We start from the raw sequence: 72,089 nt of genomic DNA, 5'->3' as shown, positions 1-72,089 counted from the left end.
GATTTGAACTCAGGTACCCCTGACTCCTATGCTGCTGCTCTATCCACTGCACCACCTAGCTGCTCTCCATCTCACAGGGCTATTATAAGAATCAAAGGAGATATTTGTAAAGCCCCTAGCATAGTACCTGGCACATATAATATGTGAACCAAGAATTACCAGAAGAGAAGGTCAGTTTTTGAAGAGGCAAGGGAACTAGAGACCAAATTGCCAACATTTGCTTGATTATAGAGAATTCAAGACAGTTCTAGAAAAACATCTACTTCTACCTCATCGACTCCATTGAATGAAGTCTTTGGCTGTGTGCTTCACAACAAAGAGTGTGAAGTCCTCAAAGAGATAAGAAGGTAAGATCATTTTACTTGTTTCCTGAAGAACCAATATGCAAGTCAGAAGCAACAGTTAGAACCAAACATTGAACAAATTGTCACCTTATTTTTTTAACGTACATGCAGGGTATATCAAGAAAAATTCCAGGCTGGATGACTCAAAAGTAAGAATTAAGAGAAATACCAACAATCTCAGATATGCAGATGATACCACCCTGATGGCAAAAAGTGAAGAAGAATTAAGAAGTCTCTTGATGAAGGTGAAATAGGAGAGAAAGCTGAAACTTAATACCAACAACAAACAAACATAAAAGAAACCCTAAGATCTTGGCAACTGGTCCCATCACTTTATGGCAAATAGAGGGAAAAGAAATAGCAGATTTTACATTCTTGGGTTCAACTGCAGACAGTGACTGCAGTCATGAAATGAAAAGATGCTTGCTCCTTGGAAGGAAAGCTACGGCAAATCTGGACAGCATACTAAAAAGCAGAGAAATCACCTTGTTGACAAAGATCTGGTCAACACTAGGGTTTTTACAGTACTAATTATGCCCGTGGGAGTTGAACTATAAAGAAAGCTGAGCACAGCAGAATTGACACTTTTGAATTATAGCACTGAAGAAGACTTTTGAGCATCTCTTGGACAGCAAGGAGATCAAATCAGTCAATAGTTAAAGAAATTAATTCAGACTATTTATTGAAAACAAATACTGAAGCTGAAGATTAAATACTTTGGCTACATGGTGAGAAGATAGGACTTATTAGAAAAGACTCTGACATTAGGAAAGATAGAAGGTAAAAGGAGAAGGGGATGGCAGAGGATCAGATAGATAGATAGTGTCATGGAAGCAATGAATGTGAGCTTGGACAGGAGATGAATTAATGAACAACAACGTAATATATATATATATTTTATGTATGTATGTATGTATTTATATATTTACAATATTCTTATATAGAAAGACTTAATGTTTCTATCCTGAGCAATGAATGTGAGTTAAATTAAATAGGAGGAGAAGAGAGGGCAGAGTTGCCTTTGGGAAATTAAAAACTCCTCTAAGAAACTGAAACTTCTCCCTGAAACAAAAGCCCATCTTATTAATACCAGTATTCTACCAGTGTGTTATATGGCTATGAGTCAGAGAATACAACTGTTCCCAAAGCATTTAAAATGAGCATTACAAAGGGAGAAGGGAGATGTGCTAGGTAGGGAGCAAGCTAAAACACATAAGGAATAAGGATTTGTAGAAAGGCAACAGAGATGACATCAAAGAAATGTGTAATTGAAAAAAAAAGAGTAAGGGAAAATGGAATGGACAGGTTGTGTGCTCCACTGGGATGCTTGCAAGGTCAAGAGAAAGACAGGAAAGTTCCCAGTGCTTTGGATTTCCTGTGGCACAGACTGAACAAATGGGGATGAGCTGCAATCTGCATGGTTGGAGTGAATCTCAACATCAATAAGATCACATATTCATTAGAGTGTTTGAGTAATAATAATCGTTAATATGTATATAGCACCTACTATGTGCTAGGCACCATGCTAAGCACATTACAAATATCTCATTTGATCCTCACAACAATCCTGAGAGGTAGGTGCTATTACTATTCTCTTTTTTTACACTTCAGGAAATTGAGGTGGGTAGTGGTTAAGTGAGTTGCCCAGGATCACACAGCTAGTCTGAGACAGAATATGAACTCCAGGTCTAGTGCCATGTACATAATAGGGAGATATCTACCCTAAGCATGTGAAGAATTCTCCTAGCCTGATGGGTGGATGAGAACAATTTGATGGCCACAAAGGTGGCTGAAGTAGGCATTGTGGAGCTGCTTAGAGCTTGGTCAGCCAAGGTCATCTACTGCATCCCAGGCCATTGCCAATTGTCTTGACTTCTGTCTTGCCCCTGGACTTCAATGACTGAGGAAGAGGGAGTGAAGCTAATGACTTTGCACAGCTCTGCCTCACTTAAATCCAATTCACACTCAAGTCAAGACATCACCTGTGATGCCACTGGTCCTCTAAAAACGAAGGATGAATAAAAACAACAGAAACATTTGTTGAATTAAATTAAATCTCAATCAACTGGGTGGAATTGAGCTAAATCCTAACTAAATTAGGAGTTGGTTAGCAGAAGGTTGGCCATCAAATAATGAGTTGTTTTGGCCACAGCAACTCATAAAGCAATCTACTAAAAACAAGGTGGGAGGTCAAGGTCTGCAGGGATGGAAGAGGTGCCATGATGGATGAAAACACATATCTTTTCTAGTATGGAAGTAATAATAATACACCATCCTTTGTATATAAAGACAATGCTTGGCTCTCATGCACCTGGAATTGTTATTCCATGAAGTTGGATGATATCTCCCAATGATCTACTCACATGTTCTTGTCAAATCGCTCTCATGAGCAAAGATGCTTTGGATAACTTCTAGCCCCCTCATTTGACAGATGAGGAAACCAAAGTCTAGGCAGCAAAGTTTGGGGGCTTCTGTTCTTCCAAGTTCACCCAGCAAGTTAGTGGCAGAACCAGGTATTAAAATCAGGTATTGCTGACTCTGAATCCAAGACTGTTTCTTTTGATTGGATCAGTTTGCTCCCAACTACATACCAGCCTGCAGTCTGGTTGGGTGCTATTACTATTATTAACCAATCCCAAGGGTGGTTCCCTTTTCACAATCACTACCTCCCATCCTTATCCTGAACTCTATTTTTCAATCATCTGCTCATGCCCAGGTCCCCCCACAATTAACATATATATGTGTGTATATATATAGTACATACCTGTATATATTATCTCCCCAATAGAATGTGAGCTCCTAGAAGTCAGAGATGTTTGCATTTTTATCTCCAATGCCTAGTACCATGCCTGAATAAAATAAGCACTTAATAAATTCTTGAACCTAACAGTTTTGTCCAACATTTTTAATATGGGAAAATTCATAGCAATTTCCAAAGTGATTTACAATGTAAGCTCTTCTAGGTCAGGAATGGTTTCAATTTAGTCTTTGCATCTCCATCACCTATCATAGTAACCACACAAGGAGGTCCTTAATAATTGCTTACTGATTGAGTTCAACTCAATTGTATACACATTTACTAAATGCCTACTATGTGCCATCCACTTCGCTAGTTCCTAGGGGTACAAAGATGAAATAGTCCCTGCCCTCAGGAAGTTTACATTCTACTCTTTAAAGTGATTTCTAAACCTTAAAGAACTACTTATATTTGAGCTGGGCAGCTAGGTGGCAGGGTGGAGAGAGTGCCAGGCCTGAAGTCAGAAAGACCTGAGTTCAAATTCAGCCTTAGAAACATACTAGTCGTGTGACCCTGGGCAAGTCACCTAACCCTGTCTGCCTCCGTTCCTCATCTGTAAAATGAACTGAAGGAGGAAATGACAGATCTTTCTGGAATCTTTACCAAGAAAACCCCCAATGGGATCATGAACGACTAGTTGGCCACAACTGTAATGACTAAACAGCAATAATATTTGAGTTATGAAAGGTGGAGGGAGAAGATAGCATGTATTCAGGTAATTAAATACAAAGTCTAGAGGAGGAAATGCAAAGGAATTTCAGGAGGCAGGGGGGAGCTCTCCAGAAACTCCCATTTTGTAAAGTTGAGTTGATTGGAAGTTGGATCATGGGAAGTAATAATGAATAGTGGAGAGGAATAATATTCAATGGAACTTACTTGGATGACTGCAGGATGAGGGAATTCCAGAATTCCATATTTTTAAGAGTTAGAAAACTCTCAAGGGCCATCTAGACCAACCCATACCTAAATACGTGTCTTCTCTGCATACCCAAGAAGTGGTCATCTAATATCTCTTCTTTAAGACTTCCAACAAGGGGGAGAACTCTCCATCCCCTGAAGCAGCTCATTCCATTTTTGGGTAGCTTTAATTGGTAGAAGTTCTTCTTTACATGGAGCCTAAATGCCTCTTTTCCTCTGTTGCTGCTGGTCCTGCCCTTGGAGCCAAGTAGCACAATTCCAATCCTATCTGTTAGATGCAGGTGGGTGGTACAACGGATAGAGCATTGTACCTGGAGTCAGGAAGACCCAAGTTCAAATCTAGCCTCAGACACTTAACTGGATGTGTGGTCTTGGGCTAGTCACTTCACCTCTTTCTGTCTCAGTTTATTCAACTGTAAAATGGGGGTAATAGCAGCATCTACCTCTCAGGGTTGTTGTGAAGATCAAATGAGATAATATTTGTAAAGTGCACAGTGCCTGAAACATAGTCAGTGTTTAGTAAATGCTTATTTCCTTCCTTCCATGTGATATTCTTTAAAACACTTGCATACAGGGATTGTGACTTCCTCTACATCTTGTCTTTTCTAGGTTAAACAGCACCCATATTTTCAAAATTTTTGTATGACAAGATCTCAAGTTTCTTCACCATCCTAGTTAATCTTCTCTAGATACTTTCCAACTTATCAATGTCTTTTTCAAAACATAGCACCTAGAACTGAAGACAATACACCAGGGGATGTACCAAGATTGCAACCCACAATTGTAATACCAGCAATTCAGCAGTTGATGTTCCACTCTACAGGGGAACGAATAAGCATCAGAGTCAGAGGCTGAGAGAGTTTTTAAAGCCCTGGTTACATTTGTACCCTATGCACAATCCCACTCTCATTCCTGTTCCTTGTCATACATATTATGTCTCCTCCCAGTAGTATGGAAATGTATGGAAAGGTTTCATTTATTTTGGTATGCTATTGATTACGTGTTTTGTTTTGAATTACTATAGACTCAGATTGGAGTAAGAAACACTGATGGGGGCTTGTGAGCTATGGTTTTGAGTAAGTGACAGCCTTTGAACCTGAAGTAGATTTCCAGAGAGCCATGTCTGAAAGTACCCATAGGCAACATAAATATGCATCTAATTAACAGAAGAACAAATGTTTGGGTTTTTTTTTATGGAATCCAAGAGATCTCTTATAAGTAATCTGTAATTACCTTTTGTTAAATTAGCAAGTAAACAAAGAGCTAGAGTTCTTTTTTGACTCTGCTGAGAGCCTGACTTTCTAGTTTGGCCTTTTGGGGCCCTTTCTGCCTCTGAGCCCCCAAAAGTCGCAAAGGCTAATCAGGCCATGATGTGTATGTGACATTACGTCATCAGGAGGCCAGGAATGGAAGGTTCTAAAAGTAATCAGGGTAGTCCTCACTGACTAATTTATTTATGTACTCCGAGTGAGGACTTGGGGGAAATTCATGCAAATGTATGCACACTAGCACCCAAATCTATGAGAAAACAGCATGCAAACAGACAGATCTGAATTCATGGAAAACAAATAGGATGGCTTTATACTATTGAATTTTCTAGTTATACTAGGTTCCCTGTTAACACTTTCAGAGTCTCACACCTGGGTGATGGAGGTGGTGTGGCCTCTTTGTGTGTGTGTCTGCCTGCACCCAATCGCCCACGTGTTCATTCCTATGTTGGGGGAAGGAGTGTGGAGGGGGATGGAGAGGGAATGTTTGTACGCTATTCAGTAATCACACTTTGGGCTTATTAAAAGTAGAGAGGCATCATAGTATGGTAATAAGAACAAAGAAGCTGGAGTCAGAGGACCTGTGTTTAAATTCTGCCTCAACCATTTATTAGCTGTGGGAGTCTGAGCCTCAGTTTTCCCATCTGTAAAGTGAGGGAGTTGATCTAAATGACCTGTGTAGGCCATCATCCTGTGACTTAAGATTCTGATACTTTCAGAGACTTGTGGCTGATGGAGCATTCATTTAACACACTGAGAGTCAAAGCACTTTGGGATACTCACTTCAGCCCTGAAGGATTTCTTCAGTGTAGATGCTCCTTCCTGCATCTCCCAGTCTCCCTGTGCCTTAGTCTTCAATATCTAGAGGGATGGAAAAAATGCAGCCCTTATTGGCAGTGTGGTATAACCAAAAGAAAACTAGATTTGAAGTCTAAGAATCTGGGTTTGAACCTTGCCTCTGTCGTTTATTACCTGTATGACCTCAGGTGGGTCACTCACCTATCTCTTTGTGTCTCATTCTTCTTCTCTATAAAAAAGGAGGGAGGTTTACCAGATGATCTCTGAATCTATAATCCTATCACCCTGATGGTTAGCCTCTTTGAACTTAGTTAGGTTGATGTGCAGGCAACAGATATAAGGCATCACACCAGGCCCATCCTTAGAAGTGTGTGCTGGAGACAGCTCTAACCAGCTTGTAAGAGCTGAACATTTTCAGCGCAAATATTTACACCTTAAAAATCATTAATAACTACAAATCAGGGTTTGATTTGCTGTTTTGTTGATTGTCTAAGACTTAGTAAAGTATTAATTTTGCAGATTAAGTTTAAAAGTATGTATGCATACAATTTTTCTTCTTCTAAGAGTCTGGTTGTTAAACATTTACCAACACAACTCCTTCTTGATGGCATTCTGGTAGAGCCTACCAAAGCTTGTGTTAGCCTTCAAGAATTTGATTCAATTCAACAAGCATTTATTAAGCATCTTCTGAATGCCAAGCATGGTACTAGGCACTGGAATTAAGGCCTGCCTTCAAAGAGTTTATATTCTACTGTGACAAGGATGGGGGTGGAAGAGATAAATACAACACAAAGGACATACCAGGTAATTTTAGGAGGGAGAGAGCATTAATAACAGGGAGAATCAAGAAAAAACTTATACAGGAGGTGGCACTTGTTGCTTAGATTTTAAGAGGTTAAGGTGGGAATGAAGTCTATTCCAGGCACGGGGTTCAGTTTGTGCAAAAGCCCATAGGGCTTTGTGTGCAGGGAACAGAATTCAGCATCCCCTGCTTACCACAGAGAGGCACTGAATGAGGATTTAGTGAGGACCCATTTGGAATACTGTAAGAAATCATTAGAAAATGGATGGCTAATACTTTGAGTTAGCTGAGAATCATCACTTATCATTATGAATAATCTTCTTTAGAGGAAGAAAATGCTCTTGGTCTATGTTTAATAAGATTTGTGCTTTTGGATCATTTTCCCTAATTTGGGCATTTTCTTTCCCTATTCAGATCTGGAATAGTATTTTCTGTTTCTTTTAGGCATTGATCATGTTCAATTTGGTGTTATAATTATTGCTGGCCCCATCTACATTCCTTATATTCAATAAATTCCAATATTACTTCCACAATCAGATAGAAAATTCTCTGTTTGGCATTCAAAGCCCTCCATAACCTGCTTTCTAGTTTTCTTATACCTTATACCTCACCACCCCATCCTACCCCTGTCCAAGATCCAGTGATCTGTTTGGTGTTCCTCTAAAATGACACTCCTCTTTACTCGGCCTTCCCACTGGATATCTTAAATAACTGGAATGTGTAACAGGAAGGATCCCGACATACACAGAAGGGTCTGCTGTACAGGTTACTAGACCTACTTTTCTAAAAGGAAAGTAACTTTTGAGGAGTCAACAATCACTTTAATCAAACACATATACCAAAAGAGAAAATATAAGCAGCGAAATAACAACCAACAGACAGGGCTTCCAACTGTCTGACCGTAAGCAATACATAAATCAGGTCGGACAGATCCAGCTGTCTGACCATTACATACACGTAGTTACCAGAGAGAGAAGTGCTCACATGTATTGAGGTCTATTAATGGGCGGGGAAGATCTTTAACTCTTTCCCTCACCCACCATTAACCTTACATTAACATTACAAAATTTTCTCTTCTCCACCTTTTGGTTCCTTTAGACACTTACTAGCTGAGTGACCCTGTCCAAGTCACTTAGCCCTATTTGTTTCAGTTTCCTCATCTGTAAAAGGAGCTGCAGAAGGGAATGCAAACCACCCCAGTAACTCTGCCAAAAAACTGTTGGACACAACTGAAAAAAATGACTTAATTATACAGACTTGGCTCAAACATCAATGTCTTTCCTAGTCCTCTGCCACCACTAGTGTCTTCCCTCAGAGATAGCTCCATCCAGACAGTTTATTCATAGTTGTTTGCTTTTCTCCCCGACCTCCCCCCCACCCCCATTAGAATATGAGCTTCCTGAGGGTAGGGACTGTTGTTTGCCCTTTTCTTATCTCCATTGAGCTTGACTCACTGCCTGGCACCAGATAAATGCTTGATATGGTCTAATTGCCGAGCAGAAAATAAAAGTCCAGGAGGGCAGAAGCTGTATCTGGTTCATTTTACTGTGTTACTTTGTATATACTTTCTATTTTCCTTTATGTATACATTGTATCCTCTCAGGAGAACATAAGTTCTCCAAGGGATAAGAACTGCCTCATTTTTGTATTTGTATCTCTAAAGCCTAGCTCAGGGCTTTGAGCATATTAGGAACCTGAAGAGTGTTTGCTGAATGGAACAGACCTTTGAGGAACCCAAGTTCTCATCCCCTCCTCACACAGACCCGGGGCATAATTCACCAGACAGCTGGCCAGGATTAGGAGGACTATTTCTGACCATGGAAAAGAGTTAGTAGAATTTTTTTCTTGTAGCTGTAGCAAGCCAATCATCCCAGGCAAAGCAGGATGGGAAAGACAGCCTGGGAGAGGGTAGCAATGGGAAATCCAGAGGAAGAAAAAGCAGGAATATGTTCTTGAGGCATATGAGCCTAATTCCAACCTTGCAACTTACCATCTGTGAGCCCCACTACTGTAGGCCCATTTCTACAACTGTAAAATAATTAGGCTGGTCTATGCCATCTCTAACATCCCCAGTTTTAAATATCCTGCATCCAAAGGACTCTCCAGGGTCTGATATTCCATACCCTAGGGCTATTTCTGCTCTGATATATTAAGTTCTAAGGTTCTTCCCAGCTCAGTGACCTACGAGTTCCTCAACAGTCCCAAGCTGAAACCAGCTTGAAGTAAGGAAGATCTGGGTTCAAGTGCTACCTCAGACATTTAATATCTGTGTGCCCAGTAACAAATCATATCACTTCTCTGATCCTGTTTTGTCATGAGGAAAAGGGAGATAATAAATAGTATCTACCTCACAAGGTTGTTGTGAGATCAAATGAGTTAAGGCTTGTAAAGTGCTTTGTAAGCTTGAAAGTGTTATAACTTAGTAGCAGTAGCAGTAGCAGTAGTAGTAGTAGTAGCAGTAGTAGTAGTAGTAGTAGCAGTAGTAGTAGTAGTAGTTCTTGTTATTATGTAAGAAATGGCATGGTATACTAGAGAGAGAGCCAGTCTCAGCCAGGAAGACCTAAATTCAAACCTCACCTCTGACCATACTGGCTATGTGACCCTGGACTAGTTCTCCAACCTCTCAGTGCTGTAGGCAACTCTCAGAGACTGAAAATTATAGAGGAGGAGACATCCTACACTGGTGGATGGAGTTTCCTCACCTGGGTTTCCTGTACTAGTGAAATCACAGTTTAGTTCTCCTCCTCTCCTTCCTCTTATCTCCTGCCACTTCTCTTCTTCCTTGTCTTCCACCTTCCTCCTCCTCCTCTTTCCTAGGATTAGGATTGACATAGCTTTTTTCACCCTGTCTACATAGTCAAAGAAGGGATTGATGTGATAGTAGAAGGTGTGTGTGTGTGTGTGTGTGTGTGTGTGTGTGTGTGTGTGTGTGTGTGTGTAGTTTCAGTGGAGAGTGGTTAAAGTGGGCAGCCAAGCTATCAAATCCAAGAGATGGAAACTCCTACTGTCCACCTGTGGATGCCCACATCTTTATGCCCAGAATAAACCTGGGATAATGCCTTAGGCATTTGCCCCACTCCCATTGCTGAGCCCAAGAGGTGGTATGTGTGGGAGATATGGCATTGGATGAGGAGTCAGAAGTTCTCGAAGAGCATCCTGGCTAAACTACTACAAAACCCCGTATAACATTAGGTATGTCCCTTAATTCTCCACACCTTAGTTTTGGCATCTATCAAGTGAGGTGGAGCAACTAGACCAGCTCCAAGGTTTCTTCTGACTCTGAATTCTATGAACCTGAACTGGGACATTCTGAAGAGTGGAGGGCATTCTATTCTTGGGATCAGGAGAACCTGGATTCAAATCCTACCATCCCCATATACTGCCTCCGTGACCTTGGGCAAATCACGTAACTTTGCCTCAGTTTCCTCATCTGTAAAATGAGGAGGATAGACTCAATGTTCTCTAAGGTCTTTCAGCTCTAAATCCATGATCCTATGGTAAATACCATCTCACTGTAGCAAGATTGGCAGGGAGGGCAGGGTCCATTGCCCTCTATTCTCTGGTTTATTTCATGATGAAATGATTTTCCTCAAATTCCAAGAAGTTCATTTCTTAGGGGAGAGGGGAGAGAGAGTAGGGCTGACAGCATCTGCTGGGGAGTCAGGATTCTTGAGTTCTATTTCCAGCTCCTGCCACTGACTCATGATGTGACCTTCACTAGGTCATTTGCCCTGTAGTTTTCTTGCCAGGGCAAAAACAAAAAGGTGGTGAAGCTCACATTTGCCTGATGGTCTGGGAAACCTCATCTGAAAAGAGAACAGTCCTTAACTGAGTCTCATAGGAACATAGACTTAGGACTGGAAGTGACCTTGGAGGTCATTGATTCCAATCCTCTCCTTTTACAGATGAAGAAACTGAGGCACAGAAAATTGAAATGACTTGTTGGGGGCCTCACAGCTACAGTTTCCTCATCTGTCTCATGTGGGATTTCAAACCCAGTCCAGTATTCTTTTCACTGTTCCAAGCTCCCTCTCCAGTTTGATTCAAGTGACCTTAATAGACATTGTGCTTCTGTTTAGCCCCAAGGGACTCCTTCAGGAGAAACATCCTGTGTGCCACAGAAAATTTGTCAAAGGGACAACCACCAAAAAAATCCCTTCTAGGCCTTTGTATTTTCAAAGAATCTTCATATACCTTTTCTCATGTGATCCTCACACACACTGAGGTGAATGGAGCTGATATTGTCTCCATTATACAGGTAAGGAATATATGAGACTCAAAGGATCAGATATGTGGTATTGGATTTGGAGTCAGAAGGCCTAGTTACAAATTCTATCTCTGCCACTTATGACTTGGTTGACCTTGGACATGTCCTCTCACTTTCCCAGTGATCTTAGTTTCTTCTTCTTAAAATAAAGTGGTTGGGCGGCAGCCAGATAAGTGTGGATAAACCAACCAGCACTGGAGTCAGAAGGACTTGAGTTCAAATCTGACCTCACAGACACCAGCTGGGTGATCCTTGGCAAGTCATTTAGCCCCAATTGTCAGGAAGAAAGAAAGAAAGAAAGGAAGAAAGAAAGAAAGAAAGAAAGGAAGAAAGAAAGAAAGGAAGAAAGAAAGAAAGAAAGAAAGAAAGAAAGAAAGAAAGAAAGAAAGAAAGAAAGAAAGAAAGAAAGAGAAAGAAAGGAAGGAAGGAAGGAAGGAAGGAAGGAAGGAAGGAAGGAAGGAAGGAAGGAAGGAAGGAAGAGAGAGAGAGAAAGAAAGAAAGACAGAGAGAGAGACAGAGAGAGAGACAGAGAAAGAAAGAAAGAGAGAGAGAGAGAGAGAAAGAGACAGAAAAGAAAGGGAAGGGTAAGGCAGCTTCTAAGGTCTTTTTCAGCTCTGGATCTAAGAGCTTATGAATTTGCCTGAGGGCATAACAGCTAGTCAGTTGTAGAAGCTATGTTTCCTGATTTCCTAATTTCTTGTAGACCAGCTGTAAGAGAAGGCATGTGTACAGACATATGTACATACACACACACACACGCATGCACACCCTCTGACACACAATGACTACAAAGACAGGAATACAGTAAAACCAAGACTGGGGAGCTATGAGGTAGTGAGACCAGGGACTTAAACCAAAGGCAGCTGGGTATTCAGGACAGTGCCCAGGAAGCATAGAAATATCCCTAGAGCATTGGCCTTGAAGTCAGGAAGACCTAAATTCTAATTCAGCCTCAAACAACTAACAGTGGGACACTGGACAGGTGGCTTAATCTCTCTGACCCTCAGTTTTCTCATATGTAAAATGGGGCTACTAATAGCATCTAGGGGAAAGTTGGGAACTGCTGGGCCTACAGTTAGGAAGATTCATCTTCCCAGGTTCAAATCCAGCCTCAGACACTTCCTAGCTGTATGACCCCTGGGCAAGTCACTTCACCCTCTTTGCTTCAGTTTCCTCATCTATAAAATAGGCTGGAGAAGGAAATGACAAATGACTCCAGTATCTTTGTCAAGAAAACCCCAAATGAGGTCACAAAGAGTCAGACACAATGAAATGACAGAGGAACAGCAGTATGACCTACCTCACCTGGCTGCTGTGAGGGTCAAAGGAGACACCCCTATGAGGAATGCTCTAGCTAGCCCTATGGATGTGGGGCTCTCCTTGGAATAGCGGGGCGGGGGGGGGGGGGGGGGGGGAGGGGGGGGGAAGCACAGGTGAGGCCAAGGTCGTTCAGGAGAGCTGTGGGGGTGGAGCAGGATCTGTTCAAACTGCCACCTGCCTGCACTTTGTCTGACTCTTAATTAATCCCCTGTTTTTCAAGGGAATTTTTAAAATCACTCCATTCTCTTTTCAGGTGCATCCACCTACCATCATGCAAGATTTTCCTGCAATTAGACTCTTCAGGAGAGCAAAACAACAGGGCTGTTGAACCCAACATCATTGTCCCACATCTGCAGAGGTCAAATCAAAGAGGGATTCTAGGAGCCTAGCAGGAAAGGGTGGCTAGCCTGGAGAAAACAGCCTGCTGTCCTGAGGTCTGAGAGAGGCTATTCAGCCCAGAAGGAAGAATTTGGGATTTGGAGTCAGATATACAGAATTCAAATTCTACCACTGCTGCTTACTGCCTAATTTACCTAAGACATTTGCAAAGTAGTTAGCACAGTGCCAGCAAGAAGGTGCTTAATAAATGCTTGTTTCCTCTCCCCTCCCCTATGAGATCTTGGGTGAGTCATTTCAACTCTCTGTGCCTCAGTTTCCTCATCTGTAAAAAGTAAGGGGATTGGATCAGATGACCTCTCCAGTCCCTTCTAACTCAGGAGCAATGATCCTCTGAGCTTGTGCTCTCCTCCTACCTAGAGGGGTCAGCTGTGGCCTCATTTCATGAATGGTCCGATGCTTGGTCTGGAATACTGGGTATTTTTTCTCAGCTATCTGGGGAAAGCGTATCCCATGTGGACCTTGCAGGGGTCTCAGGTAGACATTCCCCTCATGTCTTCTTTCTGGCTTGGTGCCAAAGAATGCCTAAGGTGGGGGCCTGGACAACTCAGTGGCCTTACTGAGCATCAGGGTGCTGTGTACCTTGTGGAGGGGAGTGGGGGAACATGCCTAGGGGCTTCATTCCCTGAGTAGACATTGAGACTCAGAGGCTCCAGAGGCCTGCAGTCAGACAGCCTTCCTCTGGATTATTTCTGTCCAATGGGAACCCATCAAGTGAGGGCATTTTATCTGTAGCAGCCCACAATTTTGGGCTGGTGGGAAGGCCCAGGAGGGGTGGGGGTGGGAGTGGAGATGAGCACTTACACCAGTTACTTGAGACTGCAGCCCCTGAACTTCGTTTTATCATTTTATCGCTAAGCAGACCAAAGTCCTTACTGAAGGACTGCTCTTGGGAGCCGGGGGAAGGGCAGTTGGTGTGGGTGAGACAGAGGCCTGAAGTGGGGGAGGGAAGTCCAGGAGAGAAAAGGACATTCGTTCTTAGAATCTTTTGCTGCTGTAATGCCATTTCTTTTTCACAGCCCCAAAAACCAGGGGATCAGAGGACATCTAACCCAAGCTCATCATTTGAGAGAAGGGGACAGTGAGGTCCAAGGAAGAGAACTGACTTGCTCAAAGTCACACAGGCATAAAGCATCAGGGGCAGAATTTAAGTCCAGATGCTCTCCCATTTTACAGATGAAAAAAACCTAGGCCCAGATAAGCCAAGGTTCAAAAAACTAAAATAGACTTTAGAAGCCATCTAATCGAGCATTCCCATTTTACAGACAAGTAAACTAACACTCAAGGTAAAATGACTTGCTCAAGGTCACACAAAATTTGAACCCAGTTTCTCTCTCATTTTACAGATGTGGAAAACTGAGGCTCAGATAAGCCAAGGCAAGGACTATGAGACCATATAAGTCACAGATTTGGAGCTGAAAGGGACTCCAGAGCCTGAATGGAGATTGAAGTCTACCATTTTTTAATTTATTTTTTTCATGGAGTTGTTTTGGCTTATGTTTTCTTTTACAACATGACTATTATTGAAATATGTTTTGCATGATTACACATATATAACCTATATCAAATTCCTTGCCTTCTTAATGAGGTGGGAGGGGAGGGAAGGAAGGAGGGAGAGAATTTGGAATTCAAAATCTTTAAAAATGAATATTAAAAATTTTACGTGTAACTAGAAAAAAACAATTTTTTTAAAAGCGGGGAGGCCTACAGCGGTTAAGTGACTTGCCCAAGGCCATACAAGTGGTAAATATCAGAGGAAGGATTTGAACTCTGGTCTTCAGAATCAGCAGTCAGTGCTTTTCCCGACATTTTGTGTTGTCTCCTACTTGATTCAAATCACAGATCTAATTGGTGTGAGAGTTGAGAGCTAGAACCCAGGTATCCTGACTCCCAGCCAAAGATTGTTTTGCCTTTAATCTCAAATTTTGTCAATCTCAACATTATCATACTGTTTGAAGAGAGTTCCCAGGATTCCAAGAGAGCTCAAAGAGCATGCATGGAAAATGCACACACCCCTACTCTACCCGGCCTCCCACTACTCATTTCCCAAAGCTTTTTGATTTGTTGTTGTTCAGTATTGTCTGGTCTTCATGATCCCAGGGACCATGCAGTCCATGGGATTGTCTTGGTAGAGATATCAGAATGATTTGCCCTTTTCTTCTTCAGCTCATCTGACAGAAGAAGAAACTGAGGCAAACAGGGTTAAGTGACTTGCCCAGGGTCACACAGCTAGTAAGTGTCAGAGTCTGGATTTGAACTCAGGAGAGCTTGTCTCCAGGCTCAGTGCTCTGTGCACTCTGGTGCCATCTAGCTGCTTCCTAATGGCTAAAGTCAAGGCCAGGGCAGCTGCCCTTAGTGGAGAATTATCTGATTGCAGTGAGTGACTTTATCTATTGGCTTTGGATCCTCTAAAGCTCAGAGTAGAACAAATAAATGATCGATTTGGAGTTTTAAAGGCCTAGGTTCAAATTCCAGTGAGGCTGCTTAGCTCCCTGTGTGATTTTTGAACAAGCTTTTCCCAATCTCTTGAGCTCAGTTTCCTCTTCAAAAAAATCAGGGAATTGGACCAGATGACTTCTAAGGACCTCTTCGGTTCCAAAGACACAACCCTAAGACCTCTGAAGTCATACAATAGAAAGTGGGGCAGCTAGGTGGTGCAGTGGATAGAGCACCAGTGCAATAGTCAGGAGGACCTGAGTTCAAATCTTACCTCAGACACTTGACATTCACTAGCTGTGTGACCTTGGGCAAGTCACTTAACCCCAATTGCCTCATCTTGGGTCATCTCCAGTCATCCTGATGAATATCTGGTCACTGGATTCAGATGGTTCTGGAGGAGAAGTGAGGCTGGTGACCTGCACAGCCCTCCCTCACTCAAAACAAAGTCAAGTGCAAGTCATGTCATTATTTCTCTGATGGCATGGTCTTCAGCAATGAAGGATGAAAACATACAATAGAAGGTAAGTTTCTTTAGAGCAAGGACCATTTTGTTTGTGCCTTCATATCTCCAGCATTTAGCACAGTGCCTGGAACACAGAAGATGTCTCATAAACGCTTGTGGAATAAAGTTCTTTCTACCTCTAAATCTATGACCCTGTGATGTTCTTCAGGAGTTCTTAATCTGAAGGCTATAAATTTGTTTCTTTTTGTTTTGTTCTACACATTTTGAAAACTATTTCAATATAATTGTTTTCCTTTTTAATTTTGTGTATGTATACATTGAAAAAGATTTCTCTGAGATGGAGTCCTTAGGATTCACCAAATACTGTGGGGGAGAGGGGTGTCATGTGGCCCAAATTGGGTAGAGAATTCCTGTTTGAAATATCTTCCACATTCAAACATGGAAGTCCCATATCTCAGTCATCATAGAAGTCGTTTTGAACTCTAAAGGTTTAGGGTCTCTTTCTTAGGTGGGAGAGTTCTTAAAATACAAAATCAACCGACCAATGAATATTTATTAAATTATTTCTATGCTGTGTGCTGAGATAAGAAATCAGACTATTCTATGCCTGGAATGATCTTCCTCCCCCACTCTCAACTGCTGACCTCCCTGGCTTACTTTAAGTCCCAGCTACAATCCCAGTAGGGGTGTATGAGGTGTTCAGGTTGGACTAGCACCTCTGATATGAGCCTTTTTCAGGGCTGCTCATTCACCTTTGATATCCACCTGATTCACCTCCAAGAAGCAGTAGCATTCGAAGCAGCCACACTCTGGCAATCCATCTCTGCCGACTGGACAGTAACTGACAGGCCTCAAACCTGTCAGTGAGTTAAGGGCTATGTCTACCTCAGGTATCTGAAGACTCGTTCCTGGCAGAAGGGAACCATTTGTTTCAATGACCTGAAGCCATTTCAGTGACCATGGAGCACTGAGAGCTTGGTCAGGCATTGATGATGCCAAGGCCACTGCATTCTGGCCTTGACTTTTGTCCTGCCAATGGACTTAGGTGACTCTTGGAAGAGAGAGTGAGGCTGACGACTTTGTGCAACTCTCCCTCACTTAAATTCAATTCACTCACAAGTCAGGATGTCACTGGTTCTTTTCTAAAACAAAGGTTAAACAAATCCTTCTTTACAGGAGGCCTTCCCCAGTCCCCCTTATATCCAGCACCTTCCCTCTATTAACTACTTCCTATTTATGCTGTCTATAGCTTGTTTCGTATCTATCTGTTTCCATATTGTCTCCCTCAATAGATTACAAGCTTCTTGAAGTCTTTTGCGGTTTTTTTTGGTATCCCCAGAGTTTAGCATAGTGCCTGGCACACAGTAGGAATTCAATTAATGTTGATTAAATTGCATAGAAGAAAAAAAACAGTTCCTTCCCTCAAGGAGTTTACATTCCAATGGGAGGAGCTGGAAAGGAAGAAATGGCTGTGGCAGGTCCTGGGTACTTCCTGGAAATGGAGGTTCTGGGGGGGATCTCACCAATGGGAGAGGGAGCCTGCCTGCAAGGTCATAGAAGGATCTTCCAGAGTGAGAACCAAGCTGAGGCATGGTAGTAAAGTCTAGAGAGCCAGGAGGAGAGTTTTCTAGCATCTATCAAGACAAAAAATAGATTCCAATTCCAAATCAGAGGACCTGAATTCAAATCCCGATTCTGCTACTTAATGGACTAAATAAACCCTGAAGGCCCTTCAAATTCTGAATCCTTTAAGTCTGAATAAGAAGACTATATTCCCAGAGGTCATCTGTAGTTCTGAATGTGTATGGACCAGTCAGTCTTCAGCTCTGGAGTCGGTAGGAACCTCAGAGAGTATCCAATCCAACCCCTCATTTTACAGAGAAGGAAACTGAGGGTCAGAGAGATGAAATTATTTGCCCAAGGTCAAACAGATAATAGGTGGCAGAGCCAAGATTCATGCCCAGGTTCCTGGACTCCATTCAGCCAAATCATAAAATTATCATCTGCCGCCACCATCCCACCCCTCCAGCCTTTCTGTCCTCTATGATCTGGCCGCATCTGAGCGGTACTACATACCCAGAACTTCGGGGACAAGAGGGTGATGGGGGAGGATGAGAAAGGAACCCAGGGAAACTATTGATCATATCCTGGCTGGTACCGCGGAAATGCCCGGGTTCATTACCCAAACCCCCACTTATTCCCAGAGAGCCTGAGGGCACATCACAGGGGCAGGTTTAATGTCATTCTCCCCGAAATCAGCAAGGGATGGACGAGAGCCCTGGGACGTTCTGAGCAGCTCCTGAAATCTACCGACATAATCCAGTCCCTCCCGCTTCTCCCCCACTCGATGTTTCCCCCAGCAGGACGAATTCTCCTCTCGCAGTCCTCTCCCTCCCTTTCCCCTCGTCTTCTCTCCATCTCCCTCAGCTCCCCACCCCCTTCCACCAGCGCCTCCTTCCCCAGCCGCCGGCTATTTGAGCTTCAAGGATATGTGATCTCTGGATACCACCGGGCGTGCTGGCACATAGACGGACGCACACACGGAAACACACAAGCTCACACACAGCCACACAACCCACGCGCCGCGCACACAGGGGCGCACGCACACACAGAAGCGCACGCACACATAGAGGCGCGCACAGAGCCAGTGCGCTCCCTCAGCGGAGGCCAGATGTTCCTCTCCTAACCTGGAGATAGCAGACCCGACCTTGGTGCCGGCTCCCACCTCTGGGAGCGCCAGGATGGGGCCGCCGCCGGGCTCCTCGCCGTCCCTGCCGCCCGCCGCCGCCCTCTGCCTCCTCTCCTGCCTGCTGTCTGCCCCTCGGAGCCACGCGTGCCCCGCGGGCTGTGTGTGCGCGGACTCCCACACTGTGGACTGCCGGGCCCGAGGGCTGCCCAGCGTGCCGAGCGCCTTCCCCCTGGACGTGCGGAAGCTGCTGGTGGCCGACAACCGCATCGAGGCCATCCCGGCTGACTTCTTCATCTTCTACGGGGATCTGGTGTACCTGGACTTCAGGAACAACTCTCTGAGCTCGCTGCAGGAGGGCGCCTTCAGCGGCTCCGCCAAGCTCATCTTCCTGGACCTGAGCTACAACAACCTGACCGAGCTGGGCGCCGGCACCTTTCGCTCGGCCGGGAAGCTGCTCAAGCTCAGCCTGGCCAACAACCGCCTGGCCGGCGTGGACGAGGCCGCTTTCGAGAGCCTGGAGTCGCTCCAGGTGCTGGAGCTCAACGGTAACGATCTCCGGAGCCTCAACGTGGCCGCCCTGGCCGCCCTGCCCTCCCTGCGGACCCTGCGCCTGGACGGCAACCCGTGGCTCTGCGACTGCGACTTCGCTCAGCTCTTCTCCTGGCTCCGGGACAATGCGTCCAAGCTGCCCAAGGGTGAGCGGGGCCTGGCACGGTCGGGGCGGAGAAGGGGGAGAGAAGGGAGCTCGGTGTGTGTGGGGGAACTAGGGGTGCTGGGGCTGTGGAGATCTGCACTGGCAGATTCAACTGGAGCCAAGGCATTTATGGAGTGACCCCGACCTCCTGGTCTCCCTGCTGATCTTCACGGGACACCTTCCATCTCCCGACTCTGGGTGTTTTTACTGGCACGCTCTCCTTCCTCATCTCTGTGTCCTAAAAGTCTCAGCTGAAACCCCTGCTTTTTACATTCCCCCTTTTTCTTAATGCCTCCTCTCCAATATTATTTGCCATTTCTCCTGCACAGAGCTCATTTGTGCATAGTTGTTAGCATGTTGTCGGGTCCCTTAGTGAAATCCCCGAGAGCAAAGTGGCTAGCATTTGTCTTTCCTCGTATGCGCAGTGCTTAGCCAATGCCTGGCACATAGTAGGATCTTCATACATGGCTACTTACTATGTACCAGGCACTGTAGCTGCTGTGACTTCGCCTCTAACCTTGTATTCCGCTGGGACTGACTGAGATTGGAGGGAAACAGACTTCATTAGTAAGGGAGCCAGACAACATCTGCCAGTTGATGAGCAAGTTTGGTTACAAGAAGCTCCCCTGGGGGAAGGAACATGGTGGCAGAGAAAGAGCACCGGGTTTGAGTCTCAGGATTCAAGCTGTGTGACCTGGGGCAAAAACCTTCCCCTCTCTGGGCCTCAGTTTCCTCACCTATCACATGATCCCTGTTACTGTTCAATCGTGTCTGATTCTTTGGAACTCCATTTGGGATTTTCTTGGCAAAGACGCTGGAGTGGTTTGCCATTTCCTTCTCCAGCTTATTTTTCAGACATGGAAACTGAGGTCGAATGACTTGTCCTGGGTCACATATTACATGTCTGAGGCCAGATTTGAACTTGGGGAGATGAGTCTTCCTGACTCCAGGCTGGACACTGTGTCACCTAGCTGCCCCTAAATGATCCCTAAGGCCCCTCTATGCTCTAAGAGCTCTGGGGATGTCTAAATGATCCCTAAGATTCAGTTCTGAATCCTATGATGATGTGGATCCATGCCAGGATTCTGGTCAGGAGTCCCTTCAGCATAGGACGCTCTGGTTTTTCCCTTTGTGTCCTCCTTACTGCTGCCTGGTGAGGACAGTGCACCCAGCAGGCACTCAATCAATGGTCTTTCTTTCTTCCCACCTTCCTTCTCTCCTACTGAGAGATAGTATAGTAGAGGGGACAGAGTGCTGGTCCAGGAGTCAGGAAGACTTGGGTTCACATCCTGCCTCTGATATCACAAACAGGTTATTTCACCTATCTGAGCCTCAGGCAAGTCTCTAAGACCATCTCTTGTAGATCAGTGGTGCTTTCCAGAAGTCGAGAGAGTTCCCATATGGATAAAATCACAATGCCTTGCCATACGAACAAGGGTGATACGAAGGAAATCAGATAGCCCCTTCCCCTATGAAATGTGTAGTCTATTGGGGAAGATGGGCAGTGGGTAAGAGGGGCTGTGTGATAGGAAATAAGGTGAAGATGTGAACCAGGTGCTGAGGCAGTGAAGCTCAGTGGAGAGAGCACTCAATCTGGGATCCCACCTCTGACTCTTAACTGAGAGACAATGGCTAAGTTGCTTAACTTCTGAGCCTTAGGCAGCCTTAAGACTTGACTACATTATAAACTAACTGTCCTGAACAGACAGAATTGTATCTGTGATATATTAGTATATTGCAGAGTCCAGAGCCTGGAGAGATCTCATAATAATCATTCCAATTCAAAAGGTTTCCCTGGTTGGGGGTGGGGTGGGCCAGCACAGTGATCGGGGAACAGATGGCATTGGATGGCACTGGGGTCTTTCATTGAAAGTTCTGTTCTAGACAAATGCAACAGTATCCTGTAATTTCTAGTTGTTGCCGTTCCATTGTTTTCAATCATCTCCAACTCTTTGTTGATCCCATTTGGGGTTTTCTTGGCAAAGATACTGGAGTGGTTTGCTATTTCCTTCTCCAGCTCATTCTGCAGATGAGAAAACTGAGGCAAACAAGGTCGCACAACTAGACAGTGTCTGAGGCCAGATTTGAACTCTGGAAAATGAGTCTTCCTGACTCCAAGCCTGGAATTCTATCCACTGTGCCACCTCGCTGCCCGCTGATTTCCAGCCATAATAACACAGGCTGTAGTGCAGGCTTAGGGAGCATGGTTCAGCAGTCAGAGAGAGCTAAGTCAGAACTGATGTAACATCCTGACCCTTGTCCAAGCTTTCAGGTCCTTCTCTCTCTGTTCTTTCAGTCCTAAGTATCACCTTTTCTCCTTCTCTGGTTGCTACAGGACAGCAGGATACATAAGCCAAATAACTCCGACATGGAGTTGTGCAAGCCCTTGACTTGACCTTACACGCTCACTACCATAGCCTTTCTCAAACGTTGTACCATATGTATTTCACAGGTCATATGTTGATTTATCCACAAATTAGACTTGGCATTTGAAGCTCCTCACAACCTGACCCCCACTATTTACTTCCAGATCTATTCCCCATTCATCCCTTTCACAAACTCTTCAATCTTCCTGTATTACTGTTCTTCATGAATGACACTCAGGCTCCTAGCTCTGGCCACAAGCTATCATCATCTCCTTTCTGCCTACCCTCTCCTGCTACCTCCAAGAATCCCTGGTTTCCTTTGAGATTCAGTCAGGTGTCACCTTATACATAAGACTTTTTCTGATTCTGCCCCACCTTGACCCCAGCTTCTCTTGCCTTGCTTCTCTTTTGTGTACACAAAATAGACATGGTGGTTAAAATACCAGGCCTGGAGTCAGGAAGACCTGAGTTCAAATCTGGCCTCGGACACTGACTAGCTGTGTAAGTCATTTCACCCTGTTTGCCTCAGTTTTCTCATTATCTATTGACCTTAGGGGTCATTTTACAACAACCATTTTGGAATGTGGAGGGTGAAGCCCGGAGATGTTATGACTTAGCCAAAGTCACGTAGCCAGTCAGTGGCAGACCCAGATGTCCACATGCATAGCCTTCTCTGCAGTTTGGACTAGGCTATCCCTGTCCCTAACGTTCTAGGCTTCTTGCATTCTCATAGTTGAGATAGTGTGAGGAGATAAAAACGAATCCTAGAAGTCAGGGCTGAGGGCCTGCCTCACCATGTGGCCCTGGGTAAGCCACTCAGGGCTCAAGGCAACCCTATAGGAACAGAAGTTTCTCAGAATATGCTGTCCTTCACTGGTAGAGGGAATTTCCTCATCTGGGAGAGTCTCTACGAGTAAATAACAGGTCTACACTCTCTCTGCAATCCCTATCTCCTCTCATTCCCACTTGAATCATTCAGCCTCAAGTTCATTGGCATGGAGACCCATTCCACAGGGAAAGATCCTGGCTTACTAAGCAGGTGCTCTACAATACTGGGGATGCCAATATGGGTGTGGAGAAAGGAAGGGAGGAAACCATTTCAGGAGTCCCAGGGGATCCAGACTGCATATGTGCTCTTCCTAGAAATAAGTATAAGTAATGGGGGAAAGATGCCATCTTAGCTTTTAAAATGAGGCCAGAGAGGAGAATAGACAGTTCTTTCCTCATGACCTTGATGGCTCCCATTGGTTTGTAGAATGTGTTTATCTGCCTGCCAGGTAAGATTCCCTGTGCAGTCACCCATCTGATAAGGCACTCCTAGCCAAGGAGAATGAACAAAGAAGACGAGAAAGAGGAGAAATCAAAGCTGATAATTCTTTATCCAATTCCTGGCCTCAAGAATGGCAGGATCCTTGATCAGGACATTGGGGCCTGTGTCTACCTCATCGACCCCTTCTCTGGCCTAGGGAGTAGAGGGGCCTCTGACAGTGCCAGTCCTAATCCCTGCCATTAACTTTGAGATCTCCTTTGGGCTTTAGCATCCTCTCTGTGATAGATTTCTAAGGTTCCTTCTAAGCCCTCTTTCTGATGCTAGATCAGAGAATGGGGGCCATGAGAGCTAGGACTCCTAGCCATAGTTTGGGCAGCTCCAGGCAAGAGGCTACAAACATTCCCCACTGTTTCCTTGCCCCATCTCTCTCTTATCTAGTACTGCTCCTTATTCCATACCATTCTGGGAAGCCTTGTGAGTCAGTGAAAAAATATATCAGAGTTGGCATCTAGGGACCTGAGCTTGATCCTCATGGTACAATGAATAGAACCCTGAAGACCTGAATTCAGATCCTTCCTCATATTTAGCTTGTGACCCTACAGTAACCCTCTCTCAGCCCCAGTTTTCTCATCTATAAAATGAGATAATCATAGCATTTACCTCACAAGATCAAATGAAATCATTTGTGTAAAGTGCTTTTCAAACTTTAGAGTAGGTTAACACAACCTGTGGCCTGCAGGCCGCTTGCCACCCACCAAAGGATTTTGGGTGGCCGGTGAAAAATATAAAGGAAAAGTCTACATTTTTCACAGTCCCCTGGAAATCTTTTGGCAAATTGCAGGTTGTGCAGGCTGTAGAGTGTTATAGAAATTCTAAAGCCAGTCTTGGAGGCAGTAAGTCCCACTTCTAACCTATACTGCATGACCCTGAGTGAGTCATTTCTTTCTCAGTGCCCCAAGCAACTCTCTAAGACTAAGTCTCATCATTGCTGGAGGAAATTTCCTCCCAGAAGTTCCTTGCACCCAGGAAATCATTGGTCCTGGTTGAAAAGAAAGTAAAATATTGGTGGGTGATTATTAATACCTGTGGGACCTTGAATAAAACATTTAAATTCTCCAGGACTTGGTCTAGGGGTGGGGAACCTGCGGCCTTGAGGCCACATGTGGCCTTCTAGGTCCTCAAGTGCAGCCCTTCGACGGAATCCAAATTTCACAGAACAAATCCTTTTATTAACCAACTGTTGGTCTTTTCATCTCTGAAATGAGAGTGGTAGAAACTAGGTGACCTCTGAAGTCCCTTCCAGCTCAAAACTTATTATCTTAATAGCTAAGATGGCACCTATAAGCAATTTCATCATATTTGCTAAGCCTAGTGGAAAGTGCCTTTCTAGCCGGGAGCCCTGAGCCATCTCTGAGTCTCCTTTTCTCTCTCCCACCCATCACTGCTTTATAATTGAATGTGACTGTTCCACACACTTCCCCCCTCCCCCGCCCCATTCCAGACTGCCCCTTCTGCCTTGGGGCCAGAGCTCATCCTATTTGCCAGCTCAGCTGGGTGCCGCCTTCTGCTGGGCACATGTACCACTTATCTGTGGCTGCTGTGGATCCCCAGCAGCCTTTGCCTCTCCAGACAAAAGAGAAATGTCATCCAGTCCTCCCTTCCCCCTCCCCCACATCCAATGGGAAGGAGCTGTCCGTAAGTATCTATGACCAGCTCTGTCCTATCCCTCTCCTTGTTAAAAATGTCCTTTCACAAGCTCTGACTTCCTGTGAACTGCTTCCTCCAGAGAACGCCTCCTCTTGAGATGCAACACACACACACATACACAAGCAGCACTTAAAAAAAAAAATCCTCATTGGGACAGTTAAGTGGTACAGTGGATAGAGCACCAGCTCTAGAGTCGGGAAGACCCGACCTCAGACACCTACTAGCTGTGTGACCCTGGGCAAGTCACTTCACCCCACTTGCCTTCCCCCCAAAATATTCCTCCTTGAGCTCATTGTACTTAGAGAGAATTCCATCGATGTGGTCCCTATCCTCCTGGTGTTTGTATTGCAAAACTTGTCCAAATGTATTCAATGTTTTATTGGCAGAACCAAGGCTAGAACCAGGGCTAAAAAGGACATTTGCTACCTGTGGAAAAAAAGTCATGGCCCTTTTTCTGGACCTTGCTCTTGCCTATAAAATGATATGCTGAAAAGAATATTGTATTCATGATCTGAGGGCCTAGGTTCAAGTCTTAACTATGTCTCTTACTCTTTGCATGACCTCGTAGGGCAGACCTCCCTCTTCATCTGGCCCTCAGTTTCCTCACTGACAAACATTTCTGAAGTCTTATGATACCCAGATCCGGGTCTAGTAGAAACAGTATGGACCTGAATTCACAGGACTTGAATTCAAATTCTTCCTCTCATGCTGACTGGCAGGATTAGGTTAGAGGTTTTATTGATTTAGACCTTTAAGGAAATGTAGAGTCTGTCTGGTCATAGGGATCATAGATCCAGAGCTTAGCCAGTTAATCCAACCCTTCATTTTACAGATGAGGAAACTGAGGCCCAGGGAAGTTAAATAAATTGTTCAAGGTCACACAGGTAATAAGTAGAAAAGCATTGAACTAAGCCTCTCTGACTTGATGTCTGCCACTCCTCACACTGTGCCTGTCAGGGCAAGTGGATTCACATCCCAAGGTGGCAGCTTCCTCAGCTGTAAAATAAAGAGGCTGGAGGCTTCTTCTAGCAACGAGAATCTCCAGCTGCCTCTGGAATCAGGGCTTCCAAAAATGGCCGTGGCTACCACTGGATATATGGTCTTTCTTCCCATTTTTCTCCATATTCCTCTAAACAGAAGGGGAAACCTCTGTGTGTAGGGATCCTGGTTTGGTGCTTTGGAGATGAATAGTGTTCTGGTGATGTCAGCAAACCTACCAAATAACACAGGTCACATCAGGTCCAGCACAAGTATCAAAACAAAGCAACATGCAGGTCTTAGGGTAGGAGAGAGATCACAGTGCATAATAATAGGGGGAGTTGTGAAACAGGACAGACAGTCTTGAGCAAGCTCCTTGTGATTTGGTTGGAGGGTTAGGGGGAATGGGCAGAGGTAACTTATTCTTCTGGAGACATTAGACCTGCGTGGCACCCTTTGCCATGGGAGAGTCCCTTGGCTCAAAACTGGAGAGCTGGAAGGGACCTCTAAGGTCATCTAGTCCAAGTCCTCATCTTACAGGAGAGGAAACTGAGGCAAAGAGAGACCAAGGGGCTTAGCCAAAAGGGAAGTGAAGAAGCATGCAGAAGAATTAGGATTAGAACTCGGGTCCTCTGACTCCAAAGTCACACTGACATGCTATCATAAAAAGAGTGTTGAATTTGGGTTCAAATCCCAGCTTAGCTACTTATAAGCAGTGTGATATTAGACAAGATGCCTAACTTCTTCAGGAGGTGATGTCCTCATCAGTAAAATGGCCCAAGAAAAAGGCAGAGATATGGAGGCAGATCTCATATGACAAAATAGTCATGGTAGCATTTGTGTGTGTGTGTGTGTGTGTGTGTGTGTGTGTGAAAGAGAGAGAGAGAGAGAGAGAGAGACAGAGACAGAGACAGAGACAGAGACAGAGAGACACAGAGAGACACGGAGAGAGAGAGAGAGCACGCACAAAGGATCAGCAGCAAAGTAGACAAAGACAATGTGGTAGACTAGAAGCCAGGAATACTTGGGTTCGGATCCTGGCACAGATATTTACCTACTGTGTGACCCTGGACAAGACACTCACTTTCTCTGCACCCTGATTTCTGTATCTATAAGATGGAAATGTTGGATTTGTTGGCCTCTAAGGTCCCTTCCAGCTCTAAATCTCTGATCTATTGGCTGATGGGTGTGCATTGATTGAAGGATGACTGAACAAAATATGGCATGTGTATGTAATGGAATATTACTGTTGGTAACCCATTACACATCATCCTAAAATCTGTGCTTTCATGGATCAGGTTCTGTCTTAAGGTTATCCCCCAATCCCTATCTCTTTGTCTTATCCTACTCCCTGCCCCCCCCCACCACCCAGTTGCCTCAGGGAAATTTCAAAATAAAAGTTTTTTCTGCACCTACTACATCTACTGATGCAGGTTTTCGGCTTCCATACGGGCACTTGGCTAACAATCCATAGCAGCAGTGGCATGTATACTGGTAAATGTTTAATACCAGCTCTCGGAAAAGATGTTGGCAAACCACACTTTCAAGTTTAATCTTCAGTATTAACATTTTCTCCATCACTTTATCAAGTCTAGAAAATCAACAAAGCACAAATCAGACCCAGCTCGTAGCATTTACTGATTTCTAAGGTGCAAATGCTCACACTGAAAATGTAATAATTGGCTCTTGGGAGCCATTTTGAGCTGGCTACAATACTGCTCTGAATATGGGGTGCAGGACAGTTTTTATTCTCCTCTGCAGAGAGACAAAAATGTGTAAAGGACTTGGATAAACTCACAAACATTTGACATAAACCCTCCTCTTTGGTAAATCCCACTATATACATACATATATATGTGTATATATATATATGTATATATATATATACATATACATATATATACATGTATATATCCCTAAAGAATATTATACAGAGCTCTAAACTTATTATTTACCATGTGGTTTGAACTAAGAGACATCCCTCTGACATTCACTTTAGGGATACATATGCATCTGAAGCCTTAGAGTATGACTACAAAGATTTGAACTAACCCCAGAAAGAAGAACAAACTTGGTGTTGCTAGAGAGGCAAACCCCTTCCTGTTGAACCCACTCTGTCTAACTCATGGTGGTAGCAGAGGGTAAAGTCTCAGCCTCTTACTCCACCATGTTGTGCCTCAGTCGTTTGATTCTTGGTGGGTAATGGAGACATCAGCCTCCCTATGAGACTTCCCCTTCTCTCTCTAAAAGACTGGGTTCCCATTCTCTAGAACCTCATTATTGATCAGAACATCCCCCTCTTCTGTCTAGAAGGCTGAATCCTAAAGGCCTCCAGGGACTCATCATTGTCCAGGAATTCCTTGTCCCTTATGCAGGGAGCTTGGATTTTGATAACTTTCCCCACTGCCCCAGAACGCTGAAGCCAAAGGATCTTTCTTTACTTGGAGACATCAATAAAACTTTAAAATTTTGTGTTTTAAAATATAAGCAAAATAAAACCAAGGCACTGGACTAGACAATCTCTAAAAATTCCTCCCAACGCTAGTTCTTAAGATCCTGTAGCTTCAGTCACTCTTATAAGCATATATTAAGCTATGTAGCAGACACAATGCCAGGCCTTCGGGATACAAAGACAAAAAATGAAACTTTCCTATCCTCAAGAAGCTTTCTTTCTATTAGAAGAAGCAACATGTAATAATTATGGTGGTAATGATGACGACATAGTTTGTTACTGTAACAAGTTGTACGTAACATTTTAAGGTTTGCAAAGTGCCTTACATATATTATTTCACTTAATTATTTTCTTTTTAGATCAGACCTGTGATTTTATCAATGCAGGAAATTCTCAGCAAAGCGCTTCCTTTAACAATTCAATTTATAGCAACAATACCTCTCTGCAATTTATAGTAAGAATAATAAATATGTACATGGCACCTACTGTATCATTCAATTCTAAAGACAATCCTGAGACATAGGGCCATTATTATTCCCATTTTATAGATGAGGTAGCTGAGGCTGAGAGTGATTAAAAGTCTTGCCTAAGTCACACAACTTGCAAGTATCTAGGCAGGACTGGAACTCAGGTCTTTCTAACTCCAAAACCAGGATTCTGTTCATAGCTTTACCTAAGCGCCTCACAGTTATGTTCAAAGATAGGTATATATAAACTATGAATATAAAATACAAACAGGTAATTTTAGAGTTGGGGCAGCCAGTAGCTAAGGGTCAGGGGGAGTCAAACAAGACCTCCTGTCCTTCACTTTCTTCAAAGGCTCCAGGGCAAATGCTCCAGATGCCAGAGAATCCAGAAGCTTGGACTACTTCTATTTGCTTCCCTCTGGGGAAAGGGACCCCAAGTTGGCATACTCACTTAGGCACAGGCCCCAGAAACCCCTGAAGTAATCCTCCTCTTCTTACATTCCCACAAATCCTTTTGCCAAAGCCAAACACTCTTAGAAGGCTGATTGGAAAGTATGAGAAACAAGGATTGTATTTATATTGGCAAAGTCAAGTGTATTCTTTGACCCTGTCTTTGGTCCATTTTAATTTATCTGGAGGAAGGAGCCTGCAGCACCATGGGGAGCTCCTGGAGTTCCCTTCTGTCAGAGGGTTGGCTCCAGGATCTCCACTTCTTGACAGAGTTTGGGTGAGGTCTCTGTTGCTATTTTCAATCACTCTTAGACCTTCTTTGTGGCTCTCTGAGCATCTGCTTGTATTCTAAGAGCTAATGCATTTTTAATATAACTCTTAATTACAGCTGGTACAGGTGGTATACCCTTTCCCTTCCTGGTTCTTCCATCAGTCTGTTTATAATAGTTTTGCCTGCATTATCTCAGGGATCCTGCCCTGAGATTTGTCCTGTGCCTCTGGAGGGAAAATTGTAGATGTTACTCCTTTCTGAAGGAACCATAGAGGTCATCAATGACTTCAGATCTAGAGGGATTCAAGGACCAATGACCCTGGACCCAAAAGGGCCACATCCTCATGCCTAGAATGAACTCATTCCTCATTTCATTTAGACCTGCTCATGGGATCATCCTTCCAGAACTGGGAATGACCTCAGAAGCCATTTAGTTCAACTTCCTTCATTTTCCACAGAAGAAAACTGAGGCCCAGGGAGGTTAAGTGACTTGTCCAAGGTTACGGAGGTAGTATTAGAGTTGAGATTGGAACCCAGGTCCTTTTTCCACTTGTGCCTCTTTCTATCCCTTGCTTTCTTCAAGGCTCCTGCCCCACCCTCTATAGGAAATCTTTCCTGCTCCCTCCCCTATGATATTAGTGTTTTTTCAGAGAAGTTGGTGAACTTGAATTGGTAAAAAAAACTCCACCTTTATTTTCACCAACTTCTAACTTCAATTTAGTATTTATTTCAATTATTTAAAAATCTTGTTCTGAGGAGAAGCCCATGGACTTCCTCAGCCTGCCCAAGAAGCCCATGGCACCAGAAGAATTTAAGACCCCCGATCTAGATCAACCCATACACAAAAAAAGTATCCTTTCCACCATATGTGTATTGTTTTTCCCAATAGAATGCAGAGGGACTGGTTCATTTTTGTCTTTATGATCCCAGTAAAATGCTTGGAATTAGTGGGAATTTATTGGTTCCATAGATAGAGCACAGGACCTGGAGCCAGGAAAACCTGAGTTCAAATCCAGCTTCAGGTGTGAGACTAGCTGTGTGACTCTGTATGACTCTGGGCAAGTCACTTCACCCAATTTGCCTCAGTTTCCTCATCTGTAAAATGAACTGAAGAACAAAATGGCAAACTACTCCATTATCTTTGCCAAGAAAACTGCAAATGGAGTCCCAAAGAGGCAGCAACGTTGATTGATACTACATTCTAGACAGGTAGTTATCTGGTCCCCCAGCATTTGTTTAGAGTGGGTCTTTCTGAGGGCACCATATTTATGGGGATAGAGATTTAGAGCTGGAAGAAACCTGAGAAGTCACTTAGCCTTGAGGTGTCCACTTGCAGACCACTCAAAACTCCCTAGTACTGCCTGAAACAAATTAAAATGTAATTGGGAAATGTTTAACAAAATAAATAAAAATATAGTATGTAATTGATAATGTTAATTTGTGGTTTTCTAAGTCAATCAAAGGATCTATTTCTATTTGAATTTGATACCATTGGTCTAGTCTAATCCCCTCATTTTACAGATGAAGACACAGAAGTCCAAGAAGTTTATGATAGGCCCATACAAGTTATATGTATCTGGTGGCATTCTATTGTGCTATAAGAAATGGCGAAGGTGACAGTTTCAGAGAAGACTGGGAAGACTTGTACGAACTGATTGATGCAGGCTGAAGTGAACAGACCCAGGAGAACAATTTATACCAGACAACAATACAGTAAAGTCAAATAGCTTTGAAAGACTTAGGCACTCTGATCAGAGAAATGACCAACCATGATTCTAGAGGATTCAAGTTGAAACATTTTGACCACCTCATAATAGAGAGGTGATAGATTCAGAGGGCAGATGAGATTTCTTTTTCTTTCTTTTTTTTGGAATTGGCCAATGTGGGAATTTGTTTTGCTTGACTCTACATGTTTGTAACAGGGGTTTTGTTTTTCTTTCTCAGTTTGAGGATGGGGGAGGAAGGGCGAGAATGAGGATCTAAAAATAAAATTAAAATTTCACTTAAAAAGGAATCCTACGTCCACAGATTTAGAGCTAGAAGGGATCTTAGAGATTATCTAATCTAAACTCCTCGTTTTATAGATGAAGAAACTGAGACCTGGAGAGATTCAGTGACTTGCCCAAGGTGACACAGCAGAGTAAAATTTGAACACTAGATCCTCCTACTCCAAACCTGCCACTCTTCCCCAGTTAGAATATAAACTTCTTGAGGGTAGGAACTGTCCTTTTCGTTTGTATCCTGGATGCTGAGGATAAGTGCTTAGAACATGCTAAGTACTTAATGAATGCTTGTTGCTTTGCCATGCCTTTTGACTGATACTCAGGAAAATGTTGTAACTTAATTTGTTTCACCTAATTCCAAGTGATGAGCTAACTTCTGACACTGCCCTGGATCATTGCTCTTTTCAGATAGTGGTAAATGTTGAGTCAGTCATATGTGACACCAGGAATTAAGTTTTAGTGAAATAATTTGTTGTTGAATGGTTTCAGCCTTGTCCGACTCTATGATCCCATTTGGGGTTTTCTTGGCAGAGATACTGGAATGATTTTCCATTTCCTTCTCCAGCTCATTTTGCAAATGAGGAAACTGGGACAAACAGGGTGAAATGACTTGTCCAGGGTCACACAGCTAGTAAATGTCTGAGGCTAGATTTGAACTCAGGAAGTTGAGTCTACCTGACTTCAGACTGGGTGAACTGTGCACTGTGGTGCCACCTAGTAGTTTACATTATAACATGCCTACTTAGCGTTTAAGTTTTTATATACATATGCTCCTAAAGATCAATTCTTTCCTCTTAAAATAAACACTAACATGTAGTTAGAAGAAAGGACTCATAGTTTAATGGACAGAAGGCCAGTCTCAGAATCAGGAAGACCTGGGTTCAAGTTCTACCTCTGAAGCAGACTGTAGGCAAGTGATTTAACCTCTTAGTGGCCCAAGACAAGTGTCTCAACTAAAAGTTGACAGATGAGAGGCTGATCTGCATCAGAGGAGGGTATTTCCACATGAAGAGTTCACCACATTGATGAAATCATATGCCTTACCATCACTGCCTTCCACATTTATTGATAAATTGAACTTCTCTTCTATCTTTGAACAGCAGTATCCTGAAAGGATATTAAGATATAGCTGGGGCAGCTAGGTGGCACCATGTTGCATAGAGCACTGGGCTTGGAATCTAGAATACTCATCTTCCTGAGTTTGAACCCAGACTCAGACACTTACTAATTGTGTGACCCTGGGTAAGCCACTTAATCCTATTTGCCCCAGTTTGCTCATCTGTCAAATGAGCTGGAAGAGGAAATGGCAAACTACTCCAGTATCTCTGCTGTGAAAACCCTAAATGGGGTCATGAAGAATCAGACACAACTGAAAAATACCTAAACAACAACAATATAGCTAGCTTTGGCTACCATTGTACTTGGTGCATGATTCCTGGTGCCATGCAACTGTAGATATCTCCAAGAATGTTTTCCAAAGTTAGGGGATGACAAGGTCGAAGATTATGCCTTCTCCATGGCAATGACCTTTTAGAGTTAGGGATATGACACAGATATCCCTTATACCATTTGGTATACAAACAGTTATGGACCTGCCATTGGGTCTGCTTGTATTTCCTCTCTTTTAGAGGTAGTAAGTTCCATTAGTTTATTATCACAGAATTACCGAATTTCAGAGTTGGAAGGGCCTTTAGTGGATATTGACATCTTAAACTCAACCCTTCTAAAACAGACCATCCCTATTATTGTCATGGGTACCACTATCCTCCCAGTCAGTCAGGATCACAGCCTAGATGTAATCCTTGATATTCCTTTCTCTCATCCTCCCTCAATTCCAGTTAGTTGTCAAGTTCTGTTATTATTATTATTATTATTTTGGTGAGGCACTTGTGGTCAAGTGACTTTCCCAGGGTCACACAACTAGTAAGTGTCAAGTATCTGAGGCAAGATTTGAACTCAGGTCCTCCTGACTCCAGGGCCAGTGCTCTATCCACTGTGCCACCTAGCTGCCCCTCTGCTGGCTGTTCATAGCATCTCTAGTATGTCCCATTCCCTCCTCTGACACTGCTACTACCCTGGGGTGGGCTCTTACCACCTCATTCCTGTACTATTTCAATAGCTTGCTGGATGGTCTCCCTGCCACAAGTCTCTGCCAACTACAGTCCATCCTCCACTCAACTGTTGTGAAAAAACGTCCTGACCATATAACATCTTTTCCCCCTCTCCCCCATTCAATACACTCCAATGGCTCCTATTGTCTCCAGGATAAAATGTAAAATTCTCTGTTTGACTTCAAAGTCCTTCAGAGCCTGGCACTTTCTACCTTTCCAATATTATTACAGCTTACTCCTCCCCATGAACTCCACAATCCAGTGATGTTAGCTTCCTCACTATTCCTGAAACAAGACTCTCCATCTCTCAGCTCTAGATATTTTCTCTGGCTATCCTTCATGCCTAGAACTCTCTTCTCCCATTTCTCCATCTCTTGACTTTCCTGGCTTCTTTCTATAAGAAGTCTTATCTTAATCTTAGTGCCTTCCCTCACCCCAATTTATCTTGTACATATCTTGTGTGTACTTAGTTCTCTGCATATTGTCTTCTTTATTAGTATATGAGTTTCTTAAGAGCAGAAACTACTTTTTTTTTTGTTTTGGGGAGGGTCTTTTTTGCCTTTTTTGTATCCTCAACGCTTAGCACAATGCCTAGCATATAATTGTTGCATAGTAAATACTTAGGTGATTGAATATTGAGGCCAACTCCTACCTGAGAAAAAATCACTACACAGAAACTGACAAGTGATCAGCCAACATTTGCTTGAAGACCTCCAATGAGAGACATCCCACCCAGTCTACTGGTCTGGCAAATAGAGGGAGAAGAAATGGAAGTAGTGTCTGGTTTTATATTCTTAGGCTCAAAGATCACTGCAGACAGTGACTACAGCCATGAAATTAAAAGATGCTTGCTCTTGGAAAGAAAGCTATGGCAAATCTGGACAGCATACTAAAAAGCAGAGACATCACCTTGCCTGCAAAAGTCCATATAGTCAAAACTATAACTTTTCCAGTATCAACGTATGACTGTGAGAGTTGGACTATAAGCAAAGCTGAGCACTGCAGGATCGATGCTTTCAAATTGTGGTGCTGGAGATGACTTTTGAGAGTTTCTTGGACAACAGTGAGGTCAAGTCAGTCAATATTTAAAGAAATTAATTCAGGAAGGTCAAATACTGAAGATGAAGCTTAAATACTTAGGCCACATAACGAGAATATGGGACTCATTGGAAAAGACCCTGATGTTTGGAAAGATTGAAGGAAAAGGAGAAGGGGATGGAAGACAATGAGAAAAATACATAGTGTCATGGAAAAAGATGGATAGGTGGCATCATGGAAACAATGAACATGAGCTTGGACAGACTTCAGGAGATAGCGGAGGATAGAAAGACTGGTGTGCTATAGTCCATTGGGTCATGAAGAGTCGAACATGACTGAACAAATGAACAGCAACATCGTTAGGAAGTCTTTCCTGACATTTGTCTTTCGGCAGTTTCGATTCATGATTTTCATCTTCTCTTTGTATCTTTGCCATCTAGCACAGTACCATGGTGATTAACAAATGCATGTTGAGTTGAAATGACCAATAATCTCCTGCCCCTAATCCCAGAGGGAAAAAGAATCCACAATCCAAGATGATATTCTATAGTATTCATTCATCCAACATGAGACATTTCTTTTCCAGTTGTGGGACAGGAAGCTGAGGGAGGTGATATCCAGACTTGAGTTAGCAACATAATGGTGAGATTAGAAGTGATCAGTTTGTTGATTCATGGAATTGAAACCAGGATTTCTGCAGATGGTGGGTTAGGGTGAGGGCCTTCTCTGTCCTGCTCTTTCTATCCTCCAAAGGGTTCTCCCTCTCTTCCCTAGCCACATAGCTACCTCACCTCAGCAGCCTCAAACAAATGTCTTCAGACTCTATCTTTCCTACCATGGGATGTTGGCCCTTCACAACCCACTCAACTTTGTCCTTGCTTTAGGCATGGTTTGTGGTTCTGGGTCAAGGTATAAAAGTCCTTAATTATGACTTTGTTAAATAGTAACAACAATAACATAAACCTACAAAAGATGAACTCTTATTCAAATACCTTTTTCAACTATGAAAAGTAGATATTTTGTCTACTTATTATGCGAGAGCCCACAGATAGTTAAATGTTAAAGAATTGTAATGGAATAATGGCTCAGTGGATACAGCACTGGGCTTGGAATCAGGAAAACATCTTCATGAGATCAAAACCAGTCTCAGGTACTTACTAACTGTGTGACCCTGGACAAGTCACTTCACCCTGTTTGACTTGGTTTCCTCATCTGTAAAAATGATCTAGAGAAGGAAATGGCAAACCACTCTAGTAACTCTGCCAAGAAAACTCCAAATGGAGTCACAGAGTCAGACATGACTGAAAAATGACTGAAAAGAAAGTTCAAACTCCTTTCCTGGTATTCAAGGCTTGCCACAGTCTGGCAGCTGTGTATTTTTCCAGCCTTATTTCATCTTGCTCTGTGAGCACTGCCAAACTGGACTACTTATTCTGATCCTTTAACAGGCCCACCATTTTCTATGCCTTGGTTTATTCTGTTCCCAATGGCTGTTGAATTCCCATCTGTTTTAAAAAGTACCATTCTGTGCCACATTCTCTAGGAAGCCTCTCCTGACTTTTCCTTTTGGACATTCCAGGTGTCTTTATACTTAAGTTCTTATATATTCAGCAGACACTTAACAGGCATTTCTCAAGCACCTACTGTGTATAAGATAATATACTAGATGGGGGCTTCTTTACATGGGGTCCACAGACCTGATCTATAGATAAAGTTCTCAGGGGATCTAAGAACTTGGATGGGGGGAAAATTACCTCTTTATTTTCACTAACCTCTCATTGAAATTGAGCATTCCTTTCACTTTAAGATTCTAAGAAGAGGTCCACAGACTGCCAGACCTATGGCACAAAAAGGGTTAAGAATGTCTCTTCTTAACTGGGCACTTGGGGTACAAAAGTAGATTGATCATATCTCACTTTCAGTGAGCTTACAATTTAGTAAGAGGGAAAGATATGTGCTCAGGTGACAATGATACACAGGAGATTGGAATAAGTGTAAAGGAGAGGTCCAGGGGCAAAGTTGGGAAATCAACAAAGGAGAGATCAGTTCCACTGGAGATGGGATAGGTAGGGAAGACTTCATGTAAAGGTGGCACTTGCATTGGGCCTTGAAGGCTGAGAAGGACCTCAACAGATGGAGATGGGTTTGGAGAGGGGACGAAGACCCATTGCCATTTCAGAAATAAGGCAGTGAAGCAAAGGTCTGGAGAAAGAAGAACTAGAGCCAGTAGTATATCTGGCTGGAGGAATGTAAAGGGAAGTAATGAGAGGTGAGGCTGAAGGGTTAGGTTTGTGAGCAAAGGCATTGAGGGCATTAGTCAGTAATCAATGAGGAAGCACAGAAGGTTGTGTATTGTTTTTTTTAATAGAGGCATGACATTTATTAGAGTAGTGCATTATAAAGATGAACTGGGAGGCAGAATGAAGGATAGATTGGAAGAAAGGGCAGATTGACAGTGGTAAAAACAGAGAGAAGGCTAATTCTGTGGCCCAGGTAAAAAGGCGGGGGAGATTCTGATCAAGTGCAAGTGAAGTGTTAGGGGAAGAGAGGGGACAGATGTGAGAACTGTTTAAAGGCAGAATTGATAAGATTTGGCAAATGCTGATGCAGGTTGGGTGAGCTAAAGTAAGAAGTCAAGGATGATTTGCAGATTACATACCAGAACAATTCAGAGAGAGGGTGGTGGTGTTATCGATTGGAACAGAGAAGTTAAGGGAAGATTTTTGTGGGGAAGAAGGTGAATTCATTTTGGGATATTTTGAGTTCAAGGTGCTGGTGGACTGTCCAGGTAGAGCTATTCAGCATGCATATAGAAATAAAGGAATGGAGCTCAGGGAAGAGATTGGGGTTGGATTGTAGACTTGGGAACAATTTGTACGGAAGTTATCATTGAACCCACGGGGGGAGATGAGCACGAAGGGGGAGAATGCCAAAAAGGCAGAGAAGAGAGCTAAGAGAACATCTGTGTTTAAGGGATGAGAAAAGGATTGGGATAGAGCAAAAGAGACTAAGAAGGATCTATCAGACAGCCAGGAGAACCAAAAATTTAGACCTGAGAGTATGATATCATAAAAACCAAGGAAGGAGGGGGTATCCAGAAGAATGGATTGCCAAGAGTTTGCTGACGAGTTCTGGAGGATGGAGACAAGAAACCAATCATTGGATCTAGCAATAAAACCATTAGTTCCTGGAGAGAGCATTTTGGTAGAGTGATGTGGTGATAAAAGGCAGATTAGAAGGGTTTGAGGATTGAGGGGGTGATGAGAAAGAGGAAGCAGCAGGTGTAGACGCCTCTCAGTCCAACTTTAGCAGTGAAGAGGAGGAGAGATCTAGGGCGAGAGTCTTTCCTAATCTTCCTCTGCACTCAATCCCATTCCCATGGATCTCCTTTCTAATTTAACTATATTATTTTGTACAGATATTTACACATATTTTTTCACACACATCTATCTGATAGACTCAATCGCTTAGTCAAAAAGTGTTTATTGAGTGCTTTCTATGTGAAAAAGTAAAAACACTTTCTGCTCTATTTTCTAACAATAGAAGAGAAATTTCTCAAAGACAAGGACTATTTCATTTTTGTCTTTGTATCTATTATCTGGCATAATGGCGAATTCTTAATGATTGGTTAATTGGAGATATTGGCTAAGGGAGGAACAAAGGAAGGATTTTTTCAGGACAGTTATAGGACCTGTTTGGAGGTTGAGTGACAAGAGCCAGTAGAGGAGGAGAGATCAAAGATGCTTGAGAGAGAAGGAGTTGGATCATGAAGGAGATGGGAGGAAATGGGACTGAGGCCATAGGGGAAGAGGTTCTATTTGGCAAGAAGGAGGGGCTCCTCTGAGACTGAAGGGAATAAGAGGAGGAACACTGAAATTAAGACCAGAAGAGATCTTAGAGAGCTAGTCCAACTTTCTTGTTTTATAGATGAGGAAACTGAGGCACAGAGAATTTAGAGGGACTTGCCCAAGGTCATGGAGATAGGAAAGAGGAGAACCAGAAGTCAAACATAGATCAGGTGACTTTATATCTAGCAGTCTTTCTGTTAGAACACATTTCTTCTCCTATCAGCAGACAGAAAAGACATGTAAAGATCCTCAGGAGCTCAGAGGAGGAGTGTTGTGGGAATCATGGGAGATAGTATGCATGTTCTCAGTAGAGGAGGAGCTATGGCCATCTGAAGGTGGCTGGGGAAGGAACAGAGTTGGGGATGTGAGGAGAGAACAGAGTCTGAAATTTCCACAGTAGGGAATGGGACAGAATCAAAGAGGAAAGAACAAAAGGATGGCTACTCCAGTGGCGAGAGCCCAGTGGAGGTTAGAGAGCAGTGATGGTACCCAGGTAGTTCCCTTCTGTAATGAGGGTAGCAGAAGCTACACAGTAATATATTCCAATAGGGCAGGAAAGATGGCTAGTATGTATGTATCACTTTAAGGTTTGCACTTTCCATATATTGTCTCTTTGATCTTCATAAAAAACCTGGGAGGTAGGTCCTATTATTATCCTCATTTTACAGATGAGAAAACTGAGGCTGCTAGGGTTTAGCAACTTGGGCAAGGTCTCAGAGCTATTAAGTAGATTAATGAGGTATGATTTCAAGACCATCAAGAAGAATTCTTTGTAAAGTCTTCTTAAGTGGCACCATTCTCACAGTTGATACAGTAGGTTCACATTCTAGCCCTGCCATTCATACTGCTGTCTGTATGACCTTGGGCCAGTCATGACCCTTTCATGAGACATGGTTTCCTCATCTATAAAATGAAGACAGTGCGCTAGGTTCCTATGCACTCTAAGGCTGGGATCCTGTTCTTATCTCTCTAGCGGTCACTGACTGATTCTGTGATGCCTTATGATCTATGAGACCTCTTAGGGTCCCAGTTTTCTTGTTCTATGAAATAAGGGTATTAAATGAGTTGACCTCTATGGTCCCCACCAGTCAGGCCGAAGTCATGATTTCTCTGGATCATATCACTGGCCAAGTGCTAGGAGCTATATCTTAGCCAGCGTGCTCAGGCTCGGATTCGAATCCTTTCCCCCTCCCTGCACACCCTAGCAAATGGCAGAGCCCAAGAGTAATTCCTGAAACTCTTGTCCTTTTAATAACCTGACCTTTTGGGCTTAGACCAAAAATCACTTTTTTTTTGTACTTACTTGTGTCATAAGCCCTGGTGTGGCCCTCTGGTAAGCTGTAAGCTTCCAAGAGCAGGGACCATGTCATTTTTTTCACCTTCATAGTGCTAGCTTTGAGCACAGTAGATACTTTTGTGAATTTATTCCAAGCTGCACCAAGCTCTGTAGATGCAGAGACAGAAAGGAACCAGTCCCTGCCCTGAATTGGAATGAACTTCACCAAAATGGATGAGGAGCTGCTGAAAGCAAAAGCAAGTCCTCTCTTCCCCATAGGATGGAGGGTCTGGTTTGGGACACAGAGAAGCAAGTTTTGAGCTGATGGGGACCTTTAAAGACAAGAAGTCCAGACCTCTCCACTGAAAAGGAGAAACTGAAGCCCAGAGGGAAACTAAGGGACTTACCCAAGGTCATACTGGTAGCAAATCAGATCTCAGGATCATAGCCTGAGGGGTTAAAGGGACCTCAGAAGTCTCTAGTCCAGCTTCTTCATTTCAGAGAGGTGTAAATTGAGCTTTGAAGATGTTAAGTGACCTGTCACACAGCAAGTGTCAGAGGTGGGGTTTGAACCCAGGGCCTCTGATTCCAAAGTCAGTGTTCTATCTGATGTATCACCCACTAGCGCTCCATCTGGGGATGTAAATGTAGTCACACAAAAAGGAAGAAAAGAAGGAAATGAGGGGAGAAGGAAGGAAGGAACTGAAAGAGGGAGGAAGGGAGGGAGGGAAGGAAAGGAAGGAAAAGGGAAGGGAGGAAGGAAGAAAAGGAGGGAGGGAAGGGAGGTGGAAGGGACAGGGGTAGATTAGATTTTAGAACAGGCAGGCAGTAACTTAACCAATCATGCATCATCTCCGCTTGATGGACAGCTTGATGGAAGACATGTAGATCGTTGTCTCTGAACTCTCAGTCTATTCCCTTCTCCCAAACTATGCTAACTTGTGCCCAGGACAGCTACCCCCATGTCTTTTCTCTCCATCTCCCCCTTGTTATGATCTAAACCTAAGCAGACATGGTGTGTGAGCAGGCAGATGAAGGGAGGAGAGCAAGCCTCCTTCCATGTCCCAGGGCTCCTTCTGCTCAGGCCAGGCCCTTGCCAGTGACTGAATCCCCTGCTGGCAGGCTGAGTCTGCTTCTATATATACTGTGCACATCGAGTTCACTTCCAGTCCATCGTCATCCAAGACGGCTGACCTTCCATGGCCCCCCTCTGGGAGCCCACACCAATGGGGCTTTCCAGATGCATTTGTGTTCACTCTGTGATTTGTGGCCTTGTACACATCTGCTCCCAGACTCAGGGAAGCAGAGAGGTGAGAGGACTTTAGAGCACCATGAGTCAGAACTGGAAAAGGTCCTAGGACACAAGATGTCAGAGCTGGGAGGGCTCTTAGAACACAGGATATCAGAGCTGGGAGGGCCCTTAGAACACAGGATATCAGAGCTGGGAGGGCCCTTAGAACACAGAATGTCAGAGCTGGGCTGGACTTAAGAGACACAAAATTAAAGCTAGGAAAACCCTTCAAGTTCATAATGTCAGAACAATTTCCAGGTTCTTCTTTCTTTAGAAAGTGCAGCTGGTGACAGCCTCCATGGGGTCAGAGCTGGGGCAGTCTGTTAGGAAGCCTCCTGGGTTTGGAATCAGTAGACCTGCCTCTTGTGAGCTTGGGGACCCTGGACAGGTTATATAACTTTCTTAAAATTCCATTTTCCCATCCATAAAATGGGATGATAATACCTTTACTGCCTAACTCAGAGCTGTCATGGGGAGTATACCTTGTAAACCTCAGCATACAGGTCCCTTCACTTGTCTGATCCTTATTTTCTGCACCTGTAAAATGAGCGGACTGGACCAGATGACCTCCAGTATCCTTCTGACCTTTTGTGTCCTAAGGGACAAATTCCGACCTATGTTCTAAGGATCCTCCAAGCTCTGATATTCTCTGTCCTAAGGAATCTTCCAACTCTAATGTGTCTTGAGTAGTACAGTGGATAATGCGCTAGCTTCAGGAGGCCCTGAGTTCAAATTTAGCCTCAGATACTTACTAGCTGTGTGATCCTGGGCAAGTCATTCAGCCTCAGGCTGGTCAGTTTTAAAAATACGAAAATAATAGCCCCTGACGTCCTGGGTTGTTGTGAAGATCAGATGACATAATAATCGTAAAGCACTTAGCAGAGAGTAAGTATTGTATAAATATTTAACCTCTTTGCCTTTTCTTCCAGATTATTCTCTTCTAAAGTCCCTCTCAACTTTAACCTTCTATCTCCTAAAGTTTTCTGTTTTTGTCTACAATTCCCTGTTTTTTGCTTTTCCAGATCTAGGTAGGAATTTCTAGGCTCTAAGCCAGGTTGGAAAACCTGCAGCCTTGAGGCTGCCCCCCTAGATCCTCAAGTGCGGCCCTTTGACTTGAAGCTGCAGGTTCCACACCCTCGCCTAAGAAATAGTCCATGAAGAGGGAGTGAAGTGGGACTCCCTAAAAAGGGAAGGCCTTCCCTCTGGCCCGTGTCCACAGCAAGGGTGTTTCTGCAGTGCTGGGTTAGAGGAAAAAAACCTCTGTCTAGGGCTGCTCAGGTCCCAACAGCCCCCCAAAACACTACTGGCTCTGGAAAGATCACAGACTCAATTAAAACTAGCTCCTGGCATTTCAGGAAAATTAGGATCATTTTTATGTTTAAAAAACATTTATTTTTTGGTGAGCAAATTTCTCTGACAGTTTCAGTGCAAGGCAAAAGCATTCACCCCTAGTAATGAGCTGGTAAGGAGAGGCCAGTGGGCCCTTAGCTAGTCTATTCTGGGAAATGATTTTCATAACCAACGCCTGCTGAACAGTCTCAGACTGAGGAAGCAGAGATGGAATCAGTGAATTCTGGAGGGAAGAAGAGTTATTGGGAAGGGGCCAGCAGGATAGATTTAATAATAGGAGAAAATTTAGGAGGAAGGTAATAACCGTAACAACAATGTTCAAATAAAAAAGGAAAATAAAAGATAAAACCACTATCACCAAACTGCAGCTTAAAAGAAAAAAAGAGGAAGCATTAACTTTAACAAATATAATGTTTCCTGAAGGCGGGAAGACCTGAGTTTAAATCCAGTCTCAGATACTTACCAGTGGGCCCATGGGCAAGTCACTTAGACACTTTCTGCCTCAGTTTCCTCATTTGTTTAAAAAAATGATGTTAATAATAGCATCTAACCACCCAGGGTTGTTGCAAGAATGAAATGAAATTATTATTGTAAAGCACTTAGTGCAGTACCCAACATATGGTGAGCACTGTATAAACATTATTATCATCCTGAATCAGGATGGAGGATTTCAACTCCAACTGCTCCATAATTTACAGCCCTGGAGGGTTGCCCCAGGGCAATAATTAGCTAAGTAATTTGTCTGTGATCCCATAGCCTGTATGTATCAGAGACAGGACTTGAACTCAAATCTTGACTCCAAGGCCAACTCTTGACTGTATCATACTGCCTCTCCTGTATAAGTTAAAGAATTTTGTTTCTGTTATTATTTTTAAGAATGTATTGATATTTCTTGGTTTAATATTTTTTTATCCTAATATATCCTTCCCCCTCCCAGAAAGCCTTCCCTTATAATAAAGGGAAAAAGGCTCTGAAAAACTAATCAACCCAATCTGACATTATCTGCAGTGTTCACACCCACAGTCCCAACATTTTCAAAGAGGTAGGTGTCTTCTCATATAAGCTTGTTCAGTATAATTTCATAAACTGTTCTTTCTATTAACATTGTTGTAGTCACTGAGTATACAATTTTCCTGGTTCTTCTTCCTTCACTCTGCATCAGTTCACACAAGTCTTGTCATGCTTCTCTGTATTTATCATTTCTTACAAAACAGTAGCCATATACTATTACATTTACATACCACAAAAGATCTCTAAGGCCCTTTCCTTATATTCTCTAAAATATAGATGAAATCTACATTTAAGACCTTAGATTCATGAAGGTGAGGCTTCATGTCTCTAACAATCCCAATCAAGATTTTGACTATAGACCCTGTAATCAGTTGGATGTTTATCTGTTCCACAAGAACCAGCCTAGTTAAGTTGAGAAAGGCTCCTTGTCAGACTGGCTGCAAGGGATGAACATTTTAGCTAAACACCCCCTAAAGACTGGCCGCTGTTATAGAGGTGTCTGATCTATAGTGGTAATTCCAAGGAGAAATCACAAGTCCCTGAAAGTACTGAAAGGAGCCAGAGGCAATGTTTATATTCAGAGTTGTAACTAGGGTAGGATGACTGGGACTTTGCCCCAGCCAATATCTTGGAGAGGAAAACACTTCTTTCTCTTGGTAGCCCTTCATTCTACCATCCCTGTGCCTCATGGCCCTCTTCTAGTCTCAGACTACATGGCATGCTTGCCCCTTCTCCTTCTCCTAGTCCTAGAACACTACTGTCTCCACCCCCAGAGTCCTGTGCCTGGAGGAAAGTTCAGTTGAGGCAGATAATCCAAGACAACCTCCCCTGGTAAGTATTAGAGTATTTATTTTACTTGTTTTCAGGTTGGTTCTTGGCTACAGGTTTATTATCCCATTAGCTAGAGGTTTTATAGGTAGTTATGTTATCAACATTAATCTTTTCTCCTACTATATTGGTTATACTATGCTATGCTATATTATACCATATTATACATTACTCTGCCTTGCTATGCTATGATGTATTTCACTATATCAAATGCCATCCAATATCCTACCTTACCCTATCCTACCCTATCCAATCCTACTCTATCCTATCCTATCCTACCCTATCCTACCCTGGCCCATCCTATCCCATCCTACCCTGTCCTATCCTACCCTATCCTACCCTGTCCCATGCTACCTTATCTTACCCTGTCCCATCCTACCTCATCCTACTGTATCCCCTCCTACCCCATCCCATCCTACCCTATCTACCCTACCCTGTCCTACCCTATCCTATCTATCCTGACCTACCTCATCCTACCCTATCCCACTCTACCCTACCTTATCCTACCCATCCTATTCTATCCTATCTTATTCTAACCTGTTCTGTTCTATCTTATCCTACCCTGATCTGACCTGTCCTGTCTTAATCTATCACATCCTATTCTCTCCTAACCTGTCTCATCCTATCTACTGTCCTGTCTTGTCCTGTTCCATCCAATTACTATACTTTGCTACTTGAATTCATACAAAGTCACCACCAGCTGGTGTTTGGTTTGCAAATTCAAGTCAGCAAACATTTATTAAGTGCCCACAATGTTCAAGGCACTTGACTGGTGGCTGGGGCTACAAAGACAGAAATGAAACATCCCCTGTCCTCCAGAAGTAAAGAGGAATACGTTGAATATAGCAGTAAATAATAAAAGTAACTTCCAAAGGAGGAGAGTGCTAAAAACTGAGAGGATGAGAAAGGACCTGATATATGAGGGAGACCTCTGAGCTGTGCTTTGAAAGAAGACCAGGAGTCTAGAAGGCAGTGGGGAGAAAAGAGAACATTTGAGACATGGGGACCACTTGTGCAAAAGCATGGACATGAGAGATGAAATGTTGTGTACAGAAAACAGCCAGCAGAGCAGTCTGACTGGCACAGAATATGTGAAATAACATGAAATGAAATGAACATCAGAAAGGTAGGTGAGAGTCAGACTGGGAAGGGTTTTAAAATCCAGGCTGAAGATTTTGTATTTTTATCATAAAAGCAACAGGGAGCCATTGATGATGACGATGAATGTGATGATGATGATGATGATGATGATGATGATGATGATGATGATGATGATGATGAGAGATGGATGATTGGATCTATTTTTAGGAAAAATCTATTTGGAAGCTGTGTGGAGAATGGACTGGAGAGGGGAGAGACTGAAGGCAAAGATATAATTAAGAGACTATTTGCCATAATTCAGCTAAGAGATGGTGATGGGCTGAACTCTGAGATAAAGCTACATGAGTGGAGAGGAAAAAAATAAAACATATCAAGATATTGTGGAAGTGAGATCGACAAGACTTGGCAGTTGATTGAATGAGGGAGAAAAAAGAGGGTCAAAGATGGTTCCAAGTTTGTGAAGATGGGAGATCAGAAGGATGCTCATGCCATCAGCAGGGAGGGGGACTTCCCACCCCATCGCCATGAATTTGCCCCATGCTTCCAAGAACTGTTCATTAGACCTCAGTGTATATCACTGTTCTGATCCTGTTTTCATCGCTCTAATGTCTTCCCTTATTTCTTTGTGATTCTTCCTACCCTGTCCCAATAACAAAGAAATTATATTTATTACACAAATACAAGAAAGATCGATGACTTCATGACCATAAAGACCACCCAGTATGGAATCTGTCTCCACAAATGCACATTTGTAGTAGCTGAATTCTAGTGAATTACTAGAGGCACAAGGAGGGAAAATGACTTACCCTGAGGTCCTGTACCAGTGAGTGTCAAAGTAGGATCTGAACCCAGGACTGGCTGACTCTAAGCCCAGTACTCTCTACTACTCTCTAATGCCTCACAGCAGATGCTGAAGGGATGTTGATGATGTAGAAGGTAAACTAAGCAATAAGCAATTCAAGTCTTTAGAAAAAGCCTACTATGACTCAATCATGATGTTAGATCATGATTGCCTTATGCTAGATGGGTCCTCTTCAAATAAATAGTCTTTGTCCTGAAAAAGCTCCCATTGTAATGGAGGGGATGCAATTTATACACATATCTCAGTCCTAGGTGGCACAGTGAGTGCCAATGTTAAACATGAAGCATGGAAGACCTGAGTTCAAATCCTATCTAAGACACTTTAAGTAGCTCTGTGAACCCTGAGCAAATTAATTCACCTCCCTCCACCTCTGTTTTGTTATCTGTAAAATGGGGATGATAATAGCAACTACCTCACAGGATTCTTATGAAGATCGAACGAGTAAAGCATTTTTCAAACTCTGAAGTGCTAAAAAAATAATCTAGCTATTATTATTATACCAGTAAGCCAGAACTAAGTACTTATATGAAGTAAATACAAGGTAATTGTGGCTTGGGAGAGTCACTAACAAGAGAGGAACTCAGGAGTATTAAGGGGAGGAGGTTGCATCTGAGCTGAACCTTGAAAGATGCTGCTAAAAGATTCTGAAAGCAGAGGTGAGGAGTTTGTCCTTTGTTCTAGAAAAAGAGAGTCATGGAAGTTTCTTGAGTAGGGGAGGGACATGGAGAGAACTATATATATGCTTCCTTACTAAGTTGTCTTTTGCAGAAGGGAGAATTGAGGCAAAAAAGCAACACTTTCTGATAAAACGGAATCAGGAGACCTACATTCCCCTTATAAGGCTCCAGCTTATAAATTTAGAACTGGAAGGAACCTTAGAGGTCACTGGGTCTAACCTGTTTTTTGATAAGGAAACTGAGACTCAGAGAGGTTAAATTACTTAGCCAAACCCACACAAGCAATAAGTAGCAGAACTAGGATTTGAACCCAAGTCTGGGCTCTAAATCCCATGATCCTTCTACTAGGCCATGTGGACTCTCTGGAAAATGTTTGGGCCTCAGGTCCAGGTCTCAGTTTCCATTTCCATCAAGGGAGAGGATCGGATTGGATGACTTCAAAGACATCTTCCAGCTCTAGGTTTTCTAGGATTCTATTGTAACCTTAGGGGTCATCACATTAGGTTTAGGTCTGATGAGGCAGATTTTAAAAGGCCTCATAATCCACAGTAATTCTGTTCTTGCAAGTTATAGTTATGAAAGCTCAGAATGGTTTATGATTGCAGGCTGAAGGATGGAGATCTTAGAAAGATTACTTTCTTCTGTAGGGTTCCTGGAGCTGTCCCAAGCCCTCTGGTCCTGAATGTTAGCACACAAGAAAATACAAGATAGATTTAGAGATGTTTAAAGAAATAAGATTAGATTAATCAGATGTGGCCTTTAAATGAATAAAAGGATATGCTTAGGAGGGGGCGCCTCCCCACCCTCTGAAGGAAGGCAGGGAGTAGGGCTCAAGACCACTAACTCCTTCCTTCTGTTTTCTATAAGAATTTCCTGTCACCTGAGCAAGGGCCTATGATTTTTTTTTTAATCTTAGATTTCCCACTTGTCTCTCTGATTTTTAACTCTCACTGTCTTGTTAGGAGGCTTTGGTGTTTGGAAGAAGGAACAGCCACTAGGTGACATATTCACACCGCTGTTTCATGAGTCATGACACCACCTGGTCACCTTGCTCATGTCCTCTCTCCCCATGTGCTTTCCTCTCCAGATCCTCCACAAAACTCATACTTGTAGGGAAAAGAAATGGCACCCTCTAGTCCTGATCTCATATTAGCTTCCTCAATAATAATGATGATGATGGTGATGGCAGTGCTTTAAGTGTTTTACATATTTTACCTCATTTGATACTCACAACAACTGTGAGAGATAGGTAGGCCTACCTAATTTATAAATGAGGGAACTGAGGCAGACAAAGGTTAAGTAACTTGCCCAGGGTTGCACATCTAAGCAATGCCTGAGGCTGGATTTGAACTCAGGTCTTTCTGATTCCAGGCCCAGCGTTCCACCCATCCTATCACCCAGGCTGGGAAAAAAAATACAGCTCCCAGAGTCTTTGTAGTCTGAGACTTCCCCAAGAGTGTTACACTCTGAATGAAAACCAGGTAGGAAGAATGAAAAGTCTGTCCAATTTGGAGGCTGGATTAGATGGTAATGATGGTGATGCTGGTATGAGCTAACATTTATATAGCTGAGCTTATAGTTCCTTCGTTGATCCCATCCTGAACTAGCAAACTCTGTAAGTTTGCTAGACTGTAATCCCTTCAGGAGCAGGGAGGGTGCCAGCTAAATTATGTCTCTCTTCTGGTGCCTAGCACAGTACTCTATGTACTAGCTATATACTAGAGGGCAACTAGCTTTTGAAGTGATTAGTGCGAGGTCTGGAATCAAGAAGACTCATCTCCCTGAGTTCAAATCTGGTCTCAGACATTTACTAGCTGTGTAACCCTGGGCAAGTCACTTCATCCTGTTTGCCTCAGTTTTCTCACCTGTAAAATGAAATGGAGAAGGAAATGGCAAACCACTACAGTATCTTTGCCAAGAAAACCCCAATGGGGTCATGAAGAATCAGACACAAGTGAAAAGAAAACCCAACCTGATGAGACTGTCAGAGCTAGAAAGATCATAAAGACCATCAAGTTCAGTCTCCTCATCTTGTAAATGAGAAAACTGAGGCTCAGAAAGGGTAAGTCTTTGTTACTCCTTCCTTTGGTTCTCTTGATCTCTGCTGCTTCCTTGTTTCACCTACTTTGGAGTTCCCCTCCTCAGTCCACTTCTCCTTCCACCCAGGCTCAGCTCCTTCCTCAGTGTCTCCATCCCCTCAGCAATTTCCTCTATAGCCTCTTCAGGGATCCCCCTAGAAGGACTATAAAGATCCCCCTATAAAATCCCCCTGTTAATTTTGTGTTATTTAGTCATTTCAGTCATGTCCAACTCTTTGTGACCCCATTTGGGGTTTTCTTGGTAGAGATTCTAGAGTGGATTGCCATTCCTTCTCCAACTCATTTGACAGATGAGGAAACTGAGGCAAACAGGGTAAAGTGACTTGATTAGGGTCACCCAGCTAACAAGTGTTTGAGGTGGGATTTGAACTCATGGAGGTGAGTCTTCTTGATTTCCAGCATGGAGCTGTATCCAATGCCCCTCCCAGTTGCCCACAGATAGTATATATTCTATGTATAAAAAGGAAAGCCTACTGAATTTCATATCAAGGGACCTAAACTCAATTGCTTCCTCAACTACATTCTCCCTCTCTGACCTTGAGGAAGTGAGTTAACCTCACTGGGCATCAGTTTTCTCCTTTAAAAAACAAAGGGGTTGAATCTCTCGGGCCCCTTCCCCAAAGCATCTGTGATCCTTTGAATGAATGAAATTGGAATAGGACACATGACAGATTACAGAATGAAAAAACATTACATTGACAGTTTGGTGTTTTTTTTCTTTTTCCTGCTTCCTCTTGAGTGAGATTTTCACCATGAAGAAAAATCCAGGGTGTTTCATAAGCACTTGCTGTGTCACCTGAGTTCAGAAGCAAAGGAGAGACTGGAAGCAGAGTCAGGCTCCTGCTGGAGGCAGTAAGTCCCACGCCAGGAGTCAAGGAGAGGAATTTGCCCTATTAGGTCTTCTCAGGGCAGAAGGAAGGCAGACTCACCTGAGCCCCTGAATGCTCTGCCCTACCTCCCTGCTTCCAATCTCTGTGCCATCTGCCTGGAATGTGCTCCTTCCTTATCTCCCCCTCTTACAATGCTTAGCTTCCTTCAAAGTTCAGCTCATGTAGCAACTCTTACAGGAAACCATTCCTAAGTATCAGGGCTCCATCTCCTTAAATTAGCACATATAAGTGACTGAGTCTATGGGTTGTACGCCCCTAATAGAATATAGGCTCCTTGAGACAAGAGACTGTTTTTCCTTTGTCTTTGTATTCCCCGGTATCAATCCCGTGACTTACACATAATAGGTAATTATTAGATGCTTGTTGGATGCTCTCGGGAATGATAGCCACCATCAAGCATTTGACAGGCCACTGTGGAAAGATGAGACTTTCCCCTTGGCCCCAGAGGACAGAATTACAGCCATGGGTAGCAAGTATAAAGAGGCAGATTTAGTTTTAATGTATGGGGAAAAAATTTCCTAACAAAGAAATTTTTTCTAATTTTTCCTAACAAAACCTTAGGCAAATAATTTAAATTCTCTGGGTCTTCATTTCCTCACCTGTAAAATGAGGGTTGGACTAGGCAGCCTCCTTAGAGGCCTTCCAGCTCAAATTCCTAGCCTCTGAAACACCAGTGGGAATCTTGACCAGTGTTTACCAAGCCATTTGAGCTTTGGTAAAAGGGCAATCTGTTCTAGGTACCCCAAAAGTAGTGTAGACACCCCAGAGGGAACCTCTTTTACCTCAAGATGAAAGAAGATCTGTCCCCACAGGACTCCTCACTGGCAAGGAACAGACCAAATGGAGATTCATCTTAATCTACTATCCTCTGTGTCACCATCTATTTCGGGAGAATGGCAAATATTCAGTCTTCTCAGGCTTGGGTGTCAGCTGCTTCCATGAAGTCATTAGTCAAAGGGAGATGGGACTCGGAGAAAACTGGCAGAGTTCTGAGAAAGCCTTAGATGGGAAGCTGAGCTTTACCATGCCAGGGTGGCTAACAGGCCCCTTCAGGATAGTTGGGTCATCCCTCTCTCCACCATGCTAAATGTGGAGCTAGGCTCAGAAGAGAGATAGCTATTCCCTAGCTCTCCTGAGCCTAGAACAAGATGAACAGTTATGGAAGACAGAAGAGAGGACGGGTATGTTTGGAAGGACCATCCTCAAGCTCTGTAGACAAAGATGGCACCTTCCTTCAGTTAGGAAGATCTCATTGACCCAACCATTTAAAGAGGTTGTGTAGTCTGGGCCAGACTTTACTCTCCAGATTTCTCCAGCATCTTTCAGCTGCCTTGTCCTTCTGCCTCTATAACCTCATTCTACTGGTGAACATTAGAGGCCTCCATTTTGAGTAAGGGTCCAGAGCAGCCACCATTTATTCTTCAGACTTCACAGTCATGGCCCAGCCAGAATACCTTTTTCCTCACCCCTATCCCACTTTCTCCCTCCCCAGAACAAAACTCAGTTTTCTGGTCACTTCTTTTCTATGGGTTTTGTCTTCTCCCATTAGTATGTAAGCTCCCTGAAGGCAGGCACTGGCTTTTTTTATTTGTATTTGTATCCCTAGCACTTGGTGCATGCAGTGCCTGGCACATAGTAAGCCCTTAATAAATGCTTCTTGACTTGGCTTGGGCTAATCACTTAACCTCTCATCTATACAATGAGAAGATTGGACAAAGTGATCTAAGGCCCCTTTCATCTCCAGTGGTTTATGATTCTGTGATTCTCTGGGCCCCAGTTTTCTCCAGTAATAAAAAGGAGTTGGATCAGACCTTGATTTCATGGTTTCTGGGAACTTTGATGGGAAAAAAAATGTATCTTCAGTGACACACAGCAGATAGATCTCCAGGCCTGGAGTCAGGAAGACCTGAGTTTAAATCTGGCCTTAGACACTTACTAGCTATGTGACCTGGGGCAAGTCACTTAACCCTGTTTGCCTCAGCTTTCTCATCTGTAAAATGAGCTGAAGAAGTAAGTAACAAACCTCTCCAGTATGTCTGCCAGGAAAACCCCAAATAAGGTCACGAAGAATCAGATATGATTGAAAAAGCGAATGAACTGAAAAGTAAAATTTCACAGTTCCTTCAGTTATGAATTTGGATAACCAACATTATTTTGAGAAAGGGGTCCATTGGATTCACCAGACTGCCAAAGGGGTTCAAGTCCCAAGAAAGATTAAGACCCTGTAATCCAGAAAACTGTCTATAGTCAGAAGGCTCCTGCTATCAAGCCTGGGTTCTAAGACTTTCTTCCTCTGTGATCTTGGACTCTAATCCCCTCCATTTTCATATCTGTGACTGACTGACAGACTCAATGAATGAATGAATGAAAAGGAATCTACTCTTTACTATGGCCAAAAAATATGCTAATCACTAAGAATTCAAAAACAAGCAAGCAAGCCAGTCCCTGGCCTCAAAAAGCTTATGCTCTAATACTTGGGGAAGATAAAAACATAAAGAGGAAATAGAGTTGGAAAGTCAGAGGAGGACAGTACATGTTTGGCAGAATAATGGCATGGTGGCCTGGTTCTTATCAAGGTGGTAACAATAACAATAATAGTAGTAATTTGTTGTTTAGTCATTTCAGTTGTGTCTGACTTTTCATGACCCCATTTGGGGTTTTCTTGACCAAGATACTGGAGTGGTTTACCATTTCCTTCTCCAGCTTGTTTGACAGATGAGGAAACTGAGGCAAATGGGGTGAAGGGATTTGTCCAGGGTCACACAACTAGTAAGTGTCCAAGACTGGAAGAGTCTTCCTGACTCCAGATCCAGGACACTATCCACTGCACCACCTAGCAGCCCAACAGTAGTAAGGGCCAGCATTGACAGAGTGCCTTAAGGTTTGCAAAGAATCTTACACATATATCAGTTTATCCTCACAACTACCTTGGGTTGTAGGTGCCGTGATTATCTCCATTTTACAGATGGGAAAACTGAGGCAGATAAAGGTTAAGTGACTTGCCCATGGTCACACAGCTGGTAAAAACTGGATTTAAACTCAGGGACCCAAGCCCTGTTCCACAGCTTTTCTGTCAGAGCCCAAGGTCACAGAATCGGGAACCCAAGTCCCATTGGTCAGAGAACTGTAGGGGATATGGTTTGAAGCTGGCCAGAAAGTGGTATTATAGTCAAGTCAGAAAGCTCGCCTGTCAGAGCCCAATGCACTAGAAGCAGAGTGCACATTCTGGTGGTGGGAGAGGAGGGCCAGAGTATAAGCATCAGAGCTTAGAAATGACTGGGGAGGATCAAATGGGAATTATGAGAACTTTCCCTCCCTACTTTGTAGGGTGATTGTGAAGATCAAATGACATCAGGTATTAAAATGCCACATAATAAATGAATCACTGTGTTTAGTAGCCAGCAACTCAATAAAGACTTTGAACCAAAGTGAAATTTTAATAACAGTTCACCTCTATATAATGCTATGAGAGGTTCACAAAGAGCTTTGAAGTCCACCTTTTTCTTTGCTAGCATTGTTCCCCCTGGAAGATCATTCCACCCCCTTTTTCTGATTGGTCAGTTCTCCTTGAAACCTCCATGTTCGGGAAAGTGCCCAAGCCAACCATGTTCTCTCCTTTGTTTCTCTCTGGGCTCCGCTCCTGACATTCTGGGCTGCTTTTTCCTCCATTAGTCAATAGGCTTTTTAGCCTGGAAGTTCCATCTTCCCCTGAGACCACTCCACCTCTACAGTCTTCTGACTGCTTAGTTCCTCCCATAATGTCCATTTGAAGACGGCTGCCCTGGTCAGTCATATTTACTACTGGCTTTTTGGATTTCTTTCCCCATCCCCTTTTAACTTGATTTTCTATATCATCCTCCCTCATTATGGTAAGCTCCTTGAGGGCAGGAATTGTCTTCTGCTTCTCTTTCCATTCTGTGTGCTTAGTACAATGTCTGGCGCATACTACTTACTAAATGCTTTTTTGACTTGATCTACCAATATAAACCTTGGAAGGGTTTCCCTGCTTGGGTTTGCCACAAGATCCAACACAGCAGAAATAGAACTGGACAGAGAGGCCGAGGACCTGGGCTCCAGTCCTGACTTTGCCAGTAAGGACCCGTGTGACCTCGAGCGAGTTACTTCTGGGTTCCGGGTTCTTCCAACTCTAAAAGGATCCGCCTGGGATCCCTTCCATGATTTGGGTCTCATTGTCATTCACTATATGTGAGTTAGTGTGACCCTGACTGCTAGCCCTGGGCTTAGCTTCATGTTCTTGAATTTATTTTGAGAAATTTTGCATACACACACACACATGTATATACCATGTAAGATGCATATATGGCATATACATACATGCACATATATACACATATGTGTATGTACACATACACACGTGCATATACTACATATATGTGTATTGTATATACATACATATATATACTTACCATATACATTTATATACATGGTCTCCTTGAGGGCAGGCCTTGTTTCCTTTTTGTCTTCAGATCTCCAGCCCCTCGCGCATAACCCAGCATCCTAGGTGTTTGGGGATTGATTGATTCATTGACTGATTGAGGGTGAAAGCAGAAAGGGAACAAAAAGCCAGCTACTGTCTTTACTCACAGTTAGCCCAGGGCAATCTGAATTTAGATTCTCTGTTGTATAAGAATGTTAGATCCTATTGTGGCTTCTGCTGCAGCTCAGCCTTGCTCAGTACTTAGTGTGTGTTCAGGGAAGGCAAATGCATTTAAATATTTGGCACAGCCAGATATAATCTGTTGCTGCAAAGAGAGAGAGAGAGAGCAGACAAGCTGGAACTGGGCAGGTGTGACCATATCAATGAAAAACCCAGAGATTCTAGAAATAACTTTTGTGGGGAGGGGAGTCTTTCTCAGGAAACCTAGGCTGGATCAGTGTGACCTCTTCAGTAACAGGAGAGAGTCTGGGACATCCCCAGGGCTTGGACTGGGCGATAGGCCAGAACCAGGGCAGGACATTCTGATGGGGTAAGGTTGACTAGAGCTCTGGCTGGTACAGGGTAGGCAGGGCTTCACTCCAGCACACCAGCATGGTGGGGGTCTCTTTCTCCCCTCACCTGGATTCCCAGGCCTCTAGCTCAGCAGCCCTGATGTCCCATCACAGCTTTATCTGTACTCTCAGAGTCCTTCCCAGAACTGAACTTACCCCAGATAGAGATACAGCTGCTCATGTCTCTGAGTTTGACGTCCCTGGTCCTGCTTGTTCCCGCTTGACCCTAGGGAGCTGAGTAGATGAGGACTAAATAATTGAGGTCAAAAGCAAATGAAAACTATTTGTGGTTTAATCCATAACTGGACTTAGCAACACCTCCATTGTCTTCAACCTGGGTTTGAGTGCCTCCACTACTCACTAGCTGTGTGACCATGGGGAAATCACTTAACCTTTCTGGGCTCATTTTGTTTATATAAAAAATGGGGCTAATCTTACTTTCAGGACTAATATTGTAAGGTTATCGTGAGAATCAAATAAGCATATAAAGGCCTTTTCTAACTATTACTACTAATAGCGAACATTTCTGCTTTTCACTTTAAGATTTGCAAAATATATTCTCATTTGATCTTTACAACATCCCGGAGAGGGAGGGAGAGGGAGGGAGAGGGAGGGAGACGGAGGAAAGAGAGAGGAAAGAAAGAGGGGGAGAGAGAGAGAAAAAGAGAGAGAGAGAGAGACAGACAGAGAGACAGAGACAAAGACAGAGAGACACAGAGAGACAGAGACAGAGAAAGACAGAGAGAGAGGGAGAGAGTGGGAGAGGGGGAGAGGGAGAGGAAAGAGAGATAGGGAGAGGGAGGAAAGAAAGAGGGGAGAAAGAGAGAGGGAGGAAGGAGAGGGAGAGGAAAGAGAGATAGGGAGAGGGAGGAAAGAAAGAGGGGAGAAAGAGAGAGGGAGGAAGGAGAGGGAGAGGAAAGAGAGATAGGGAGAGGGAGGAAAGAAAGAGGGGGAGAGAGAGAGAAAAAGAGAGAGAGAGAGACAGAGACAGAGAGACAGAGACAGAGAGACAGAGACAAAGACAGAGAGAGAGGGAGAGAGTGGGAGAGGAAAGAGAGAAAAGGAGAGGAGAGAGAGGACAGAGTAGAGAGAAGGGAGAGAAAGAGAGATGATGATGAGAGAGAGAGATAAATAGTAGGTAGAAACAGAAAGATATCTAAATTGATAGGTAGGTAAATAATAGATACAGATAGGTAAGTAGACAGATAGAGGTGGAGAAATAGGTAACTAGACAGAATTTATTAAGCACTTACTATGTATCAGGCACCATGCTAATTGGTGGAAATACAAATGCAAGAAAAATGAAAAATGGTCCCTCTCCTCAAGGAGCTTATACTCTAATGGGGAGTTGGAATTGGGGAGAGGTGGCTAGGGAGAGAGGAAAGGTCCCTCTAAGGGGACAAAGTGGAAAAGTGCAGAAAGTCAGGAGGATTCTGGGCAGAGAATCCCCAATCAGAGGAGGAGGCCAGAGGGATGCAGGCAAGATGAAGAGATTGCTTTTTCCTGGGTCACACCAGGAGTGTCAGAGGCCAAATCCAGCACTGTCTCCAGTATACCACACTGCCTTCTAAAGATGTAACTGATGCTTGGGTAAGTCCTTTGAAGATCTCAAAGGAGTATGTGTCTGTGGTTATTCTTACCATATCATTGGGACAGGTATTTTGAGGGCCAGTTGAATAAGTTACATGTGGACCTTCTGAAGAGGCAGGGTTGCTGATATAGAGACCTCAGCTAGCCTTTCAGCAGACCAGCCTCTCCTCCCTTGGGGCAGCTAGGTGGTGCAGTGGATAGGGCACCAGTGCAGGAGTCAGGAGGACCTGAGTTCAAATCTCACCTCAGACACTTGACACTCACTAGCTGTGTGACCTTGGGCAAGTCACTTAACCCCAATTGCCTCATCCTGGGTCATCTCCCGTCATCCTGATGAATATCTGGTCACTGGATTCAGATGGCTCTGGAGGAGAAGTGAGGATGGTGACCTGCACAGCCCTCCCTCACTCAAAGCAAAGTCAAGTGCAAGTCATGTCATTATTTCTCTGACGGCATGGTCTTCTTCAGCAACGAAGGACGAACACATTCTCCTCCCTACCATCCCAGCTAGGTCTTCCACTTCTCTGTCTTTTTTCAAGTCACCTTTGAAGCGATGAGCCGAGTGACAGCTTGATTCAGGAGGCTACTCTCATATCTCTGCCAGGGCTGAATGCCAGGTACTGTGCCCAGGACATGTCCCAAAGAACAGAAGGAGAGATCTGTGCTTATCCCTGGGAGTGAAGTGTCCAGGAGATTTACACGGTATTCAGGAGTCTGACTAGTAGCAGCTAGATGGTGACCTCCAAAGTCCTGAGTCTGGATCTGATTTCAGTCATTCCTAGGACTTTCATCCTAAGCTTAATCCCCGTACCTTTTAAACATTAAAGCCCCATGCTCTGCCTGGGATGAAACAGAGCTATGGAATGAGGGTTGGATCTGGAAGCAGAAGGCCTGGATTTGGATCCTGGTGATGTGGGGCAAATCATTTTGCCTTCACTTTTAGTTTCTTTCTCTGTATAAATCTGAGGATTGGACCTTGGATGACGGTCACAGTCCCTCCCAGTTCTAAATCCTTGTGTTGTCCTTTGTTGCCGAAGAAGACCATGCCATCAGAGAAATAATGACATGATTTGCACTTGACTTTGTTCTGAGTGAGGGAGGGCTGTGCAGGTCACCAGCCTCACTTCTCCTCCAGAGCCATCTGAATCCAGTGACCAGATATTCATCAGGATGACTGGAGATGACCCAGGATGGGCCCTTTAGGCCAAGGTCTTTGCAGGTATTTACTTAGGGTGAGGTAACGCCCATTCGTTGAATAGGCCTGTTTAAGAAGTAGCCAGGGCATGGCCCCTCGTATAATTCTATGGAATAATAAAACCACAGCATCATCCAATTAGAGAAGAGAGGGACTCTAGAGGTCATTTAGTCCCATTTTACAGATGAATAAACTGAGGCCCCGTGAGGCAAAGTCACTTGTCCCATAGTCACCTAGCCAGGGAGCATTAGATGTGGCATTCAAGTCAAGGTCTTCTCAGAAGCCAGTGTTCAACCCCCTACAGCATTAGTAACCAGCTCATTTTATAGATGAAGAAACTAGACCCATGAGAGGTGAGGGGGCAGAGGAGCAGTGGGATACAAGGCAAGGCACCCCGGATTTGGATTTGGAGGACCTGAGTTCAAAGCTGATTTTTGCCAGTTACTATCCATGAAATCTTGGATAAGTCACTTAACCTGGATCCTCAGTTTCCTTTTCTAGAAACTGCCATATCTGGAATCTGGATAAGGCAACTTCTCCAGTCTCTTCCCTTTCTAAATCTATAATCCTATGATGTGACTGGCAGTCAAGGGGCAAAGTCAGGATTTCAACCCAGGTCCTATGCTCCTGAATCCAGGGCTCCATCTTCTATCCCAGGCTGAATCTTCTGTCTGTCTCTCTGCACCTTTGTCCCAGAAGCTCTTACCTCCATGGGTTTCTTGTGAGCACGCTTGTAGCAATAGATGAAATGTGAGACCTGCTTTTTGGAAAGAGCCGATCTGTCCTGAGTCACACCTCCATCTCTGGCACTGAGACTGACGCAATACACAAAAGTCAACTTGTGAAGGTGGCAGGCCAGTGTAGACTCAAAGGCCTTTAATTAGCTGGCCTTATTTTTAAGTTAATAATAAATAGGCAGTTGAGTGGTGCAGTGGGAAGGAGTGATGGAGCTTGGAGCTGAGTTCAGATCCAACCCCAGATGCTAGCTGTGTGACCCTAGGCAAGTCAACTAATAGTCAACAAACATTATTGAACACCTACTGTGTGCCAAGCACTGGGCCAAAAGGCAGGCCCTGCTCTTGAGCTCACATCCTAGAATTCCCTTCTTCTCTTAGGTCTCCTGGCATCTTTAAGAGATTTAGCTGAAATTCTACCTTCTGCAGAAGACCTTTCCTAGTCTCTTCCACCAGTGCTTTCCTCTCTGTACATAGTTATTTCTATATTGTCTCCCTTTGGAATCTCAGCTTCTTCAGGGCAGGAGCTGTCTTTGCCTTTCTTAATATCTCTAGGGTATATGCTCTAGTGCATACATGGTTGTGTTATTCAGTCTTTTTTATTGTGTCTAACTCTTTGTGACCTCATTTTGGATTTTCTTACTAAAATGGTTTGCTAGTTGCTTCTTCAGTTCGTTTTACAGATGAGGAAACTGAGACAAACAGGGTAAAGTGACTTGCCCAAAGTCACAATTAGTAAGTATCTGAGGTCAGATTTGAACTCAGAAAGATGAGTCTTCTGACTAGACCCAGTACTCTATCCAGTGCACCACTTAGCTGCCCTAAAAATTGCTGTTGAGTCTTGTCTTACTCGATGTGACCCCATTTGGGGTTTTCTTGGCCAAGACACTGGAGTGGTTTGTCATTTCCTTCTCCAGCTCATTTTACAGAGGAGAAAACTGAGGCAAACAGGGTGAAATGACTCACCCATGGTCACCCAGCTAGTAAGTTTCTGAGGCCAGATTTGAACTCGGGAAGATTAGTCTTCCTGAATGTAGGTTCAACACTATAATATAGTATATAGGCCCATAGTAAATGCTTTTTAAAAAATGGTTCTCGATTGATAAATAACTGTACTGAACTTGTGGATTAGAAGGAAGATGGTAGCTTTACCAGAGGTTTTAGTTTCAAGCAGCTCAAAATGGGGAGTGTATTCTTATTTATTATGAAAACAGATTAAAACTGGGCAAGGGCATAGTAAGGAGGAAGTAAGAATCTTCATCCTCACTTTTCAGATTAAGAAATGGATATTCCTTAGGACATTATTGGGTAGCTCTTTGTATACTCCTAACTCCCTCCCCATAAAACATGCATATACACACGTGTATACACACACACACACACACACAAATCCATGTACACCATTTGTTCAAAGCATTTTAAGTGGTCTGAGAAAATCTTTGGTCCCTTTAAGGAAAAAAGGAAGTCATACTCTCAAATTGGAGATTAGAAGAATCTATTCCAGTAAAGCTTCTCGATATCAAACTTGAGCTTTGATTAAGGAGATGACTCAGGAGCATGTGATTGCTATCTCAAGCACTGGAAGGGTCGCTATGTGAAAGAGGGATTAGCTTTGTTGCAGTTGGCCCCAGAAGACAGGATGGGGAGCAACAGTGGGTGGAAGCTGCAGAGAGGTTTAGACTGGATGACAGAAAACACTTCCTAATTATTCAAGCCCTTCCTTAGTGGACTGGGCTACTTGGCTGATGATCACTTGTTCATGGATTTGGGGAGAGGGCATTCTGATTCAATCATGGGTTTGACGAATCGGCTTCTGGGGTTCCTTCCAGCTCTGAGGGTCTGTGAACTGTGTGGACAATTGCATGCCTACTGTCTAGGAAGGAAAAAAGGAATCATTCTCTGTGTTTCCCATTCTTTCATTTATTCATTAATCTTAGCCATCGCTTAGCACCATGCCTTTCATATAGTAGGAGCTTAATAAGTGCTTAGTGACATGTTGACTTGACTTTCTATCTCTTTTGACCTTTCCTGTATCTCATCATTCTTGTCTTTCTGGGACTGAGATGTGGCAATTCAGAGTGTCCGCCTATATGGACCCCTAACGACCTTTTTGTTATTCCATAGTAGAGTATCTTCATTAGCCATCTCATAGCTCCTTATGTCAGAGTGGAAAAAGCATTCTATTGGGGTTCAGATCTCACCTCAGACACTTACCAGCTACGTGTCCTGAAACAGATCACTTGATCTGAGTTTTAGTATCCCATCGGTAAAATAGAGGTGATGGGAGCTCCTGCTGCCTCTTAACGATTGTTGTGAGGTTCAAATGGGATGGTGTATGTGATGCTTAAAGTAATCTATAAATATCTGTTGCTATTAGTGCTTTTTTAGTGTCTGTTTCTTCATCTGTAAAGTGGGGATAATGATGGCTCCCACTTCATTGGCTTGTTGTGAGGATCAAAGAGAGATGATACATATAAAATTTCCTTGCAAACCTTAAAGCACTGTATGAATAAATACCAATTTTTATCTGAGTTAGCTTGCGTGTGTCACTGATTTTCTCTAGGCTTGATTTTGCTCTGAAATTACAGACCTGGAACTGAAGGGAATCTCAGAATTCTCTGGTCCAACCCCCTTATTTTACAGATGAGGAAACTGAAGTCCAGAGAAGTTAAGTGACTTATCCAGAGTAACTCAGGTAATTTTTCAATTGTTTTTTCAGTCCAGTTTGACTCTTCATGACCCCATTTGGGGTTTGCTTGGTAAAGATGCTGGAGTATTTGGCATGTCCTTTTCTGGCTCACTTGACAAATGAGGAAACTGAGGCAAAGAGGGTTAAGTGATTGCCCAGGGTCACACAGTGAGTAAGCATCTGTGGCTGGATTTGAACTCAGGAAGGTGAGTGTTCCTGACTCTAGGCCTGGCACTGTGCCACTAGCTGCCCCAACTCAGGTAACAACAGCTGGCATTTGCATATGACACTTTAAGGTTTACAAGAATGGTATATATTGAATTGAGAGTTGACTTCAAAGGCAGAAGACTAGATTTCCATCCTACCTCTGATTTGTACTGGCTTATTGTACCAGGTGACTCAAAGATGGTATTATAGAGCCTTTGCCAATTTTCAGTGATAGAGGGAGTTTGCAGTACCAATGTCTTTGCAATACCAAGTCTTGTCTAAAATTTTTTAAAGGTTTGCATAGTGCTGTACACATATTATCTAATTTCATCCTCACAAAAACTTGAGTTCGGTATTACAGGTCTAATTATTCCTATTTTATAAATAAGAAAACTGAGGCAAGATAGGATGAGCAATTTGCCCAAGGTTTTGTGGGTTACAAATAGAATAGCTGGGAATGGAACCCAGCACTATTTCTACCAAATAATCTCTTCAGTCCTTTCCAGTTCTAAATCCTATGGTTGAATAATAGATGGATTCTAAACTTTCTTCTCTGCCTGTTTTTTTTTCTCCCCCATTAGGCCTCAGTGAAATCCAGTGCTCCCTGCCCATGGAAAACAGAAGAATCTTCCTGCATGAGCTGTCTGAAGCCAGTTTTAGTGAGTGCAAATTCAGCCTGTCCTTGACCGACCTCTTCATCATCATCTTCTCAGGCGTGGCCGTGTCCATTGCCGCCATCATCTCCAGCTTCTTCCTGGCCACTGTGGTCCAGTGCTTCCAGAGATGTGCTCCCAACAAAGATACAGAGGATGAAGATGAAGAAGAGGATGACTGACCAGGGATCTCCTTGCACTTTGTGTCCAAGGACCCAAGTCAGGAGCCCATCTCAGAAGAAAGAAGGGAAAATGGTGGCTACTGGAGAGTATCGTCTGCCATCAGTGCAAGGTCAGCAAGACCTTTCTTCCTCCTCTAGACTTTGAAGTCTCAGATCCAGTTGGCATGGCTGGTGGCCTTTATTCTGAGGGCTTAGAAGTCAGCAGAAAGAGAGGGGCCCAAGGGAACCGTCCCTTTGTTGTCCAGCCTCTGAGAAAAGCCATGCCCTGGGTTGGGTCTACAAGGAGAGCAAAGGTCAAAGCAAGCTTCCTGCCTGAGGATGAGGAGGCCCAAACTATAGAAGACTTATAGCCTTTGACCACAACGATGATTTGAGTCCATTCATTTCTCACTGACCCCACTGAGGTACTGGCTGTGGTGGGGTGGGACGAAAACATCCTCCACCTCCCAAGTGACAGCTTGGGGTTCAAGGCCAGAGCCAGACTGACTGGAGCACTGTGATTTGGAGTCATGAAGACTCAGGGAGGCCCACTGTCTCAATTTCCTCATCTATACAATGGGGACAGTCACAGCACCTACCTCACAGGGTTGTTGTGAGGGTCAGAGGAGATAACGTGCGTCAAGTGCTTTGCAAACTCTAAGGCACTCTTATAAATGTTTGATATTATTAGCGTTCCAATGCTAAATAGCAGAGAACTTGCTTCAGAAACTAGAAGATCTAGGTGCTAGCCTTGCCCCTGCCTCATACTGACAAGGGACTTAGCCTCTTAGTGCCCCAGGCAGCTCCCTAAGTCTTGGACCAGGTGGTGATCTGAAATGGAAGAGAAAGTTATTTCCCAGGAGTTCACAATAGCAATGAAATCACACGCCTGATTCCCCCCTGAAGAAATGATTATCGTCATAGTTCTCATTGGAGGCAAGAAGTAAACACATTTTTTTATAAAAAATAAGCCACAAGAGTCAGTTAATGACTTGAGCTAATGGGTTAGATTTTGAAATCTAGCATTTTAAGGGGAGAACAAATGAGCTACTGATCCCACCCAGGGAAAGTAGCTAAGTATCAGCAGTACCAGCTAATATCTTGGGTGGAGGAGAGAAGATACAAAAGGGGATTGGGTGAAGTCGGTAAAACGCTCTCTTCATCTACAAAATCAGTTTGTAGAACCAAGGAATTGCAGGGTGATTTAAATTGTGTCTTCCCCCCAGAAGAATGCCTCCCCTTTAAAATGCAATCAGTTAGGAAATAAGCATTTATTAAGTGCAATATAATAAGCCTATTATGTGCCAGGCACTGCAATAGGCATTAGCGGTACAAATAAAAGGCAAAAGACAGTCCCTGGTCTCAAGGAACTCACTGTCTAGTGAGAGAAACAACACGCAAACAAGAATGTACAAACAAGGTCTATAAAATGATGATGATCACAAAGGGGATGGCAGGAGCATTAAGGAGGGTTGCATAAAGCTTATTGTAGGAGATAAGATTTCAGCTGGGACTTCCAGGAAGCCAGGAGGCAGGAGCAACATAGAGGAGCATTCCAGCCAGGGTGGGGCAGCCAGTGCAAATGCAAAGAGTCCAGAGATGGAATGTCTTGTGGGAGGAACAGCAAAGAGGCTGGTGCCATTGGATCAAAGAGGAATAAAGTATGACAAGACTGGAAGAGTAGGAGGGAGCCAGGTTATTAAGGACTTTAGATGCCAAACAACCATTTTCCATTTTCAAGGTCTACCATCATTCTTGACCATTTACCTCTTCACAAAATTTTCCAGAGATGAAGATCCTAATACCTTCAGGTCCCACAAAATCACACATCCTCTTGTGGTTTAAAACTGGAACTTTCTTTAAAAACCACCTTGCCCATGACCATCAAGAAGAATGGAATGTTCTTTGGAGAAGTAGAGACCATGGTGGTACTTTCCCATTCATGAGATGCAATTTCCACCTCTCAAAGAGGATATCAAAACTCAACTAGTTTTTCCTAGGTTTTTGGGGGAAGAAAATTATTTCAGTGAAGTCATTCTGTTACAAGGGACAGGTGTTAGAATAACCACCAACAACTGGAAGGATTATTGACCAATTTTCTATCATGTTCCATCTTATATTTTTCTTTCTTCATTTGTTCTCCATCCTTTTTTCTGTCTTCCATCTACATCCCTCTCTATTTCATTCTCTGATCATAAATATGAAATTTATAGTATATTTCAAATATTTTATTAATGCCTTTTATCTTGACATCAGAGTCATTTCCAACCTTTCCACCCTTTTAGGTGGAACTGTTTCCTATGACAAAAGAAGTCAATTAAGCAACAATTATCTGATACAATCATATAATTTTAAAGATAGGATGGACCTTGACCATCTCTGGTCCAACATCCTCACTTTGGAGTTAAGGCTTGAGTTGGAATGAGTTGTCCTAGCTTGTATAGCTTATGGATAGTGACAGAATTGGGACTCAGTGTGAGAGCCGAGGCCAGGCAGCAATTCACTGGAAGAAGATCTGGGAGTTTGAGTGGACCTCAAGTTCAATATGTGACAACAGTGTGATATGGCAGTGAGAAACCTAATGTAATCTCAAGGAGTTTACTAATTGTGAAAATCAATTGAGGGGAGAAATGTGCATAAACACTTTGAGATCCTTTAAAAGTCTATATAGATGTCAGTTATTATCAATGTCACTTCATCTGACACCAGTTTCTATAGGACGTACTAGGTCATCTTCAAGATTGACTGTGGCTGAGAAATGCATCACCCTTCTACCAGCTAGGATGTAAGCCTTTTGAACTTTGCAAAGTTGGTGCTGGGATGGCAGATATAGAATCCCATTGTGGGCCTGCCTGGCAACACTGGCCCCACTGATTAGTGATATACTGGCAAACAAAAACTGATGATCAGCTATTTCTAAAAATCTCACTGGGCGGTTTTGGAAGAAACATTTATTTTTGCTTTCAGTTGTAATTTTAAATGTTCATATGCAATTAAAGATCACATTTTTATTCCCATTAATGAAGTCCTAGCAACAGAGCTTGGCAAAAGTCTATTGAGGAGAGAGCGAGTATGCTGTAGTGGCCAGAGGGCTGGTCTTGGAGTGAGGGAGGGCTGGACCCATCTCCCCCATTTTACACAGGCTGACTCTGTGACCCTGGACAAGTCATTTTACTTCTCACTCCCTTCAAGAAATACTATAAGATTATTAGGTACAAAGAAGATGTATTGATAAAGAAAGTTTCTCCCCAGGGAATAAACATGATGAAACCACAAATCTGGTCCCAAAGGAAAAAGGTGGGGAGGCTCAAATAGCTCTGGATCCCAGAGACTAGATACCATGAAGGCTGTGTATCCCTCATTACCATGGAATCACCACCAGGGTTCACCCACTAATGATGTCCTGGCGTTGTGTTTGTGGAGATTCATGGAAGAAAGTCACCAGGAGGTGTTTGATCAAGTTGGGAGCGAGAGTTCTGAGTTTGCGCTCCTATTGTAGGACAAGGGCCCATGTGGGTATGTGTGAAAACTGGACCTGGCATTATGCTTCCCAATTTCTCCCCACTGCTGAGAGATTATGACAAACTATTGCTGCTGCTGGAGAAGGGGGTGTTTGCTGTGTGGAGTAGATAGAAGCAGGACCTAGAAAGAAAAATCTGCTGAGATGATGAGAGTGATGACTGGAGAAGCTTCTCTTTCATTGCCTTGGGCCTGCAGTGGGGATAGGAATAACTTCCATGAGCTGGCGTGCCCCCCTCCAGATTCTGACTTGTGAAACCCCTCCCCACCTAGGCAGCTGGGTAGTGCAGTGGATAGAGCATTGGGCCTGGAGTCAGAAAACCCAAGTTCAAATTCTTCCTCAGAGACTAGTTGTATTACCCTGGGCAAGTCACTTTGCCTCTGTTTGATTCAGTTTCCTCAGCTATAAATTAGAATAATATCACCATCAACAACCCACATGGTTAGTGTAAGGATTAATTCAGATAATATTTATAAAGTGCTTAGCATAGTGACTGGCACACAGTAGGTCCTTCCTTGTTCTTCCCCTGCCACTCCTACCGATATCACTGTGACAGAGACAATAGTCTAAAGCAAGGAAAGCCAATTTCTGTTGCACCTAATGATGCCTAACTCTGGCTGAGGATATCTGTGAACTCTATACCCCTTGCATTCCAGTCTCTTGTTTCTATCATGTATTTATCTTTTGCATGGAGAAAACTAAGCAGCTGCTGATCTTGGCTGCCTGGTTAATGCTAGTGGCACAGATTAAGGTCTGGGTCATTGTGAGGTGGGAGTAGAAAGAGAGACCCACCCTGCTCCAACTGAGGCTAAAGGAAGTGGGCAGAGGCAGCACCTCCTACTGGAGGCCATAGACACTTTGGGGCCACTCTGCCATATTATTCTCAACACAGCTGGAGTGAATGTGAAGAGAGAAGCCAATAACTTGACTCAAAAGCCCACACAGGTTACTAAGGAGTTCCTTGAAACAAATGCAAGCTAAGTTTCCATTCAGTTCCATAAATACCAGGCTAGGGGTAAGATTTGTCCCACATGAAGTCAGAGTTAGAGAAACTCTGGAGCAAAACAGAAAAGAAGCCTATTTTTATTCTGAAAAACTCATGTGGAACAAATATTTGGGGAAAATGCATGATTTCATTTGAATATTTTATAGAGAAAAATAGCTTGGCATCTCAGTTCTCTCATCAAGGTCCCACTGCAGTGTCCTGGATCTCCAGGGCTCAGGGGACACATTCAGGGCCAGGCTCTTCCTACATTTCCCATCTTCTTTCACTTGACTCCTTTACGAACACCTGGTCCAGCTATGCTGCCCTGAATGCTATGCCTTGCAGGTGATGCCATCTTCCATCTCCTGTGCTTAGAGCAGGGTCTGGCACATGGGAATGGCGTGATAAATGCAGGTTGACTGGCTTGCTTTGGGGAAATGATTTCCCTAACAATGAGCTCAAAAGGCAGCCCCTCCCAGATTTGACCTTCCGTGTTCTAAGGATACTCTCAGCTCTGACATCCTGTGTTCTAAGGGCCCTCCCAGCTCTGATATTCTGTGTTCTAAGGCTCCTTCCAGCTTTGACCTTCTATGTTCTAAGGGTCCTCTCACCTCTGACATCCTGTGTTCTAAGACCCCTCCCTGCTTTGACCTGTGTTCTGAGGGCCCTTCCAGCTTTGGCATTCTGTGTTCTAAGGGCCCTCCCAGCTCTGACATTCTGGTTTCTAAGGTTCTTCCAGTTGGGTTCCAAGGTCCCCTCCATTTCTGACATCCTGTGATTCCTGTGAATCTAGGCAACAGTTGCTGTTCTACTTTGTCTCAGTGTGAACTTATTTCATGACCCAGGACCAGCCCAAACAAGTCTCCATTTGAGATGTCAAAATCACTTAAAACATTTCACTCTACAGGGGGAGAAATGCCTCACCCTCATGGGAAGGGAGTGATTTGAAGAATCTTAGCAGCATCAGCATATACTGCCTTCATCTGGTCAAGAAGTTTATTGTTGTTGTGTTTGTCCTTTGTTCTTGAAGAGGACCATGACATCAGAGAAATGAAGACATGACTTGCACTTGACTTTGTTTTGAGGGAGGGAGGGCTCTGCAGGTCACCTTCTCCTCCTGAGCCATCTGGATCCAGTGACCAGATATATATCAGGATCTTGGCAGGAGTCAATGAAAGGAAAAATGGGGCATATCCTCAGAGGCCTCAGTCCTGGGCTTCAGAAAAGCACAAAGCTTTAGGAACATTGAACAAACATTTGTTCAGTATCTACAGCATGCAGAACCCAGGACAAGGCCCTGGGAGCTATGCAATGCATCATCCCTTTCCTCATTGTGCATCCAGTCTTTCCAGCATCCCTCTTTATCTTGTGCGCTTGTGCTCCTACACAATCTGTCTGGGAAGTCCTCTTCAGAAGAAGCCTCATTTCTTCAGATGATTATAGAGAAGGAACTCCAAAAGTCATCTCCTGCAACCCCTCTTATTTGAAAACTGAGGTCAAAGAGGTAAAATAATTTGCGCAAAGTCATATGTGTAGCAAGTGAAGGCACCAATATTCAAAGCTTGACTTCAGATTCAGGTTCCAAACCTCCCCTCCCATCTCCAACCTATAATGATCTACATCTAATAGATAGTTAAGCAGAAAAGAAGTCACCTTCTGTATGCAGTTGGCTCTCCACATGTGCAGACAAATATGTCTGAGTGCTGTTGGTGGATAATTCTTGACCAAGAAGAATGAGACTCTTGAGGGAGGCCTATCTGTCACTATGCCTGATGAATCTGGGTCAAAGATCTGAGGCCAAATAGAAAGCAAAGAAATTTATTACCATGCTCAGGAAGACTGCTCTCACTGAATAACAGCTTTAATTTTCTGGGGTAGATTTGGTTTTTATAATCTTTTAACTCCGGTTAGAGTGCACAGCTAATCAGCAGCCTTGTGTGGCAACTTAGGGCGGATAAGTAAAGCATTTCATAGGGAAGGGATCATTAGAAAAAAGTGGGAGATCAACCAAAGGGGGAAAAGGAGAGTATTTGGAATGAAACAGGCAGGATTTATTGTAAGAAAACATCCCCTTGCTCAAAGGCAGGAGATAAGAAGAAGGGACTAGATATGTTTGCAATTGTGAAAGAAGTCTTTTCAGGCAGAGCTGCATATCCAAGGAGAGCAAGTGTTTTTAACAGTACTGGATGAGACCATTCACTTCAGCATGTCCTTGCACAGTTTGTTGTATTTTATTTCTCCTTCAACTGAGGATGTTCTAATACTAGGCTTCCAGGTGATTTAGGGAGTTAGTCCATCAAGATATTGCAAAATAACTGGTTCCTATCACCCTGTGCACATACCCACATACATTGCATATAAGCTTTTTTTTTTTTTTGAGGGGGGTATTATTCAGTATAGAATTGAAAAGCAACATATAATACTAAGAAAACAAAATGTAATGAAGCAAAGGCCATGCATTTGTAAGCCAGCTGCTCTCCTAAACTCTAGAAGTCTCTTCAAGACATAGGAGTGTTTTTAACCCAGGAATTCTAAGAAATCTATAGCTTGAAACCTCTGTGAGGTTGGCAAAGGAACATAAACAAATCTTTCATGAAAGCTTTGACTCATAAGTTCAGCAGGATCAGTCATCAAATGAAGACTGAGCATTTATGTCAAATAGAACCTATATTTACTTTGAACAGCTAGGTGGTTCCATGGTGCATAGAGCACCAGCCTGACGTCAGGAGACAGGTACTAGCTGTATGGCCCTGGGCAAGTCACTTCACTCTGTTTTTCCTCAGTTCCTCATCTGTAAAATGATCTAGAAAAGAAAATGGCAAACCACTCCAGTATCTTTGCCAAGAAAACCCCAAATGGAGTCAATAAGGGTCAGAAATGGCTGAGCGACAAAGAACATATTGTATTGTCCTGTAGAATGTAATCAGGGGCTGTCTCACTTTTGTACCTGTATCTCCAGGGTCTTGCACAGGGCTTGGTACATGTAAACCCTAAATAAATATTTGTTGATAGATTGATTCATTGATACAGAAATACTGGACTCCATATCTCAGCTCAGCCTGCAGTATATAACTCTGGATCAGGCTAAAACCAGAATTCAGGAAGGTCTGGGATTTCCCCGGTCTCCACTGTACAGTTACTGGCTTAGACCTCTTAGAACTTTTGGCCTTGGCTAGGCCATGGTGGGATGAGTGGACTCATGATCTGGGCTGGGCCTTACTTAAGCCAGTCTCCTGGAAGTTTAGACTTGATTATCAGAACAAAATGAGACACTAGTGAGTTATTCAATGTTTAACAACAGAAGAGATTAACTTGGCTGTAGCAGAAGACTATTGACCAGGGATAGGAATTGAGGAAAGAGGCCTCAAGGTGAACCAGCTAAGCAAAGTTTCCTTTCTTCAGTTGCCCATCATGGTCTATCACTCAAACATCAGAGTAACCCTGGAGCCCCTTGTGGCTGTCTGTGTTCAAGGGATGAGGAAGTGACATCAATAGCCTGAGGTCCCCAATCCCAAGTTTCCTGAGTCAGCCAAGTCTTCAAGTCTCAATACCTTTTAAGATTAAAAAAACAAAACAAATTTAAAAAAGCTTAGCTAACTTACCTAGGGAGTAGGGTTAAGAACTTGCTCTTACCACAACTCAACAGCCAACCTTGTCAAGGAGCAGGCTCACCCATCTGCTACCCTGACATCCATCCCTTTTGCTGACATAGAGCTTTGTCCCTTGCTATGTCCCTTATCACTTCCTCTTGTTGTCCCCAACCAAGTATATAATAGAGTGAGGAAGAGGGTAGAGAAAGGGAAAGGGGTGATTCTCGGGCACACCCTTGTGTTCAGGCCTTCCTAGAGGCAGCCAGGTAGCTACTTAGAGGTAGCCAGCAAGCACTGGACCTGGAGTGAAGACCTGAATTCAAATTCAGCCTCTACTTGATCTCGGGCAAGTCACTTAACCTCTCTGCCTCAGTTTCCTCAACTGCAAAATGGGAATAATATTAACAGCACCTACCTATCAGGGTTGTTGTGAAGCTTAAATGAGATACCTGTATTTCACCTTGTTTTTTTCCAATCCAAAAATTGTCTTATAACCTTTCATCATGTACTTGTTGCATGACATAATTCTGTTCATCACACTGCTTAAAAGGTAAACAGAGCAGCAATATGTTCCCCAGTGGCACAGGGAAATGCATTCATCACTCGTTCACTGCAAGCCATGAGCCTAGAGTTGTCGGTGAATGGGTATTGTTGGTATATTTCCAAAAGCCAACTTTTGTGGTTTGTTTAGAGTACATCGGTACAATGGTATTGTCACTCAACCCAACGAAGAGCCATAGGCACAAAGGGCATGGGCAGGCAGGTGGAGTTGCTATGAGTAAGTCACAAGATATGGTAAGACTTGTATCTTCGCAGTTTTAACATATATTCACAAGTATTCCGTGCATCCTAATCTTGCACCAAAGACAACTTAGTAATAAATGATTTTTTAAGTAATACTGGCACAGTTTGTTGTTTGTTTGTTTTTTAACACTTCACATAATGGTCTCACCCCACTTTTTTGCAAAAATTTTGGCATAAAATCTGTGATACTTATGTGGTGAAATATGGTAATACTTGTAAAGTACTTAGGAAATGGTACCTGGCACATCGTAGGTGCTTACTAATTGCTTCTTCTTCTTTCTCCCCCTTCCCCTCTACTTCACTAAGAGAAAAAGCTTCCTGTTGGATAGGGGAGAGATATGGTCCCTAACCTCAGGGGGCTACCAACCTGAGGAATAATGCTAGCTCCTGTTTTATTCAGGCTTTATAGTTTATAAAGCATTTTTTCTATTTATTTCATTTCCTTCTCAGAGTAATCCTGTGAAAAATGTACCATTATTACCCTCAATTTACAAATGAAGAAACTGAGATTCAGAGAAGTTAATTTATTTGTCCATAATAAGTGGCTAAGGTGGGATAGAAATTCAGATATTCCCGATGCCAAGTCCAGGACTCAGTCCATTATGAGCCACCTCTGGCAAAGTGACAAAAGGGTAAGATGCAGTCCAGACCACGCCTGGGCCAGAATTCACTGCGCTTTATTTTTCTACAACTTTCTATTCACTGAAACAGTTCTGCAAACCTTCATTTTGTCTGATGATACGAGAGGGAGATGATGGTCACTGGGAAGTCTGTTGGGAAGGTCTAATGCTGAATGCAGTACTTTTCAACCTCTGCCCCACTGGTGGACTTCTTATGCTTTGGAATTCAGTAGGGGTCATAGATTTAGAATATAGGGATCTTAGAGAGCCAAGCTCCAAAAGAATATTGGCCTGGGACTCAGAAGATTTGGGGTCAAGGCCCAACTCTCCCACCTACTAGATGTGTGGTCTTGGCCAAGTCCCTCAGTCTCAGTTTTCTTATCTGTAAAATAGGTTCCTTTGGATTCTGATGGTCTATGAGTCTGTGTTTTCTTTAAGGAATAATTGGAGTGTAAGGAAAATTCCCTTCAATGTCCACAGGGTGCAAAGGTCAAGACACTCAGGCTGTGCCCAAGTTCTGCCCAGATGGCCACTGCCCCTTAGGCAGGCCACACCTGAGGAAGGAAAGAAAGAAGGAAGGAAGGAAGGAAGGAAGGAAGGAAGGAAGGAAGGAAGGAAGGAAGGAAGGAAGGAAGGAAGGAAGGAAGGAAGGGAGGGAGGAAAGGAGGAAGGGAGGGAGGAAGGGAGGAAGGGAGGGAGGGAGGGATGGGGGAGGGAGGGAGGGAAGGAAGGAAGGGAGGAAGGAAGAAAATATTTATTAAGGACCTACTCTGTGCCAGGCACTGGACTA

At 43.4% G+C, this 72,089-nt stretch overlaps 1 protein-coding gene across 1 annotated transcript; it reads left to right on the top strand.

The window, feature by feature from the left end:
• Positions 1-18,500: 18,500 nt before the first annotated feature.
• Positions 18,501-62,747, top strand: LRRC38 (leucine rich repeat containing 38). Its single transcript, XM_072608922.1, has 2 exons — positions 18,501-19,196; positions 61,548-62,747. Exons 1-2 carry the CDS (start codon positions 18,554-18,556, stop codon positions 61,799-61,801), a joined length of 897 nt encoding a protein of 298 aa, XP_072465023.1. The 5' UTR covers positions 18,501-18,553; the 3' UTR covers positions 61,802-62,747.
• Positions 62,748-72,089: the final 9,342 nt, after the last annotated feature.

This window comes from Notamacropus eugenii, chromosome 5, assembly GCF_028372415.1.
Source record: "Notamacropus eugenii isolate mMacEug1 chromosome 5, mMacEug1.pri_v2, whole genome shotgun sequence".
NCBI classification, from domain to species: domain Eukaryota; kingdom Metazoa; phylum Chordata; class Mammalia; order Diprotodontia; family Macropodidae; genus Notamacropus; species Notamacropus eugenii.
The sequence above is the reverse complement of the archived record's forward strand: the minus strand, read 5'-3'. Positions and strand labels throughout refer to the sequence as shown.

Excerpts from the sequence above, each read along its gene's own strand:
- LRRC38 (XM_072608922.1), top strand. The coding sequence starts at position 18,554 with ATGGGGCCGCCGCCGGGCTCCTCGCCGTCCCTGCCGCCCGCCGCCGCC. Across the intron at positions 19,197-61,547 it reads TGCGTCCAAGCTGCCCAAGG|GCCTCAGTGAAATCCAGTGC; the intron begins GTGAGCGGGGCC and ends CTCCCCCATTAG.